Source organism: Halichoerus grypus, chromosome 5 (assembly GCF_964656455.1).
Source record: "Halichoerus grypus chromosome 5, mHalGry1.hap1.1, whole genome shotgun sequence".
Classification (NCBI taxonomy): domain Eukaryota; kingdom Metazoa; phylum Chordata; class Mammalia; order Carnivora; family Phocidae; genus Halichoerus; species Halichoerus grypus.
In genome coordinates, this window is record NC_135716.1 from 41,513,787 (window position 1) to 41,581,287 (window position 67,501).

The 67,501-nt window shown below is 44.3% G+C and overlaps 1 long non-coding RNA gene across 1 annotated transcript; it reads right to left on the reverse strand.

Annotated features, from left to right (window-relative positions):
* Nucleotides 1–21,414: 21,414 nt before the first annotated feature.
* LOC118518605 (uncharacterized) lies at nt 21,415–26,918 on the reverse strand. The gene is made up of 4 exons (XR_004908791.2): nt 26,753–26,918; nt 25,570–25,682; nt 22,185–22,352; nt 21,415–21,850 (listed from the first exon to the last, which is right to left on the reverse strand). It is a non-coding gene; the product is annotated as an uncharacterized LOC118518605 (long non-coding RNA).
* Between the last annotated feature and the right edge of the window lie 40,583 nt (nt 26,919–67,501).

The following is a 67,501-nucleotide window of genomic DNA, read 5'->3' on the forward strand; positions in this document are numbered from 1 at the left end:
GAAGTGGAAATTTTTACTCCAAAATAGGCTCCAGTTCACAAATGCACATCCAGGGTAAAGCGTTTTTACCTTTGGGAAAGTGGTGGAAGTGAGAAATCTTTCCAAGTTGCTCAAATACCCGATATCCTTTTTGGGGAGGAAAGGTGGGGTTATTTCCTCCAACTTTTGAAGACAGATCTCCAATTTCCTTAGAGGTCCAGAGAATTCTGGGGGGGACACATTCTTCTGGAATTGACCAGTTTCTGTTACCCGGTTTTCAAAAGTTGTAGGAAGCCCTCTTCCTTAATCATTGGTAAACTCAAATGACAGATTCTTCCAGCTGGGCTTAAGGAATCAAATAGCTAGGTCATGAAGAATGACTTTAACTAACAAAAATGGCATCTAAATCCAGCAGTCTAAGTCTCCACAGACAATGATCAGAGCCTTGTTTTTTTAGTGCTGCCACATATGGGGAGAAGCAACAGATAGGAGGCTGAATAATAATAACAACAACAACAGCAGCAGCAGCAGCAGCATTAAGAGCAGCTATTCATCACTGAGCATCTGCTGCTAGCACTGTGCTACATAGGAATCGTGCCAGTCAGCTTATATGCATTATCGGATTTAATTCCTCCTAACAACCCCGTAAGATGTGGCTTCCGTACCCAGAGGTTCTCTTTTTCAAGTTCAGCAATACATATTTATAGCAAATCAAGAATCTCCCAAGAATTTCCTGATAAAAAGCCAACTGAAGCCTTATGATTGCCTACAGTAGGGATGGGGGAGAACGGAACAGAAACAAGAAGGAATGGGGTAGGGAGGACTGGCTGAAAATTAAAGTTGCCCACAAGTGTGCCACTGACCATGGAGAGGGCCTTGAGGTGATGGTAGCTGACAGAGGATCGTCCAGGTCTGTTGAATGGGATTTCTGAGGTATGAATTAATCACAGCCTTCTCTCTTTGGCCACCCAGATTCTGAATCCTTTAAGAAGTAGATAGGAGTTCTATAGGGAGCAAGATATCCACTCACTGATGGCCAAGCTGATTGGAGAGATGATCTGAACCCTCAGACAAATTAGTCTGGGGCATGGGAAAAGCAGCATGGAGGATCAGACTCACAGCTTGTGAGTCTAAGGAGATTGAGAGAAGGAGCAAAAAGAGAGAGGCCTCTAACTCTTTAACCTCACCCAACACAGAACACGAACATCCAGGGACCAGTGGATGTCAAACTCTAGTCATCTCAACAACCAGATGAATCAGTCTCCCCACAGAAGGAAGACCAGAAGGTTAGAAGAGCGACCAGAAACATTATTCCAGAACTCTTTCCTCTGGGGAATAGAACAGATGTCCCCTCTCCTCTATAGAAATGTGAAGACAGGTTACTTAACCTCCTCTCTCAGCCCTCATGTTACCCCAATCCCCAACATGAACCTCTGCCATAAAGCCCCATGTGCTCAGTTTTAACTTGCTTTCCACTAAGGGATGCCACATATCATAGGAATATCAAGATCTAGATTTTAATGAAAAATAGATAAAACAAGAACAGAAGCATAAAGAAACAAATGCTTTAGGCAGATTTTTTACTACTGATGAAAGAATAAACACACTTGGCATGATATGACTCTAAGATGGGTTTCTCCTGTTCACTTCATTCTTGCTCCCCTTTCCTCTGGATTTTAAAATGCTCTGAAGAGGAAGAGCATTTTCATAGTGCTCTCTCATATCTTGGGTCCTATGGGAAAAGGTCCAAATGTCAAAGAGAAAAACCCTCTGGTTATCTTTGGAGCACAGTTGCTCTACTCAGACTTGGTACAAACTCTCCTTTCTTTGTTGATATGATCCTAGGCAGAAACTGAGAGGCAGTGAGCATTGTTTTTCCCACGTTTGCAAAACAACAAAAAATATAAGACAAAGCCTGGAAGTGCATTACCTCCCGAAACTAAAATTTGACCCTTTGGGGGAAAAGAATCTGCATGTTGCTGCTCAAATGTGGGCATATGAAAATTGTATGTAAAAATGGATAGAACATATAGCCCTTGGGGGATGATAAAAATGTTTTATAGGAGAATATCTAGATGACCTTGGGTATGGTGATGATTTTTTAGCTACAGCACCAAAGGCACCATTCATGAAAGAAAGAGTTGATAAGCTGGACGTTATTAAAATTTAAAACTTCTGCTCTGTGAGAGACATTATCAAGAAAATGAAAAGACAAGCCATAGACTTGGAAAAATATTTGCAAAAAACGTATCTGATAAAGGCCTATTATTCAAAATATCCTAAGGACACTTAAAACTCAACAGTAAGAAAACAAGCAACTGATTTTTAAAATGGGCAAAAGAGGGGCCCCAGGGTGGCTCAGTCAGTTGAGTGTCACTCAATCAAGTCACTCTTGATTTCAGCTCAGGTCATGATCTCAGGGTCCTGGGATCGAGGCCCATGTTGGGCTCTGCGCTGGGCAGGGAGCTTGCTTGGGATTCTGTCTGTCCCTCTCCCTCTGCCCAACAATCCCCCCCCCCCTCACTCGCTCTCTCACTCTCTCTTTCTATAAAAAAAAAATGGGCAAAAGATCTGAACAGACATCTCACTGAAGAAGATACACAAGTGGTAAATAAGCATATGAAAAGATGCTCAACATCATTTGTCAATAGGGAAATGCAAATTAAAAAAACCATGAGATACCACTACACATCCTTTAGGATGGCCAAAATCCAAGACACTGACAACACAAAATGCTGGTGTGGATGTGGAGCAATAGGAACGCTCATTCATTACCATTGGGAATGCAAAATGGTATAGCCACTTTGGAAGACAGTTTGATGGTTTTTTATTTTTATTTTTATTTATTTTTATTTTTTATTTTAAGATTTTTTTTTTTTATTTATTTGCGAGAGAGACAATGAGAGACATAGAGCATGAGAGGGAGGAGGGTCAGAGGGAGAAGCAGACTCCCTGCTGAGCAGGGAGCCCGATGTGGGACTCGATCCCGGGACTCCAGGATCACGACCTGGGCCGAAGGCAGTCGCTTAACCAACTGAGCCACCCAGGCACCCAGTTTGATGGTTTTTTAAAAAACTAAACATACTCTTACCATACAATCCAACAATCATCCTCCTTGGTATTTACCCAAAGGAGTTGAGCATTTATGTCCACACAAAAATCTGCACATAGATCTTTATAATAGCTTTATTCTTAATTGCCAGAACTCGGAAGCAACCAAGATGTTCTTCAGTAAGTGAATGGTGTGTCAATAAAAGAAAACCAACCAAAGGAGAAGAGTAAAGACTATTTATCCTCAGCTTGCTACAGCAAGGGAAGTGGCCACCATCACTTACATTCTGACAGAGACTCAAAGGCAAGCAGAGGTAAAAGGTGGAAAAAGGCTTCAGGATGTTCTGAGAGGAAGTTGTTGGCATGAGGAAGCTATAGGTGGGCTAACTAGAAGTGGGGCGGCCTTGTGATTGGTTAGGGGTGCATATTTGGCATGTTCTGCCTGGTTCTAAACTGGACAAAAATGAGGAAAACTGTCATTTTAAATCCTAGCCACTTTGGGTAGATTATTATAGAAGTTATTATTTAGCTTTGTGGATCGTCTCTGAAGATAGCTTCCCCAAGTCTAACAGAGCAGGCTGGCTTCCTGGGTTGTTTATGGTACATAAAGAGGTTGGTTTCCCAGGTAGGTTACAGTAGATTTTGAGTCAAAATTCTTTGTTTATATAAGGTCTGGTTTGGTCTGTTTTTATATATTGCCCATTTGTATATTCAGCCTCTCAGTGGATAAACTGGTACATGCAGACAATGGAATATTATTCAGCACTAAAAAGAAATGGGCTATCAAGCCATGAAAAGACATGGAGGAGCCTTAAATGCATAGAACGAAGGGAATGTGGCCAATCTGAGAAGGCCACAAACTGTAAGATGTCAACTGAATGACATTCGGAAAAAGGCAAATTTACAGCAATAGTAAAAGATCAGGGGTTGTCAGGAATTGGGGTGTTAAACTAATTAAACAAGGAGGCCATTAGACTGAGGGGGCTCTAATGCTGTGGTGGCCTAAGGAAGTAAACCAAAATCTAAGCCTGTAAATGCCTCAAATTTACGAAATCAAAGCTGAAGGACAGCTAATCACAAATGGCCAGCTAGTCTCTGAGCCATAGCCAATCAAATAATTTCCTTTTGTTGCTTTGCACCTTCTCTAAGTCTGCGGCCTGGATCCTGCTCACTTTGCAGTTTGGCACGAGTGAACCCTAACGTACACACTGGGCTCTGGGTGATAACGATGTGTCAGCAGAGGTTCATGAGTGGAAGCAGATGTACCACTCTGGCGGGGGTGTTAATAGTGGGGGGTGAGGGCTGGGCATGTGGGGGGCCGGGGGCATAGGGGAACTCTGTGGTTTCTGCTCAAGTTTGATGTGAACTTAAAACTGCTTTTGAATATAAAGCCTATTTAAAATGAAAAAAAAAATCTTAGAATGAGATAGTGGTGATGGTCGTACAATACCGTGAAGGTACGAAATGTTACTGAATCGTAACCTTTAAAATGGCTAATTTTATATTCTGTGGATTCTGCCTCAAATTTTTTTTTTTTTTTTAAAGGACATATACTAAAAGTAAAACCCATGGTGAGCCTCCTACTTCTGCCTATGCTGGTTCATTGCTGGGACTCAGACATGTGCAGGCCTGCCTGGGGACTCTGGCCTGGCCTGCCTGGGGGACTGAGCCCCCACTGGGGAAAGGATCTGCTCCTACCAGAAGAGAAAGAAGGCACACTCTGTCTGCTAAGTCACGGGGAAGGGTGACTCAAAGAATAAATCTGTCTCTAACTCCCACCTTCCCCCATGTAACTTTGTCCTTGAAGCCTACTGGGGTGCCCTTTCTTTGAGCATCAAGCCCCAACTCTGCCTTGACAGTGGGATGTCCTGTATATTACCTAGTAGTGCTGACAGTCCCAAGGGGTAGGGCTGCTGACATGTCCTGGTGGGGGCCTCTCACCGCTTACTCCAAAATTGTGTTCTGGATTTTCCCCACACCACCTCCACCTAGCCCACTCCCTCTCCATTCCACACTACTTCTCCCCAGCTATGTTCATAGAGCTTGCAGCTTGCAGAAGACTTTGGTAATAATGGAATTACATCATTAAGCAAGGAACATGATTGGACATCAGGCATCACGTTCCCTAAAGTCCTACTGAGTCCGCCCGAGCCAGTCTCCTGGCATTGGCCTTCTTCTGGCCCTAGCCCATGGCCAGGCCGCTCTGGTTCCCTCAGAACAAGGGCCCGTTGCCAATTTTCTCTCTCTCTCTCTCTCTCTCTCTGAAGTCTAGAAATATCCCCACCCATCCCCCTTCCCTTTTCTCTTGGGCTGGCTGGAGAAAACCAAAAGTCAGTGATCATCAAGTACAGGATAAACTAGTAGTGAAAACATCACATTCTTCCAGAGAAGGAAATGCTAAAAAACAACCATAGCCAAACTCTACGAAGAGTTCACCTCATTAGCAATCAGAGAAATACCGAACACCACCTCCGTTTCATACCTGTCAGGCTGGCGCACATGAGTCTCGAGACCCCAGCTGTTGGCAAGGCTGTGGAACGCCAGGGGCTCTGTCACAGGCCTGTTGGGGACACTCCGTGAAATAACAGGGCTAACTGCCTGGCGCTGAGCAAATACTCAGTGTTGCCAGCCTCAATATCCCTCCACCCCTTTTACTTTCTAAAGCAGAGCAGATTAGCTTCTCTTCGAAGCAACAGGAAAAGGAAGGTCTGGCCTCACCTTCCTGTGCTCTCTTTGACAAAGCAAAGTCTCCTTAGGATGGATCTGCCCCATCCCCTTGGGTAACCGGCAGAAGAGTCAAACCTGTAGCTTCTGCCTCTGCGCTACCTCGTGGATCCTGGTGCTCCTCCTCTGGGCCAGAGTCACCAAGGTGGGTAAAGGGATTTCCAGCCACTCTTCATGCCGGGGGTCAGCGGTAGCGCTTTGGCCCTGGGCACAGCGGGGTCACCATTGAAAACTGGAAGAGTTAGCAGTTCTCCAACATCAAAGGTGCTTCAGCGACAGTGTGGGAGGCAGGTGGCAGCCCACACCTTGGCACCGCGCCTGTGATGGCCTTTAGGTGGCTCCAGGGTTGGGTCCCTGAGGGGAGCAGAATAGGAATGAGGACATGCAGACCTCAGGTAGATCAGGTAGATCATCTCAGGTACATGAGGACACCCTCCCCAGGGCTCCAGAAAGCTTTGGGGAAAGGCCCCACCGCGGAGGGAAATGAATGCCAGAAGCAGAGACCCTGATGGTGACGAAGATGATAATGGTACCCATGTCGATTCTCTAATTTTATGCCCCACTGGCATGGCCTGGGGGACAACCCATAAATCCGGCAATCCTCTGTTTAGGGCCAATTCTGTAGAACTCACATAAATCACTGCTTCTCAGAGGGAGGTCTTCAAACCATCAACAACAATGTCAGTGGGAAATTTCTTTACATGTGGATGCCTCAGTCCTAGCCTGGGCCTCCTGAATCAGTATCTTTGAGGCAGGGACGCAAGAACCTGCATCCTAAGGAATTTCTCAGGTGACCACGTTTCCCCACCATTCAGGAGAGGCAGGAACTTCTCTGTGCCTCTGACACCAGAGGGCTCCGTGGTCCCGGCTCAGTTCTCTCACTAACCATCAGGGAGCCCATGCATCAGAGCGGCTCAAGGATTGTTTTCAGGCACATCCCACCTTCCAAACACAAGCTTCTTGTGTCAAAACTCCTTTTAAGGGGCTTTGCTTGTAGAATGTCTTTGAGCAGTCCGTCAAGGAGGATATTCATGTCCCTAAAGGGGTGTCAACACAGTTTTTTGCTTTAATTGTGATTTTGTGAAACATGAGATTTGGGATGCATCTTAGCACGGTTTAGTCCATTTTATCCTGGAAGCCACGCTTGTGATTTGTCCCCTTAACAAATGTATCAGACAGAAGAAGGAAGAGACCAGGGTCGTGTGCAGTTTCCAGCGCCTTGACCCCCTATCCTCCCCGTTCCGTGAGGCTCTCACAGAGGCGGGCTCCGGGTCAACTTGGCTTTCAGAGTTTATAGTGTTACCTGGATTTTTTCCACGGGTCCTCTCTGTGTCTTCTTCCCTCATGTTCCTCCCCCAGCTTTTATCGTAGTGTTTCAAAAGGTACTAATGCAAAAGAAAGACCCCAATCGGGGTTTTACACATTGGCTCGTATCTCTTGTTACCCGTGGTTTGGAAGTGTTACCTAGTTACCAGGAAAGTCTGACTTGGGCTCCAAGAAAATCAGTTTGACACTAAAAACTTAAAAATGCCAGATGCACTTAAATGTTTAGACGGGCCTGGCAGATGAAAAGTTCCAGAATTGGAAAAAGGTACAAGCAGGAAAGCCACCTGAAATGCCCAGACCTCTGCATTTATACTTTCTGTCAAACTCTTTTTCCTTCCCTAAGCCTTCACTTGTCTGTGGGTGGGCAACAAATCTGTCTCCTGCCAAACCTTCCTTTACCTGTTGTCAATGATGAAGCATGTCTGTTTCCTGTGAAAAAGGGAGGGGGACTCTGGAAAAATAGGGAGTCCCCCTATTTTTCTATTTATAGAAAAGCATAGACAAGGACACGTTGTGATTTGTAAATACATATGGTGTGTCTCCCCTGTTAGACATGTTTTCCACCACATATCAAAGTTTAAGCCAGTCGGCCTGGGGTGGTGGGGCCTGAGACTCTGCATTTTTTAAAGATTTTATTTATTTATTATTTGAGAGAGATTGAGAGAGAGAGAGAGAGTGCGAGCAGGGGGAAGAGCAGAGGGGGAAGGAGTGGGAAGGTAAAGAATCCCAAACAGACTCCTGCCCATGCGGGGTTTAATCCCATGACCCTGAGATCATGACCTGAGCTGAAACCAAGAGTCGGATGCTTAACTGACTGAGCCACCCAGGCGTCCCAGAGAATTTGCATTTTTAACAACTTTCCAGGTGATGCTGATGCTGCCGGACTGGGGACCCCACTTTGAGAACCACTGGTCAAAGCCATGATCCTGTCAACCTTGGCTGCGTATGAGAAGCACCCCCTCCCAGGGTACTTTGAAAAACTTACTGTACAGACCTATCTCAGAAGAACAAATAATTACTAAGCGTCCCATCAGCACTTTTTAATCACTAGGTCTGTGGTTCTTAATCTTAGCCACAAATTTGATCACTTGGGGAGCTTTAACAACCCTGCTGTCCAGGCTTCCCCCAGCCTCAGCCTTCTGCCAGACATCAGCGGTTTTCAAAGCTCTGCAGGTGATTCACACATAGACCCCAATGCAGGCCTTTCTCATGAGGCGATGCCACAGCTCTGGGAGGGGCTCATGGGCTTCAGAGGAAACCCTAACAACCTCGGGAGCAGTTTCTGATTTTGTGTTTCTTCTCCTATTAAATGGGTTTTGAAATAGAGGCTCCAAATCCACTTAATGTTAATGCTGGAGGGGTTTGGTGGCATTTAATATTCACGGAAGCAAGGAGGATCGCCACACTCTTTCAAGGTCAGGGAAGCCACCACTTTGAAGGAAAAACACCCATGTGGGCTTGACCTTGCTATTCCTCCCTTTGGAGGTGGGAGCAGAGATTGACACTTTACACAGAGTAGACCGTATGGCCTCACTGGGAAGGAGACCACTGAGGGATGTGGGGCTGGACGTGAGGGAGTCCGTTGGGGGGTGGGAGATTAATCCCAGGTTTGAGCTGGCCCCGCCCACTGTGGCTGTGAGCTGGGAGAGGAGGAACAGGACGCCCAGCCCCAGAAGAAATGAAACGAGAAGAAGGTCTGGGGAAGTCCACGTGGGTGCTCAGGACAACCGGGGCATGACGGTGGCCAGGGTGTCTCAGAACAAGCCAGGAGGGGACCAACTAGGGATCCAGGGAAGTTTGGAAAACACCTTTTTGTTTAGGCTTGGTGCTGAATGTAGCTTTTTTGATGAGGGACCCAGAGGATACCCTTTGCCTTCAAAGTGGGTGATTTAGACTAAGTTACATTATGGAGGTATTCTTGACCACACATGGGCCCTTAAACCTGAAAGGGACACTAAAGATCATCCAGTGTAGTTATTTTCAAACTATATTTTGCAGAGCTATGGGGATTTCCAAAGGTTCTTTGAGGGGACCCATAGAAGACCAGATGGGAAGCAAGAACCATGGTAGAACCACATAGTAGCCTGGGCAGACCTTCGACCTCTCGAGACATAAAATTTCATCAGCGATGCACTCGCTGTGCCGCATGGAGACGATAGAAGACAAGGCAGTGCTCACTCACTCCTGCCAGGCCCTGTTGTAAGCACTTTACATTGGAACTCCTTTATAGATACGCTCCTTCGATCCTAACCAACCGTGTGGTTGTAGTTCTACCCCTCTCTTATTAGTGAGCAAATAAGCCCAGAGAGGCCGGGGAAGTTGTCCAAGCTCACAGAGTCCTGAGTGCCGGAACTGAGACTTGCATTCTGGCCGCTTGGCTCCGAAGCCCGTGCCCCACCCCTCTGCTGTTTCTGCTCCTTACAGCTGTGCCCACTGTGCCCCTCCGGCTCGCTGCCTGCGAGCCTTCTAGAGTCAGCTTGGCGACACGAGCGCGGCTCGAGGCTTCCCCACCCATGGTTCAATCAGAGTTCACTCCAGAGTGGCAGGACCCCTCCTCTTCACTTCAAGTGTGTGCCTCCTTCTTTGTTACCACAGGTGAGTGGAGAGGGCGCTTGTGCATCCATATGGTGGGGGGCAGAGGGAGTGGTGCCCAGGCAGCACCAGCTCCTTTCGATCCGCTCCCAGAGGACTGGTACAAAACCGTGGCTTCCCTGGGCAGCCTGCCTTCCAGGCCACCTTCCAACCAGACTGGCAAGGCCGTGGTGGAGGGATTCTGTACTAAAAGGCCAGCTAGGGGTCAGGGCCGCAGAGCTGCCTAGGACAGGCTGTGCTCTCTCTGGCCTAGATGTTCTGTACTTTGCCAAAGATGGCCCTTCCAGTTCCTTCCCTCTGCAAAGAAAGAGCCACACCCCCGCCCCGGGCTGTCACCTCCTTCCCAACCTCACTTCCTCTCCAGAAGAGGACCCCCCCCTTTTCCTTTTCTCCTTCAAGTCCTTACTCTGGGATTTGCTGTCCCACTTGATTTACAGAAAAAAAGGAGGTGGACGAGGTTCTGATCTTGGGTTCCGGTAACTTGCCCTCGAATTGCTTTGGGCCCTCTGAGGTTCTTTTCCAAGCTTTGCAGGTGGAGGTTGGGAGGTGAGCTAGCACCCGTCTTCCGGGTCAGCCTCCTATCAGAAACTGCCATTCTGGGGGAGGAGAGTTGAGGAATAACCTTGCCAAGGAGAACACTAGTTAACCAGGCAGCTCTGGATCAAAGGAGGCTATTGCCCCTCTTAGCAGACCCTAGACATTGTGGAATAGCCTTTCTCCTCTAGGCTTGGCAACGGGTCTTGCTACTTGGGGTATGCAGGGACCCACTATCACGACGCTCAGAAGTGTTTGTCTCTCCCTGACCCACCTGAGGCTGCTTGCCTTGAACATGAAGCCACACGCGCTATAAGTGGCCCTTCATTCCAGGAGGAATGGTGCTGGACTCTGTACTTGAACTTGGGAGAATATATTCCAAGACTCTCTTTGATGTAGGGGAGTGGCACATTCTGTTCACACTGACATAAATTTATTGGAGTGCCATGTAAATTTTGGTTTCAAAAAAGGAGCCCATGCTTAGGGGTAAAAAAAATATCTGAAACCAGATATTGAATCTTTGCTCTTCATTTGATATTTAAGAAAACTCCGTCCAGGAAGATGAGACTTCTCTGACGTGGTTTTTGAGTTCACCTTTTACAAAAGAAGAACGAGCCTTATGTTTCCTGTGCAACGGTTTTTACAGAGAAAGAATGCGTCTGTAATTCTTTCTAGAATAATGTGTAGAGTGCCGATCCCTAGCCTATTTCTTGCCCCCGTTGAGGACCTCGCTTGGTCAGACTGCTTTCCTTTCTTCTGGGATAGCTTAGATGGGAAGTGTGGCATTGCTGAGATTTCATGTTATTGTTGCAAAGCTATATATAAAGGCAGACCCCTCGAGTTTCAATCATCCCCCTTGCTGGGCTCTTCCAAGGCCCGGGCCATGGTGTCTATACTCTACATGGCAAAACGGGATCCTCTGGAATGTAGCTGTCATTCTTTTTAGACTTTGCGACAGTTTGTTTAAGATAAGGGGATGACAAATAGGCTGCTGTGGAGTTGCAGAAGGAAAGCTTGGAAGAGCCACCGTGCGGCCTATACCTCCCCGGCTCAGTGACATCATCCCCCCTCCAGACGGCCCTGGTCGCCGCCATTCTAAAGAGAAATTTCCCCTCACTTGTTTTCTTTCTTCCTCTAGATGACCCTATATGGCTACTCCTTAGCCCAGGCAGCTGTGGAATTAGAGGCTGGGGTGGAGGGAGAGGCGGTAAGAGAATAGTGGTTGAGAGCTCAAACTCTGCGTCAAAGACCGCTCCGACCCTTAGTGACCTCACGGTCTCATCTTCATATTGATCTTTATTTTTTATTTTATTTTTTTAAAGATTTATTCATTTATTTGAGAGAGAGAGAGAGCATGCGCAGGGGGGAGGGGCAGAAAGAGGGGGAGAGAGGGAGAGAGACTCCACGCTGAGCTCAATCCCAGGACCCCAGGATCATGACCTGAGCCGAAGGCAGACGCTTAACCGACAGAACCACCCAGGCGCCCCGATAATGCAATACTTTTAGAAAGAGTTTCTACACTCCTGTTTCAACTTCTGGGTCTCATTATGTGTCCTCAACCCTCTTCAGCCAGTTTTCTGTCCCCAACTCTCCATGGGCGGCCTCTGCCTTTGTCTAGGTCACCAGTGGCCTGCACCTAGAGTAATCCAGCGGCCGCTTATCGAGAACCATCTTCCTTGGCCCGTGTGCCGTGCTCAACACAGCTACCTCTGCCTCTTCCCTGAAACATTCTCCTGGCTCGGGGTCCCTGACACCGCCTCCCCTCCTTCCTCCCCCTTGGCCTCTCCTCAGGGGGCTTTGTCAGATCCCCTTCCCTCCTCCCTCCATTCTCCCCCAAGGTGATACCTTGTCTAGTCTTAAGGCTTTGAGTGCCATCTGGAAGCCAGCAGGAGCGCGCCCTTGCCTACTACGTCTGCAACTTCACCTCGTCCCTCCTCTTCCCATCCGTTCTTCTGAGGCCACACGAACGCTGCTACTATTTCTCGTACAGGCTAAATTCACCCTCCCTTTAGAGCATTTGCTCTAGAGATTTCCTCTGTCTGAACACCCTGACAGGGCAAACAGTCTCAGCCTCTCCCCAAAAAGCACTCAATATTTGAAAGCAAAGGGCACAGACATTTTTTTTTTTTTTTTTTTTTAGATTTTATTTATTTATTTGAGAGAGAGAGAATGAGAGAGAGCACATGAGAGGGGGGAGGGTCAGAGGGAGAAGCAGACTCCCCGCCGAGCAGGGAGCCCGATGCGGGACTCGATCCAGGGACTCCAGGATCATGACCTGAGCCGAAGGCAGTCGCCCAACCAACTGAGCCACCCAGGCGCCCAGGGCACAGACATTTTTAAATTATTTGCCACTTTAGACCATCTATTGCATGGCTACATTTCTTCATCTGGGCTGATTGGGAGCTGGATATAATCTCTGTCGAGAGAGAAACAGACTCCCAGGCAAACACCTTTCCTGTTGATAAGGTAATGTGATCCCAACCTGAAGAATTCTATGAGGTTATGTAGTTCATGACTCATAGTGACTCATATCCCACCCTGAGTTTGGTACAAACCCCCTCCTGGTACCAGTGGGTGACTTCCGTGGGTAATTTAATCAATTGCACCCTGTTACTATGTTGCTGTCGCATCACTTCTTGCTAAAATTGATTTCCCTTCCCTCAAAAAAACTCCCACGCAGTCGCCTAAACCCTGAAATTGACAATGGACAATACCTCCAGAACAGACATTGTAAGGGAAAATACGTAGGTCACAAAGGCTGAATGCAATTCTCTTTTCTACAGAAAAGAGACACAGAGGAAAAGGCACAAAGAAATGATACGACAGGCCCAGTGGTTCTTTGAAAGGACCTCAATGCACACTCCATTTTACCAGAGGTGATGGGTGCAGCCGGGGGGTCTGTAGATGCTTTGATCACCGTGTGACATCTCTGTTGTTTGTCAGTGACTTTGGAAGCTCCCTTTCCTTGGGCCCTAGAGTGCATGGTCGCACTTCAGGTCGAGTCGTTAGCAGCTGGGAGCACGCGCACCACACTGGGCATTTTCAGATGGCTGCCTGTCTGCCCCGGGAGGTAAGAGATGTGACATAGATCACTCATCCGCTCCACGCGGGCTGTGTGGCCAGCACACTCCCCAGCCCGTAGGGAGCTCAGAGACCAACAAAGAATAGGGAACACTTTGATAGAGGGCACACGACCTCCCGATTAGCCAAGACATTCTGAAAAATCCCCCAGTGTTTGAGCCATGCCCCCTGGGCCACGCACCCTACGTTATCTTTGCTCTACTTTATTGACCAAGGCGTCAGAGGCAAAACCCGGACTTTGGGCGGTAAACGACACTCTGCTCCCAGGCAGGATGTTCTGAGAATAAGCTGGAGTTTTAAAACGGCCACGGGAATGATTGGGATTTGAGCACAACGCTAGGCACACGCTGTAGTCCTCACACATTCAAATCTGGATTTGCAACTACCGTGTGAAACCCTCGGATGTGTATTTTTTACACTTTATTCTGAATTTTTCTAAAGAACAGAAGCAATATGGAAGAAACAGACAAGAGTAAAATGAGACTAATGCCTACAGGATTTTTCATCTCGGGGTGTCGATGACCTGTCACCTGATAGCAGCCCCTCTGGGCAACGGGGAGACACCAGTCCTTGCCCTGCCCCTGCCCTTCTTGATGGGAACCTGCCTCCCCCCAACCCCCAGCCCCCCGCCAGGAGGGCCCCTCCGCCAGCCCTGGACATTCCCTTCCACATCCTGAGGACCCTCATCCATGGATTGTCAGCAGCAACAGCTCCAGCTTCTCCGCGCCTCCTAGAGTTTGGCACAGCCCTGACCACGCTACCTACCTTCTCTCGAGTCTAACGCTCAAAGCAGCCCACTCAGATAGGGGTCGTTCCCCCCACTCAATGGATGTAAAACAGGCAAGAACGGTGAAGTAACTCTATGTCTCTCAACTTGTCCATGGTGGGGGACAGCCTGCCCCCCAGCTCTCCACTCTGAGCACTGCCCTACACTCCTTCCTTCTCTAGGTTTACTCCCTACCCCCCACCCCACCCTCCTCTTCACATCCTGCAGGTCCAAGTGTCCCCTGTCCCAGAAAAAGCAAAGAGGAGGCCACACCCTTAGCCTGGTAGTTCCTTCGCTTCTGGTCACTGTCCTGTCGCTCTCCTTCCTGTCACTTACTTATTTAAGTATTCTTTAATGAGATAGATTTTAATAGATGCACACATTTTGAGCTGACTTTGTGATTGGGAGTGTGAGGCTCTCAATATCAGTAGGAAATGATTCCCAGATTAATCCAGGAAACAGAATCATATGGAGGAACTCTTAAAAATACACGTTCAGGGGGCACCTGGGTGGCTCAGTCGTTAAGCGTCTGCCTTCGGCTCAGGTCATGATCCCAGGGTCCTGGGATCGAGCCCCACATCGGGCTCCCTGCTCAGCGGGAAGCCTGCTTCTCCCTCTCCCACTCCCCCTGCTTGTGTTCCCTCTCTCTCTGTTGAATAAATAAATAAAATCTTTAAAAAAAAAAAATACACGTTCAGGACCCCATTGCATCCCTGACTCAGAATTCCTGCAGCCATAGCATGTCTCCACGTGCGTGTATGTGTGTGTGGTGATAATACTTAAGATCTACACTCTTAGCAAATTTCAAGTGTACCATACAATATGTGTAACTATAGTCATAGTGTTGTACATTACATCTCCAGAACTTACTTAAATTCTAACTGAAATTTTGTGCCCCTTGACAAACATCTCCCTATTCCCACCCCGCTACCCCACTCCAGCCATGTTCTACTCTCTGTTTCCATGAGTCTGACTTGTTTATTTATTTTTTTAAAGATTTTATTTATTTATTAGAGAGAGAGAGAGAGCAGGGGGAGGGGCAGAGGGTGAGGGGGGGAGAGAGAGAGAGAGAGAGAGAATCCTCAAACAGACTGTGTTGCGTGTAGAGCCCGATGCAGGGCTGGACCCACGACCCTGAGATCACGACCTGCGCCAAAATCTGGAGTCAGACGATCAAGCTGCTGAGTCATCTGGGCCCCTCCATGAGTCTGACTTTTTTAGATTCCACATATAAGTGAGATAATGCAGTATTTGTGTCTCTGCATCTGGCTCATTTCACTAAGCATAACGTCTTTCAGGCTCATCCATGTTGTCACAAATGACAGGATTTCCTTGTTTTTTTAAGGTGGAATAATATTCCATTGTATATAAATTATACCATACTTTATCCATTCACCCATCAATGGACATTTAGGTTTTTCTCCTTCCTTGACTACTGTGTACAATGCTGCAATAAATGTAAGAGTGTAGATATCTCTTTGAGATGCTGATTTCATTTCCTTTGTATATGTACCCCAAAGTGGGCTGGTTGCATCATAAGATAATTCTATTTTTAATTTTTTTGAGGAATTTCCATACTGTTTTCGCTAACTTTCCTTTAAAATCAATCTTCAAAGTACAGAACAGTGTGTAAAGTATACAACAATTGTGTTGAAAAGGGAGGGGGATATTTTTTACTTGTTTATGCACAAAATACCGATGGAAGGATACCCAAGAAACTGGAAACATTGATTCCCATGGGAAGGAGAAGGGGAGGGTCAGGGGCCGCCTCACATGGAGCAGAGCTGCCCTGGGGTCAGCCGACCCTCGGCAGTTCACCGATGCATGAACAATAATAAATACTTGTTTAAAATTAATAGAAATAAAGAAATTATAAAGGTGCTGTATATCTCACCATTACACTGTAATAATTCTCTACTTAAATACTTATTCAGGGGAACTACAGTGGTTAAGAGAACAGGCTCTGTAGCCAGACTGCCTAGTTTGAGTTGTGACTCTGGTATTGTCCAGCTGGGTAACCTGGGGCATGGCACAGGTTACCTCTCTGTGTCTGAGCTTTCTCATCTGTAAAGTGGGAATTATGAGTCAACCTCAAAGGCTGAATATTCTCTAATATACATTTTAAAATATGTAAAAATATTTAAAATATTTACATACTATTGGGGCGCCTGGGTGGCTCGGTCAGTTAAGCATCTGCCTTCGGCTCAGGTCATGATCTCAGGGTCCTGGGATCGAGCCCCGCATCGGGCTCCCTGCTCAGTGGGGAGTCTGCTTCTCCCTCTTCCTCTGCCCCTCCCCCCACTTGTGCTCACACTCTCTCTCTCTCTTCTCACTCTCTCTCTCAAATAAAGAAATGAAATCATTAAAAAAATAAGATAAAATATGTAGCTATTAATATAAAAAGTGTTTATTCATACACCACCTAAAATTATCTTATAAAATGCCAGTTGTCCTTATGTCTCTTGGGGATTTTCTGATATTATATAAAATAAGGAAAAGGAAGTGAGTGTGCTCGGAGTCCTCCCTGAGCCCAAGAGGAAGGTGGTGTGACACTCAACGTGACCCACCAGTCACTCCAAGCAGAGCTGCCTGGCCCCCGGCCAGCAACGGCAGAACAGCCCTGATGTTTCTGTGAGCCCACAGGGCCTTCCAGGGCCTGTGCAGTGTCTGCCCACTCCACTCCACCAGGTCCTTCCTGAATTCATTTAAAATGGCCCTGCCAGCAGTGTAGGCTAAAAAGTCCCCCTTGGATAAGATGGATTCTGAGGAATCAGTTTGTTTCCCTAACCCAATTCTATGTTCTTACCCCAAACTCCTTTCAAATCTTAAAAGCCCTTGACCAAGCTTTTCAGGCTTTGCTAATATCATAAAGATGAGAGAGAGTCAGCAAGCTTCTGAAAATCTAAGCGTGAAGTAGTCAAGGGAAATCCAGGCTGTCAACCACAGGGGAGAAACACTTTGCAGCTTCCAAATGTGAGCATTTTAAAGGTACTGAAGCTGTTAAATGTCACGCTGCTACAAGCCACCTTCTTGTCTTCATCATATGTGTGTTAAGGTAAGAGAGATTTTGAGCTATTTTTGAAAAATGTCCGAGGTAACACAGAGACGTTTGGGGAAAAGAGTGACGAGAGCATCCTTGAGAGCTGGGAAGGTGGATGCACACCTCCCCCCACCGGCTTCCAGCTTTCCCTCAGGTCCGGCGAGCTCCTTAGTAGGACTTTAGGTTCGCATGGATGTAGGTAAGCAAGGATGATATCTGAGCTAAACCAGAGGCAGAAGGCCACAGAAGGCCAAGGTCCATGCTTCCTAATTCTTTCCCTGCTGCTAAACTCCTGCAGAACTGTGCATTATCTCAGAGGAAAAAAGAAAGGGTTTTAACTGAGCTAATTACAGCGTGGTTTTAAATAATAAAAAGAGTTATGATGGAAAGATCATATTCACATATATCTACACATATAGAGAGATTTGAAACATATAATCTTAGTGCTCAAAGAGACTTTAGTTTAATCCTCTTGTTTAATCAATGAAGAAACGGGCACAGAAAGGTCGAGTGACTTGCCCAAGGTCACACAGTAAATTAGTGCTAGAATGGAGATTAGAACCTAGGTCTCCTGATGTCATTCCAGGATGCTTTACTCTTTAGTACGTGGATTGCAGTGCACATGGCACAGCTAAGTCAATGGTCAAGTCTAAAAATGGAAAATATATGGATATGGTTGAAGAATAATTATTCTTATAAGCTCTTCTTATGAAAAGTAAAGACTGATCATTTTTTCCTTTCCTTGGTAAGGATCGAATGGCAAGGAAATTAGTATAGATTTTAAAGCTTACATAATAGTACAAGTAATAACAGACATTAAATAGTATATCAATTAGTAATAATAGTAGTATTTAACAAGAGGCACTGTGTGCCAGGCCCTGTGCTTATTACCTCACTTGATCTTCATGACATCCCTATGCCTAGGAGATTGAAACTATTGTCATCACCACTTGAGCAAAGAGAAAACTGAGTTTTATGAAGATTTTTCTAATGAAATGGCCTACACTGTGGATGGTGGGATACCTTGATTTCATAACCTCACTTCAGTGAAAACTAAGAGCTGGGAGCTCATCTGAGAAGCCAAGGGATTAAAGCCTGTCACAGCAGAAGGAGCCCAAGGGCCCCTTTTTGGATGCTCCCGGCTAAACAAACTCATTTAATCCTTCTCAGCAACCATAAGATCTAGTTACTAAGGTTTCATTGGGTCCATTTTACAGATGTGGAAACTGAGCAAAGAGAGATTAAGTAACTGAACGGAGGTGGAGCCAGGATTCGATCCTAGTCCTGCTCACTTCTGAGTCCATGCTGACCATGCTCTACTTCCTCCTGATCCTCAATTCTTCTATCTGTGAAGTGGACATTACAACACTAATCATAAGGATTCCGCTGCGCAGTGCTGGGTGAACGGAGGTGCTTTGTCAGCTATTAGGTGCTGTGGGCACACTATTATTTTGTGGAGATGATATGGAAAGAGAAGCTTTCTTTGGAACCGTAGCATTTAGAGCTTGGTTTTCCTTGGAATAGTTGCTATTTTTTTTCCCCTAAATTCTGGGTGCTAAAATTCTGGATGCCTCCTTGCAGTTTCCCTTCTGCATACATTACTAAAATATGCATGAAACCCCAAGATGCAAATTCAGCTTTCTTATGAAAGCCATCACCAGTTAAAACACTTTGTCAAATTGATGAAGAGGAGAGTTAAAAATCAAAACAGCAAGCTAGCTCCCCAAGGGTTGTTCCTGTTGACCTTGGGATTCTGAAAGAATGTAATTAAAGCAGAGCTTGTGCAAGGTTCCCACCAGATTTATGGACAGAAACTTAAATACCTCAGCAATTCTGCCCGTTTAATTGCTCCATTGTCAGTGACCTCCACGGTGGAAAATCTGAGTCTGAGAGGGCTGGGGGTTGGGTGGGGGGTGGCGTGGAGAGGTGGGAGTGAGGGTGCAGGTGCGGGTGGGGGCGGGGGGCTTTGAGTATTCACAGCAGCTGGGACACCACAGCCCGGGGAGTGAGAAGACTCTCTTGCCAGAGGTGCTTGGACACCTTTGTTCGCACTGGAAGGAACAGCTCCTCAGCTGAATTAAAAAGTCAAGGTGTGAGGGAAGAAGAGCTGGCCGCCCACAAATATTTTTTACTGCACTCTATGTCTCTGGGCGCATGGCTTGAAATGAACATTTCTTTTCTCCATTTTGACCACCGATTCTTCCCCCACTAACATATATACACAGGCTTATGCTAAACTTTCCAAACTAAAACGTGCCAAAACAGAACTCTGGGACATTCGTTGTTTAAAAAAAGCATCCATTTCTTAGAATTAGTGCTAATCAAAGCCAACAGTGACTTAATGTCTTAAGACCGCCACAGTGAGATGTCTCCAAATTCAGCCTCCAGGGCCTTCACGTGGTGGAAAACAGAAAGCCTTCAACGCCAACCCAGATTGTCACAGTACCGGTAGTACGTTTTAATTCAGAGAACTGACCCGAAGCTTGTTAAGTATCCAATTCTTTGTTTTTTCTGTTTTTCCAATTTTCCAATATGTGTTCCAAATGATGCTTACATGGTAACCAACATAAGTAAGCAGTTACCCAGCTGAGAGCCTTCCCACAGGGAATACGGGAAAAAAAGACACGGGAACACTGCTGCCTTGCCCCTGCGAAATGGCTTCACAGATGCACCTCAATGGGGCATCGGTGCCCATCCTTACGCCCATCCACAGGGCCCACCCACAGCCCAGTTGTCCAACCTACCCGCGTAAGTCCACAGTCAGGCCAGGACCCTCGCCGCGAAGAGCGAGGCTGCAGAGCACTCGGGCCAGCTCCCTCGCACGTCCCCGGAAGCGATATTCTTTAGCATCGGCCAGGTGATAAGTATTCAGATGGGAGTCTTAAATCCTTGCGCAGATCTTTACTTTAAAGGGGTTATCGATTTTCTCCGTAAGCCAATTGGCAGATCGAGTCAGGGGGGCTCCAACAGGAGCACCGGGGGGAGGAGCACGCGTACAGATGGATGGGCAAAGCAATTCCACTTCTAGGTATCGAACACAGGGCCTCAAACACCAATGCAAATGATCACAACAGCACTCATCCCAACAGCCCAAGGGCGGAAGCCACCCAAATCCCCATCAAGGGATGAAGAGATGAACAAACTGTGATATATGTATGTGTGTGTCTACACATGTACGTGTACATATATGCACAGGTCCATCTATATAATGATATACTACACAGGCTCAATTGAAGTGAAGTTCCAACACGTGCTACACGTGCATGAACCTTGAAAATGTTATGCTTAGCGAAAGAAGCCAGAGACAAAAGGCCACAGGCTGTTTGATTCCCTTTATATGAAATATCCGAAATGGGTAGCTCCTTAGAGACAGAGAAAGCACATTAGCGGTTGCCAGGGGCTGGGAAGAGGGAGGAAGTGGGGAGTAACCATTTAGTGGGGACAGGATTTCCTTGACGGGAGATGAAAACGTTTGGGAACCAGAATAGAGGTGATGGTCGCACAACATGTGAATGACTAAATGCCACTGAACTGTTCACTTGAGAATAATTTTATGTTATGCAAATCCTACCTCAATAAAAAGAAAAAAAAAATGGCCAGGGAATGAGCTACAGATCCCACGACAGAGGAAAACACTTTGCTAGTTAGCAAGTGTCCCTCCTCTAGCCCCCGGGCCTCTCTGCACCGAAGAGCGCCCTGCGTTGCTGTGGGGATCTGGCAGTGCGTGGGACTGAGAACTGTCTGCACTGGGCGCCGGTCTGGCCCATCGGAGGCCTCGGGGCCAGCTGCCGCCCCAGCCGGGCCCTCCGCCTTCGCAGCGGCTGGTGGCCTCTGCCCGCGGTGGCTCTGCTCAGGGACACCACTCCCTATGGCACAGCGGTTGCCGAGGACCCCGGGATGCTGCCTCCACGGGAGGGCCACAGGCGAGCCGGTTTGCCCCAGCACCCACCGAGGGGCCCGAGTGTGAACGAGCATGTGAGGATTTTATTTTATTTTATTTTTAAAGATTTTATGTATTTATCTGACAGAGAGAGACCCAGCGAGAGAGGGAACACAAGCAGGGGGAGTGGGAGAGGGAGAAGCAGGCTTCCCGTGCAGCAGGGAGCCCGATGTGGGGCTCGATCCCAGGACCCCGGAATCACGACCTGAGCAAAGGCAGATGCTTAAAGACTGAGCGTGGGAGGATTTTAACGTGTCCTTCTTGTGGCCAGAAGTTTCTGACCTATATATACGGGTGGTTTTCTCCAAACAAGAAAGCACTTTCAGTTCCAAGGTAATAAGAATTAGGTGGTTGTCTTTTTTTTTTTTTTTTTTTTTAAGATTTTATTTATTTATTTGACAGAGAGAGAGATAGTGAGAGCAGGAACACAAGCAGGGGGAGTGGGAGAGGGAAAAGCAGGCTTCCCATGGAGCAGGGAGCCCAATTCGGGGTTCGATCCCAGGACCCTGAGCTCATGACCTGAGCCAAAGGCAGACCCTTAACGACTGAGCCACCCAGGTGCCCCAAGGTGGTTGTCTTTGCTTGGGTGTCCCAGAAAGCAGAGCCTGAGACAGACACGTAGGTGCAGATAATCTGGGAGATGATCCCAGGGAGGAGTGAAGAATGGCCATGTGAAAGGAGGAACCGGGGGAGAGGGAGCACCAAGCTAAGGGTGGGTTCTCAAGCTGGCCCCCGCTGCACGGTGACTTCAGCTCCGTCTCGCTTGCTGCACTTTCCCAGGAGCCTCAGGCCGAGCATCATCTCAGAACTGCTGGTCCTGATTACAAAGGGGGGAGAGGGCGTTTGTCCATTGACTCCCACGCCCCTTGGATCAGGGGTGTTCCTCTAGTGTTCACATTTCTGAGCTGCACACACATGAGTGCCCAGCGGGTTCCTGGGGGCATCTCTCCCGCTGGTAGCAGACAAGCCCGGGGCAGGAAAGAGAAAGCGCCTGCTGTGGCCATCTGCATGGAACCCTGTGCTGAACCCGTCTGAGCAACAGCAGCTGGAGCAGGAGTGAGGCTAAGGGGACCTGCGCTGGCACCAGGCATACGTGCCACCAGGGTATTAGGACAGTGGGACTTAAAGAAACCAACATCTGATACGCTCACCCCAGCTTCTGCCAATGGCTGGCATAACCTGGCACGTGTTCCTGCAGCTCCCGTTCATCCCTGCCAACCAATACGCCATCTTAGCTCTGACTCGAACTTCTACTCAGCCTTCCCTTATTGAGGGAGCGTCTTCTTGTGACCGGCAGGAGCTGGGGCACGTAGCGGGGACTAAGACCACCACAGAGACAGACAAAATAAAATTCAAAGTAAAGAAATAAGAAAAGTATCAGAAGGGGTAAGTGCAGGAAGTTGAAACAGGGTGGTGTGATGAATGGTGACAGCTTATCTTGTTGCCTTGAAAGGTTAGGCAGGTGGGTAGTTTGGCTTCTGGTTTCTGTCTCCAATAGCTCTGGGCCTCGGTCACATTTTCTTTAAAATCCATTTCAATTGCTTAGTCAGGCACAATGGCCTAATTTTAAGGTCTAATGTTTTAAAAACAATTTCCTGATTCATAAGATTCTATGACACATACCAATATCAATGGTGTCTTCTTTGGCGAAATGGGAGAGTCATTCCCTATTCACTGCTCTCCCCTGACTATCACACACACACACACACACACACACACGCACACACACATATCACACGTCCACTCGACTTCCTGCTGTTTCTCTAATCCAGTCTTCTCTAATCCCATAACACGTGTGCTCCAGGCCTGCACCACCATTTGTCCAGGCTCTGTCAGCAGCCTCCTGATGACCGTCCACATTTTGCTTTGCTCGCCAGCCTCATTTCCTGGTATCTAGAAAAATTGTCCTCTTTGTAATTTTCACCCACGGATTCTGGTTATGCCCTCTAGAGACTCAGTGAATAAATGTAGGCTTTCTACCACACAACTGTCCTTCCAAGGATTGGATAGGACAACACTCCTTCTTTGTCTTCTCTCCAGTCTGCCCCTTCCCCATTCCTCACCTTTCTTATTGCATCATGGCTTCCAGACCCTTCTTCATCCTAGTAACCCATAGTTTGATTGTTTGTAAGATGTGTCCAAAACTGAACACAGTATTTCAAGTGTGATCTGAACAAAGCACAGTGGTTCTCTCTCTTCCTTTGAATTAAAACACTGTTTATTTTTTTATTTTATTTTATTTTTTTAGATTTTATTTATTTATTTATTTATTTGAGAGAGACAGAGGGAGAGGGACAAGCAGACTCCATGCTGAGCACAGAACCCAACACGGGGCTCGATCTCACAACTCTGAGATCATGACCTGAGCCGAAATCAAGAGTCAGATACTTAACTGACTGAGCCACCCCGGCACCCCCAAAACTCTTTAAAAATAGATTTTTAAGAGTACAGTTCTGAGTTTTGACAAATAATACACCCGTGTAGCCACCAGCCTGATCAAGATATAGAACATTTCCATCACTCCAGAAAGTTTCCTCATACCCTTTCTCAGCCCAAACCTGCCACCAGTAGTTATTCTGATTTCTATTACCATAGATTTATGTTGCCTAAATCAGAATTTCATACACATAGCATCACATAGAATGTACTCTTTTGTGATTGGCTTCTTTCATTCAAAATAATATTTTTGAGACTCATTCATGTTGCATGTGTCAGCAGCCTGTTCTTTTCTATTGCTGAGTAGTATTCCATTGAATAGATGTATCACAATTTAGCTATTCTATTGATGGACATTTGGGTTGTTTTCGGTTTGGAGCTATAATGTATAAAGCTTCTAGAAACAAGTAGTTTTATAGACCTTTGCTTTTCTTTATCTTGGGTAAATACCCAAGGGTGGAATTTCTGGATCATAATGCAAGTATCTAAATTTATAAGAAATTGACAAATAATTTTCCAAAATGTCTGTGCCAGCAATGTATGAGTTCCAATTCTTTGCTCCACATTCTTGCCAACATTTAGCATTAGCGATTTTATTTTATTTTATTTTTTCATTTTAGCCAGTCTCATGGGTGTGCAGTCATTATGGTTTTAGTTTGAATTCATTTAATGAACTCAATAATCTTTCATGTACTTATGCCTTTTTCATATCTTCCTCTACGAAATGCCTGGTCAAGTCTTTTGCCCATTTTTATTGAGTTATCTTTTTATTACTTAATTATAGTAATTATTTATTTTTAAAGATTTTTAAAAATTTTTATATTTAAGTAATCTTTACACTCAATGTAGGGCTTGAATTCATGACCCCGAGATCAAGAGTCACACACTCCACCAACTGAGCCAGCCAGGTGCCCCAGGAATTCTTTAAATTATCTGGATACAAGTCCTTTATCAGATATATATTTTGTGAGTATTTCTCTCAGTGTGTGGCTTATCATTTCACTTTCTTAATGGTATCTTTTGATGAGTAGAAATGATTAATTTTTCTTAAGTCCACCATAACTCCTTTTATAACTTAGTGCTTTTTTGCCCTAAGAAATCTTTTCCTAACACATAGTTGCAACGATATTATTTCAGTTTTCCTTCTAGAAGCTTTATATTTTCAGCTTTTATGTTCACAGGTATCTATGATCCATATTGAACTAATTTTTGCATATAGGGTGAGGTAAGGGTTAAGGTTTGCTTTTTTCCATACATTTATCCAGTTTTCTAGCACCATTTGTCTTAACGAATTTCTTTCCCCCATTGAATTAACTTGCTTGTTGATAATTTCCTATTCCCTGCTAGATGGGAAGTTTCTCCAAATCTTTGTCTCTCTCTCTCCCTCACCATTTAAAAATAAGTTTTGTACACTTTGATTTATTTCACATGGCCTTTAGCCTTTAGTGAATGGACAATCTGTGTCAGGTATGAGACTAAGAGCGGGAAACAGAGAACTTTTGTCCTGGGGGGAATTTCCTTCTATTGGTGGGAGCTAACAGAGAAGAAAATGATTTCCATTTCATATGGTTAGGGAGAAATTGCAAAGAAGATTGTGGAAATATAGAAGAATGCACGTGCAGGGAGGTAGCATATCAGTGATTAGAGACCATCAGTTTTGGGTTTAGCAGATCTAGTTTAAAATCCAGACTCTGGGGTGCCTGGGTGGCTCAGATGGTTAAGCATCTTCCTTCAGCTCAGGTCATGATCTCTGGGTCCTGGGATCAAGCCCCGCATTGAACTCCCTGCTCAGTGGGGAGCCTGCTTCTGCCTCTCCCCCAACTCATGCTTGCTTGCTCACTCTCTCTTGCTCTTGCTCTCTCTCAAGTGAATAAGTAAAATCTTAAAAATAAATAAATAAATAAATAAATAAATAAATAAAATAAAATCCAGGTTCCAATGTATCTTAGCTGCTAAGGTAGACCACGAGCAGGCCATTCAACTTTTTTGAGGTTCTGTTTCCTCAGGGTTGTTGAAATAGTACATGACACGAAGTATAGAGTGCTTATTCCATTTGTCTGGTATTCAGTTAAGTGTGCATTAATTGGTTGCTATTTTTACCCCATGGACTCAGGGAAGACATCCTGGAGGAAGTGATTACTCAGTTGAGCCTTGATGAATGTTGAAAGCTGTCCAGATGAAGAAATGTAAGAAAAGCATTTCAGGCTGAAGGTCTGGGAAGAACAAAGGTACAGAGGCATAAATCAGCATGGTATAAATGGGAATATTGTCAAAGCTTAAAGTGTGACTGGCTAAATATATGAGAAGCCTGGCCATGGAGAGCCTTATAGGACAGTATTTTTTCAGTCAATGCAAGTTGTGAGCAACTAAACAGGAAAATCACCCAGAGAGCTGTGGCGGGATGCATAATGGAGCCTCCGACAGGTTGATGGGCATAACACTCTCCCTTGCCAAGTCTTGGGCTCACAGAGTACAAGAGACAGGCCTCTGAGAATTTCCAGATGAAGCTTGATATCCACACCCTCATTCTGTCCAACAGCATGGCCGCCTTAAGAGCAGAGCCTGAGCCTGCTCTCCAGGGTCATGGTTGTACCTGCGGGCTCTCCCCAGTACCCTTCACAAACAGAGAGCCTCCCCTTCTCATCTATCCTCTCATGGACAGGGATTCTACCAGGAGTGGAGCCATCTCCCCAAACTGTGCTGTCTTCCAGCTACTTGTTTGCTTTAAGCTACTGTTATTAAGCATTTGCTACGTATTAAGCCTATTGCTAAATGCTTGTCGTACATGTCCTCCATTACTTTAAGCTTCCCAGCAGCTCCCCAAATAGATTTTATGTTTCAATTCACAGAATTAAAAACATAAAACAACTTGCTGACTGTCACAGAAATCCTGAAGGTCGGGTCCGAAATTGGAGCCACCACCTCAGCACACGTGCATTCCTTCCTCCTGCTTCCCGAGCGGCCACCGCGGAGGGGTCTCCCTGCTCCCTGCCCCGACCGCTTGATGGGACATCCGCCCCACCAGTAACCTCTGCGCTTTTCAGGCGCAGGCTGGGCTGCCCTGCCGGGACCTGCCTTCTTAGCTGAGTCACTTCAGGGGTGCTGGGCCTTGGCAGCATTGCAGCTACGCTTGTCCTTGCTGACACGGTGGCAGTGCTATCCTAACCTACTGTCCACCCAAAAAGATGCCTTATTAGCTCCATTGAGCAAATTCAGTAACTTAGGTTCAGGGAGGACAAGAACATATAACACCAAATCACAGCGTCAAGTCTCAAAGCCAGACCTCCTGTCTCCAAAACCAGCGACATCCCATCAGCTCTGTGGCCCTTCTGGATGTCAGTCCTGGGTCCAGGCGGCGTTTCATCAGAGGTGGGAAGGCAATCTACGAGAAAGGTTGTACACACCCTTTCAAATGACCAGCTTACAGTTCTGCTGAATGATGGGCAATATAAGGTCAAGCTGTAAAAAGAGAGAAAACAATGTAAAAAGGCCCCTATTGCTAACAACGTAACTCATAAGCCGTCCACTTTTCGCTATCTTCTTATCAGGAAGATAGAACAGTGGAGGGGTGAGTGGCCAAGGTGTGGACTCAGCATTAAGTAATCCAAAACAAAGATAAATATAAGGAAGACATGGAGCTCTGATTCATATTCTTAGAGGCAAGAATTGTGCTGCCAAGTCACCAGCCATTCTTTTTACTTGATCAGGATGAAAGCCCATTTCCAAGATGGGATCATCTTGGAAAGAAATGGAGCCTCGTGAAGCAGTGCAGAACCACAAATGTCTGGTTTGCTGGGAGTGAACCGGATAGAATCTGACTTTTGCTGCTGTACCCAATTTGGTGAATTTACAAAGGAAAAATAAAAATCAAGCCTTTCTTCTGGGTCTAGCCATGTTTCTGTGTCTGTCCGCATTCCCCAGGCCCCCGGAGGGAGAGTTCCAGGCCATTGTTCTGCGATTTTGACAGCTTTTCAGCTGTGACCCACGTCCTGGAAAGAGCTGTGTGCAGTGGCTTGGGTTTAGAACTTTGCATGTTTTTGGCGCAGCGAGGTATTTACAAGCTGATAGTGCAGCCAGAGTCCTGTGCTTGCAGGGATGATGGATATGACCCAGAGACTGTGAAGGGCTGCTCCTGCCTTTGGCTGGGATCACGTAGGTTCTTACGAGTTTACCCGTAAGTCATGAGCATGAGACTATAAAACGGCCAAATTGGGACCTTTAGCAGATGCGTACATTCTATAAAACCCTCTCCACCACCATTTCAGAAGGTAGTTTTGTAGAAGGCATTCACAGACATTTTGCAAAAGTCCTTAGAAGTGACACAGTAGACTATACATATCCTGGGTACTTCCCACATTACACGTATTTGTGTAACAGGAAAAAAAAAAAAAGGGATGGAAATAACTCAAGAACAGAAATACAGTTGATGAAATAAAAAGCCTTTAACCTTTATTCATTTCTTGATCAGTGCCAGGAACTCTTGCTTGCTAAAGACAGAAGAAAAAAAAAGATAAACACAGTCCCTTCTTTCAAGGGGGTTCACATTTGATGGGAGAAATAAACATATGTGCAAAAAATTAGTTATGATTATGCAAGAGGTGCTTTGGGAGCACGGAGGAAGAATGGATTAGCTGGGAGGCTAGGGGTGGGCATCACAAAGGAGCCTGCATTTGAACTGGGTCTGGAGAAAGGCATGTAAGAGTTTGTCAGATAGAAGGGTTAAGGTGGGGTTCCAGGCAGAGGATTCCACGTACAGAGGTAAGGACTGAGAAGACAAATGGTAAGTCTGGGAAAATGGCAAGTCATTTGATATACTCTAGTACCTCAATTTTGAGCAATTACTGTGAGAAAAAGTAAAAACTCTGCAAATTACGTATATACACTCTGATGCTAAAATGATCAGTCTGAAGTGGATCTAGATGGAACAGCATGGATCATGAAAATAGGGCCCCAGGTAGACTAGGAACAACAATAACAATAACAAAAAGGACTATCTGAACTCAAATAGTATGACACCAGGTTCCAGTGACTTCTGGTTTCCCCTAAATCCTGGTGGGAAATAAATGGATATGTGTTAGAGTCATATTAGATACCATCTGTAAATAAGAAGACAGGCTGCACATATAATTCCAAAATGCAGGTTCAGCTATTCTCAGCAAATCCTTTTGTTATAATTGCCTAAAGTAAACATGCCCTCCCGGGACTGATAAGAAGAGATGCAAGAAATGAGTGGAACCCACTCATACTCGTCCAGTGGACAGAATACAGAGGTTCTTGTAAAATGGGGTCTGCAGAAACTCTGGCATACAGTAAGCACTCAATAAATGGTAACTCAATGCTGACAAGAGGTCATGGAAAATAAGTGAAAATTCACAAGGCAGCCTGGGACATCTTTGAGCTTGCGGTCTATTTGGGGTTTCAAGCAGGCAAAAGTCAATTAAGGAACATTGAAAATTGAGGTCTGCATGCACGCACATCATAATCCAAATCTATACTCTCGGTGTGGCACGAAAACCCCAAACTGAGAAATTAAATTAAGAAGTGGTATAGGAACATTGAAAACCCTAGGGCTTTAGCAGACGCAAATGCAAATGTCATATTGCTCTGTAGAGACAATTCCCACCCCCCGACCCCCCCACCCCCCACCCTTGTTCATAGAACCTCTCAGGAGGGAAGAAAAAAAAAAGGAACATTTTCTAGGGATGAGCTCATAATCAAAGATTGCAAACCACACGAAGAGACAAGCTACCATAAAGGAGAGTTAGGAGGCATAAGAGCTGGAAATAATAGAATGCTCTAAAAATGATTGGAGGACAATTCGAGGACAAGCGATTTGAGGACGAACAAACAAACACTTGTATAACTTCTACCCACGTACTAAATTTAATCGAAAACAGTTACAAACAATAATTCTTAATGGTCTTTTTTATGCCTCAATCTTGATTTGTGGATTGACTCGGATATCAAAGTCAAAACGTAATTTGATACCAATCTGGTCAAAACCTACCCAATCTGGTCAAAAACAGTCTTTAAAAGGTTATCTTGGAAGAGGCAGAGAGATGGAAAATGCCAAAGCAGTCCAGTTAAAGCAGGCATCTCATTTTGCTCAGGCAATTATACCCACACTGAAATGGTCATAAATAATTTTATCTATTCATATTTCAGCTACTGCTTCCATTTGGCTTAAGTGTAAACTTCTTAGTCATTTATTTTGTTAATAAGAGATGTCAAAGCCTCAACAAAAAATCCAAAAACCAATTTTTTTTTGTATCTTACTTACTGTTTTGTTAGAACTACATTCCAGAAACGCTTTACATGGTTTATTTTTACCTATAGGATTTTTAAACTTTATGACTGCCAAATTTTAGTGGGTTGAAGGACTAGAAAATGGCACTGAAGCAAGAACCCCAAGTTCCTGCGTGTCCTTCCAGAACTCTCTTGGGGGTAGTAGTTGCTGAACGTAAGGCTTTTATGCATGAACAAAATTTCAGGGACCAAAATGAATGAAATATTGAGGCAGTGATGTAGAATTGCCACCTTATTATTTGCCAGACAAAGACATTCAAAGTAAGTATCTACTACTGCCATAATCTCATTTTTAAAAAAAGATTTTACTTATTTATTTGAGAAAAAGAGAGAGAGAATGAGCTGGGGGGAGGGGCAGAAGGAGAGGGAGGAGCAGACTCCCCACGAGCAGGGAGTCCAATGCAGGTCTCAATCCCAGACTCCGAGATCATGACCTGAGCTGAAGGCAGATGCTTAACCGACTGAGCCACCCAGGTATCCCCATAATCTCATTTTTAAGAGAACGTTTTGACACCAAAATAAGGAAGAATATAATCTCAGAAAAAAAGAGGATATTCCTTATTTTTTGTATGTAAGTAGCTTTATTAAAAATACAGTATAGCATCTTTGTTTTCCCCATTTTGCCATGAACTAGTAAAATATTGGTCATGGTTTCAGATTGTGAGATAATAGAAAAAATATATATTGATCTCTGCTCCCATTTACTGGCACAGAGCTCCTAAGCCCTTGTAATCTCGGCGATAAAAACACTAGGAGCATCTCTTATTCTAATATTTGGCCTCTGCCCTTGGTTCCTGACACAGAGCTCCTGAAACCCTTGTAATTTCCTGGGTGACAGGAGTGTTTTGTGCTCTGAGGTGACTCTGGCTGGCCTCCTGAATGGGGCCTGGTCACCAGAGGGACCAAGCCATGATCAGAAGCTTGGAATGTTCAGCTCCGCACCACCCCCCATTGTCTTGAGAGGGAAAAGGGGCTGAAGGTGGCAATAATGACTGATCTTGCCTATGTGGTGAAGTCTCCATAAAAATTCAACTAATCTAGGGTTTGGAAAGCTTCCAGGTTGGTGAACCACATACTAGAAGAGTGACACACCCCAACTCCATAGGGACAGAAGCCCACAGACTGCGCTCTGTGTATCTCCCCATCTTGCTGTTCATCTGTATCCTTCATCATATCCTTTTTTTATTATTATGTTATGTTAGTCACCATGCAATACATCATTAGTTTTTGATGTAGTGTTCCATGATTCATTGTTTTCATATAACACCCAGTGCTCCATGCAGTACGTGCCCTCCTTAATACCCATCACCAGGCTAACCCATCCCCCCACTCCCTCCCCTCTAAAGCCCTCAGTTTGTTTCTCGGAGTCCATAGTCTCTCATGGTTCGTCTCCCCCTCCGATTCCCCCGACCCTTCATTTTTCCCTTCCTTCTCCTAATGTCCTTTAATCAACTGGTAAACATAAGTGTTTCTCCGAGTTCTATGAGCTATGCCAGCAAATTAACTGAACCCGATGAGAGGCTCAGGGACTGAGCCCTTAGGCTGCAGAATCCAACACTATCTCCAGGTGGATAGGGTCAGAATTGAGTTAAATTGGTGTCCTGAGGAGTTGTTTGGTGTGGAAAAGATGCCACCCATTTGGTGACCAGACATGTCAGAAGTGAAGTGTTCTTGTGTCAGGAGTAATGGAGAAAGACTCACAGGAGGTAGACTGGACTGTAGGATCCTCCAGGACATAGACTCAGTGCTCCCCAGCTTTGGGGCTGCAGGCCATGTGTCCTCGTACCTCTGACTTCAGAGCAGGGGTTGCAGAGCTCTAGAATCCCTATCAACTTAGATATACCTTCAACAGTAACAATGGGCAGACTCTACACCCCTTGACCTACCATTATAACTAGACTGGCTATAAAATCATTGAAGTTTAGAGGGTCCTTTATGGTTTCCAAAGCACTTATGTAAGCATTTTCTCCTTCACTCTAAGGAAGAAAGGAAGAACCCTATTGCGAGAAGGTTTATTTACCTCTATCTTACAGCTGAAGAAACTGAATGTCAGAGCTGTCATTCATTTACTCACTCATTTGCTTAGAGAGTCAACAAATATTTATGTGTCTCCAGGCTCTGTAGCACTCTTCTAACCCCCAATGACATGAAGATGAATACAAAGTCACCCACTTACTTAAGATTCCATGGGTAGTTAGCGACAGCTCGCCTGGATCCCAGGTATTCTGATTGCAAGTACTGTGCCCTCTCTAGCAAGCCATGATACCCGTGTATCTCTCTCTTCATTGTGTTTAGTTCTCTCTGCCACCGGCAACCCTCCTGCTTCCCCACAGACCCTCTGAGCTCCCTGACCTCGGCCAGATTGAGACACGTAGCATTCTGGACAGGCTCTCATATTCACACCAACATCTAGACATTTATTCAACTTTATTTAGGGTGGCTGAGCTCTGGAATGGGGCTGGATGGGTATGAAGAACCATTAGAGGTTGTACCCAATCAGCAAAATAAAGGCCCTGCAGCTAGCAGGAAGTTTAAAGACCGGATATTGTTACTTGAACAGAAACATGCTTACTAGGCCCTTAATCTACCCCCCCACACACACTGCAAGTAGCTTATCAAAATATTCTCCCAAACACATGTAGTTCTTTCCCTGAGAGGAGATCCAATAAATTCCATTTTCTCCGGTTCCTTATATTCCAGTAATGCCTTCACTTAACACACTCTTCGCCCACCCCTTCATCTTGCTCTGCACTCACTTCTGGTTTGAAACAGCCTCTGCTCAGCATTTTGCCAAGACATAGTCTCATTAGGCTCCACTCAGTTCAAGGCCTGTTCTTTCCAAGGAGACCACTTTGATGCACCCAGAACATTTCATTTTCCCAGCTTGATTTCTGCACATTTCACCATTTGGTGTCCATCTAACCCAGGATTCTACCTAGGCTTGCACCCACTAGTATGCGATTGGTCTGATGGGTCTCCCGGTCACATGGGAGCTACTCTTTTGAATATCACCTTTACATATATTGCTCATGGTCCTTTGCATTTGTAAAATCTTGGTAGGTACTCTTCCTTCATACATCTGCCACATTAAGACACATTAGAGTTCAAAGGCCATTTCTGAAAAGATATAGATCTAATAAAGGACATTTTCAATTTTTCATGTTCGTGGGCTCTGCTCCTGGGCTCCCAGGGAAGCTGTACTTTAACACTTACCAAGGTCAAAATGACTTGCAAAACCTAAAAGCACAGGCTCTGTTTCTGCCCCGAGCACACACGGTACATCTGCTTCATTCTGAACACAAAAGGAAAGAAAAAGTAAGAAACCTCCCTGGTTCCCATAAGATTAAAGTCATATAACCTCGTATATACTAGAAACTTAAGATAAGGTCTACAACTTTCTGAAATGTTCTTTGTCTAACAATTTGTAACTTTTATGTAAAAAAGGTATATAACCCTACACCAGATGTCCCCTTAGAGGCGCACTCTCTTCTTTGTGAGGATTGTGTATCTCGGGCAGCTGTCTTAACTTGGGTTCTAATAAAACTCTCCTTCTCAACCTCAGAGATTCTGAAAGGTTTGTTCACTTTGCTTCAACAGATACATAGAGACACGTATCTATAATATGTCCAATGCCGTATCAAGTGATGGATAATTATACATTTGCTCATGATGCTTTTGGAGTTAAGAGGAAAAGAGGAATAGTAGCTTCAACTCTTCACTTACAACTAGCCCCACACTCTCTCTAATGAGATGTTTAAACTCTTAGCTTTTTTCTGAAAATAGAAAATAATTGGTGCCCATATCTGAATCCATTAGTGGGAAGGTATTTGGTCTGCCTTGAAAGGTGCCTGTTCAAAAGAGAATATTTGAGAAATCTGTTGTTAACTTCATGCAAGATGGCCCTTCCATACATAAACGTGCTCAGTTGCAAATACCTGGCAAGTGAAAGCCTGTCTAAGATGAACATGATCCCCCTTTCAGTGGCAACGCAAGCTTCCCTGTGAAGGAATCATACAGTGCTTCCACAATTCATTGCACGGTGGCCTCCACACCTTTTATGAGAGACATGGAGAGAAAGTACTCAGTGGTGATCCACCGCAAGCTTGGAAGAGCCACCAAAAATCCTGCAGGATGCCAGACAGATCAACTTGGTCATCAAGTACATATGACTTGAGGTGATGTGAGCTGTCCTGTAAGTTCCTAGACTTCACTCTCACATTGAATAGATACATTCTCAAGATAGTCCCAGCTCTTGTGAAATTTGCAGCCTTCATCATCAAAAATGTTTTGCACAAATTAGGCAGCCAATAAATATTGGTTGGATAAAATTGAAGAATGGACCGAATAGAATCGGATTCTTTGCAACCCGGTTGCTACAAACCTCAAATTTAAATGATAATGAAATTTAATGCTGAGAATTATACTTTCTAATCCTAACCCTGGCCTTGGGGAAAGAGATTTTATGGCATACATTTGGGTCCTGTGGGTCGTCGGTAACCTATGCTTCTCTTTGTCTTGCCACGTTCCTTAATTCCAGATAGAATTAGAGCCTATCAGTATGAGAATTCCAGGAAGGAGGTTAATTTGGAGAAAAGTATTCTCCGAAGCGGCTATTCTGAGAAGAGTATCAACTGTTTCTTGCACGAAAGCTTAATCTGATTACTTATTCAGTCCCTCCATCCCTCTAATTCCCTTTCTCTTTTCCTACTTGAATAATAGTTAGCAGAAATTAAGATATCAAAATCCCTTCTCCCCTGGCCCCCACTCAAATAACAGGAATCCTAAATCACAGCACCGAAGCCCACAAGTAGAAGTGGATGCTTCTTATAGAAAGAGCCTCCGGAAGAGGCAGGGGATCCTGAGCGGAACACTGTCTCCTAGGGAATCCTCATGGGCCAACTGAAACCATGCCCAGAGACAGCAGTGTTCTACATCTGCAGGCAGAACCTTGGAATATTCATTTTTGTGGCTTGGGTGAACAGGAAGGAGACACCAAACATGGGAGAGGGTGGCAGAAGAGTGGGTGAAAGAGCGTTAGAACTGAACTTGACCTTCCTCCTTGCTCCAAAGAATGCGAAGGCCCTAATGCTGCAGAGATTTGTTTGCACTAAGAAGCTCTTATTTCAAAATGCAATTACCTGTGGAATGATTAAGCCTACAGTACTGGAGATTGCATTAAACTCAATTAATCAGAGTCATTATTTTGGGGCAAGGAAGAAGGAAAAAAAAAAAAAGATGTATATTCCAGTTAAAAAGGGATGAAAAAGAAAATGATCTAGGGAGTGTTTCCCAAGTCTGCTGCATAAGAATCATAAGAGCTTGTTGAAAACACAGATTCTCTTCTCCTTCTCCCTACCTCATACCCATTCTGAATCAAGAAAGTCTGGGGTGGGGACCAGGAATCAATATTTTTAAAAGCTTCCTGGGTCAATTGATGTTGTCAGCCCAGGGATGAGCTCTGGGGAAACACAGGTCTTGGAGGCTGGTTTGTTGCCCTGACCAAGCTTCATTGTGATCTTCAGGTTGACAGACAGTGAACTTAGTGTTGCACTGGGCTGATTGGGACTGATCTGTTTACAAAGTTTGTAGGGAACTTATGTATGCCAGCTCACTGGTTACAAGGAGGGGCAGTCCTTCTCAGAGGTCAAAATGCCCACCTTTGCCATGCAGAACACCTTCACAACACCTGAACACTTTTAATCAGATGGTTGCCTGCTATTGATCTGTGAAATCAGACCAAAGGGATGCTCCCAGTGGCATTTTCATTCAGGCCACAGGAAGTGTGGGAAATAATTCTTATATGCCCCAGACCAAATCTCCTTAACCTTGACCAGAGCTGGAGAAACACTGCCAAATTCTTGCTCTCATACTTTTTCTCGAATCTATGCAATCACTCTTTTGGGTTTTTGTTTTTTGTTTTTTGTTTTGTATGTTTATTCTTTTTAAATAGGATACTACTTTACTAAATTTCCATTTTCTTCCTTGAAATTACATTCCATTCATGCATCTCTGGCCACCTATGTTGCACTCCATGTGTCCACATCATCAATATCTTGGTGACTGCTTAGATGGGTAACTTATTTTCTATCCCTATGCACTGACCTGATGGTCAACCTCATGAACTTACATTCCAGCAGGAAGATATTTGTAATAAATATATCTTAAGAACCAAAAAAAAAATAAGATCATGTGAATGCTTTGAAGAAGCTGAACTACAGCAAGAGGTAGACATGATTTGCTCTGGGAGTTGGCTAAGGAAGTCTTCTCTGCAGATGTGACATTTATGTTGAGAGCTAGAACCTCATAATTGCACTTTCAAACAATGTTCATTTCCAAGGTCATGTAGAGCCTTATATCTCCATCATAAATACTAGCATTGTTAAACTAATAGAGTCTGTAGATGGTTTTGTAAAATTTGTTATGAGAAGCTAATGGGGAAAATACTCATCTAAATAGTTCAAAAACTCTTCCATCATTAAACACTGGATAAAATGGAACAAATATTTATAAATATGCTATTTTTAAATGAAATCCATTTTTAAGTGAATAAGTGAGTGCACAATAAAGTCAGAGAAATCACCCGTCACCAAAAGTAATGAAGGAAATGAAAATCGGTGAGGTCAGCAGGAGACCTGAAGCTTCAGCTGCTGCCAGGAAGGGTTTTAGATCCTAATCCCTGTGTAGGAACAGGAGATACAGCCTTAAGCCCTAGAGACAGGAAGTTGGAACTGAAACCACAACAGGAAGCCAGGATGAAGCAGTGTAGAATTTAAAAATAATTAAAAAAAAAACATCCATTAGCTTTGGGTAGAGGTTTTTTTTTTTTAAAAAGATAATATCCCTGAGGATTTATAGCCACATAACTATTTGATGTTCAAAATCATGCCATGGGCAAGATCTAGGAAACTCTAAGTTCAGATAAGAACATAAAAAGTAGTGTTTAGTTAGTGATGCTCCTGGAGTAACTTACAAAAGCAAATGCAAAACCTCTCTTGAAGAACATCCCCTTAACAAGGTCTCTGTAGGGATTTCCAGAGATTAAATTCCAATGAAGGCAAGTTCATAATCTAAAACTGTAAAACATATGAGGAAACAATGCTATGAAAAAGAGTCACCAAAGTAATATGTACAATATAGAATTAGAACTTTAAATACTATAATTTTTGAATAGAAATAATTTTTAGAAACAATTTAAAGGATTAAATATATAAAAGAGGGTGCCTGGGTGGCTCAGTTGGTTAAGCATCTGCCTTCGGCTCAGGTCATGATTTTGGAGTCCTGGGATCAAGCCCCGAGTTGGGCTCCCTGCTCAGCAGGGAGCCTGCTTCTCCCTCTCCCTCTGCCACGCCCCCTGCTTGTGCTCTCCCTCTCTCTCTCTGTCAAATAAATAAATAAAATCTTTGAAATAAATATATATACATATATATAAATAAATAAAATAAGGTCTTTTTAAAAATATTATTTATTTATTTGAGAGAGACAGAGATAGTGAGAGAGAACACGAGTCGGAAGGTGGGGGAGAAGCAGACTCCCCGCTGAGCAGGGAGCCCGATTAGGGGCTCATTATCAGGACCCTGGGATCATGACCTGAGATGAAGGCAGATGCTTAACTGACTGAGCCACCCAGGCACCCCAATAAAAGAAGGTCTTAAGGAAAAAGTACAAGAGTCTCTGAAGAAAAGATCAGACAGACCTGAAAACTGAACCAAATAGAACTTTTAGAAATGAAAAATATGGCAATAAAAGCTAAAGTCATTGGAGGTGAAAATATTTGCATATCACATATCAAATAAAGGACTTGTGTCTGGACTATATAAAGAACTCTCTAAATAAACAATTGATACACAACAATTTGGGTGGATCTTAAAGGCATTATACTGAGTGAAAAAAAAAAAAGCCAATCTCAAAGGGTTACAAGCTGCATAAAATTCTCAAAATGACAAAATTATAGAGAGGGAGAATAGATCAGTGGGTGTCCAGAGTTAAGAGAAAGTTCAAGGAGGGTGTGGCTATAAAGAGGCAGCATAGGGCGCCTGGGTGGCTCAGTCGGTGAAGTGTCTGCCTTCAGTTCAGGTCATGATTTCGGGGTCCCAGGATTGAGCCTTGCATGGGGCTCCCTATTCAGCAGGGAGTCTGCTTCTCCCTCTACCTCCCCCCACTGCTCGTGATGTCTCTCTCAAGCTCTCCCTCTTTCTCTCCATCAAATAAATAAATAAAATCTTTAAAAAAAGAGGCAGCATGAGGGTGTTCCAATGTGGTGATGGGACAATTCTGCATATTAATTGTGGTGGTGGTTATATGAATCTATATTTGTGATAAAAGACATAAAGACATTAAAATATGAGTACATGCAAAGACTTATGAAATCTGCAGTATAGTTGATAATATTGTGCCAATCAATTTCTTGGCTTCAATAATGCACTATAATTATTAATAGGTCACCATTGGGGGAAGCCAAACATGAACTCTCTGTGCTATTTTTGCAACTTATTATTATTCTATATTTAAAAATAAAAGTTATGGGGCGCCTGGGTGGCTCAGTTGGTTAAGCGTCTGCCTTCAGCTCAATTCATGATCCCGTGGGTCCTGGGACTGAGCCCCATGTTGGGCTCTCTGCTCAGTGGGGAGCCTGCTTCTCCCTCCACCCTCTGCCTGCCACTCCCCTTGCTGTGCTCTCTCTCTGTCAAATAAATAAATAAAATCTTTAAAAAATATAAAAAATATAAAGTTATTTCAAAATTGTAAAATGATGGAATACATATATTTGCATACATATATTTTTAAAAACTGAATGGGCATGTTCAAAATAGGTAAGTCACAGACAAAAAGAGAATTAGTTAGTGAGGAGACTGATCTGAGGAAATCATCCATAATCAGGCGGTCCAGGAAGACAAAGGGATGGCAAATATAAAAACATTAAAAGACATGAAAGACAAAAGAAGATGTCTCACATAAATCTAATAGGAGTGGCAGAAAGAAAACACTGAGAAAATGGAGGAAAGAGAATAGATAATGGCTGAGAATGTTACAAAATTGATGAAAGATACAAATCTGCAGATTCAAGAAACACAACCATTTGCAAATAGTATAAATAACATTAAACCCATGCTCAGATGCATTTTAATGAAACTACAGAATACCAAAGATTTTTCTTAAAATAACAGGTATGATTTAATCTGTTGCTAATCACAATTTTCTTTTCATTGAAAAACCAATTGCTTGATGTTTCTTGTTTACTTACGTCTGAAATCTGCTATCCAAATACACTGATACCTAAGAATGTCTACAGTTTATTGCTTGGGAAACAGCTTTAGAACACCCTGTACTGTGTAAACTTTAGTGCAATCTCAGTAATACGAGCTGAGTAAATATGAGAGGAACATGATTGTGGCTGGCCAAGAACTCAGCAAACTGTAAGTCTGCCTTAGGTTTGCTCAACTTGCTTTTGCTCTATAAACAGTGAATAAATCAAGCCCACCCTTCCTCCCAGCCCAGTCGCGGTAATGGTTAATGCTTGGCCTAATGACAGCTCAGTGCAAACACCCTTCAGTTAATTTGTTGAGTGTTCAGAGGGTACGGGTTTAGCCCCACATATCCCTTCTACCTGAGCTACCAGTCTCTGGCTTTGAACCCAGAAAACTGAACCAAGATAGAGAAGAAAAATGCCATTCTTTTTTCTTCTGCTTTATCTCTTATACCTAGTAGGCATAGGGTTCTTCTCTGTGAATCAGGCAATTTCAGTCACTGTTTCAACCCTGGGGTTGATTTACAAAGTAGACCAATGGCCTGAGAATGGACATTCTGTTTCTGACTCTTCTGGAAATCTCTGAGGCTTGTTTTTATCCATCTCTCAAATGGTGCAAAAAATAAAACACTACCATACGGCTTTTCTCAGAAGAAATACAGTGTTATGGCTCTAAGCTCCATGGACATATGTCTCACCATTCTATTCTACTGTGACTTAAGCTGGAGGGGGAATGAAAACCATTTAATCATGCATTTATCTCTCTATAAGCATTTTAGTAATCTGTCAAGCTAGAAAACAAAAAGGTGATTCTTGAGGACTAATTGGGACAAGGTGGAAGGATCTTCCATCTCTTCCTATTTGAATTCTTGGTGGACGAGTGAGGGGTGAGGGGACATTTTCTTTGGAGTTGTCCAATACCAGGCATGCATACATGGGGCAGGTTCCTAAAGAAAAGGAGTCATGAAACAAACCCACTTATAATTCCCTCATTTGGGGGACTTCTATGTCTCTCCCCCATTGAACACTCTCTCTGTTCTTCACACTGTCCATAGCTCTGTTGGGCTCTGACAAATGTATTTCTATAAACAGCAGTCAGAAAGGGGTAGATTATGAGTTTCCCAGTTCTAGGAATAGAATAACTAGAATGAGCTATGTAGGGAGGAAGGTGGTATCATCTCTTTCCACATCGAGATCCTTAGGCACATGGATGGGAAAGGCTCCCAGCCTGTCCTCTTGGATCTGGAATGGAGGTTCTGCTCTGTTCCCTGAAGACTTGCACAATTAGGTCGTGCAGATGTCATACAAAGGTGATTCAGTCTCTGACCAGAGGTCATCTTGATGCCTTCTTGGGCAAATGTTTAATATGGAAAGATTTCAGCAAAAACTCGCAGTAGAGAAAGATGCAAGATTTTTGCTTAATCTTTACACTTTTTGGCCTCAACTCTGGTTTTTCGTGTGTTACCCATTTGCCTACTCTCCTTGTCTCTCTTCTCTCCATCCCTCTTGAGCTCTTTGTTCTCTCACCCTTTACTTGAAGTGCTGAAATCCTTTCAAAAATTGCTGTTAAATAAAAACAATGAGGAAATGGAAAATTGCTGCCATACTCAGGCTAGGAAATGACTGGAAATTCTGACCCTATCAAATAGATATATGGGTGTGTTACCATCACTATGCATTATACCAGTAAGCCACAGCTGGCGAACATCACACCTACTTTTGAGAAGTAAACACTGTGGCCATAAATGTTCCAAGATGACATGAAAGTATTTGCATCCCTTCAATTTCCCATTCAAATGATATGCACGGAGTTGGTATTTCAGTTGTTCCAAATAATAAATTATTTCACCAGGTTACATCCTTCACTTACACAAACCTCCAGGCTTTCTTTGCTTCCCTACTCCCTGCAGCTGTTACTTAGGTTTTTGCTACGTAATTACTGTTTATTCAAAATCTCTCACTTGTTAGAGGAGTTAGCACAGAGCTCTCACATTCAGCTTTCAAAATGTGATGACTCTTAGGTTTTGTTCTTTGTGCCAAATGTTGGAGGCAGCTTTTAGTCCTAACCAAAATATTTGCACAATGCTAATTACATTTCTGTGGACCATCAAAATAAAGTCTGTAGAAGAATCAGTGAAAAATGTGCATCAAACGTCATAATTACAATTTCAAATCTTTCAGAACAAAGGATCTTACAATCAGAAAAACCACAAATACAGGCACCTTCTTGCTTACGAACAGTAATAGAAAAACCAGCTGAGAAGTACTGAGTGCTCCCCATGGGCCAGACCTGTTCTGAGTGCCTTCCACACTTAATCTTTAAGCAACCGTATGAGATAGGTAGTATTATCAGCCCATTTTATAGGCGAAAAAAACCAAGGCACAGAGAGGTTAAATCACTTGCCCAAGGCCCCTCAGCTAGTAAGTAATAGGGTCTGCATTTCAATGCAGGCATTCTGACTCCAGAGCCCATGCTTGAACCACTACTCCATATTCTAATTATGAAGGCTATTTTTCCACATTAGTATATATTTTTAAAGAAGTGCCCCTGCCCTGATCCTGGTCCCCCTTCCAACTCATCAACCCCTCATGCCCTCCCCCCCACACCCTCCCCTGTCGCAGTCAGGGGGAGAAGCCCTGTAGGGCATCCAGCTCCCTCACAACTGCCTTGCCTATTAAAGTTTATTTAAGAGATCTGGTCTCTGTCTTCTAGAAGTTTATAATCCAAATCAAACAATATAAAGAGGCATATAATTTATAATCCAAGAAAACAACAGAAAGAGATGTATAAAAAGAACTTATGGGCATGGGGGGGCATAAAAAAAATAGTTTGTACCACGTTTGATCAGGGAAGCGGTGAGATTGGAGATGCGTAACTGATAAACAGCCTCTGACGGCAATTCCGAAGCCAGATTCCAACAGGGACTCCGCCAAGTCATGGTGCAGCAGCGAAACGGCAGCCCACGCTTGGAATATTTGTGTGGAAGCATCTCATTCTTTTACACCTACACCTTGAATAGCAAACGGCTTTCACCTCTCTTCAGTTGATTTAACTGGCTTTCCCTCTCTCCTCTTCTTTTCATCTCCCCTTCTTCCTTTATGTCTGTGTTCATTCCTTTATCCCAGGTCATCATTTAACAGCTCCCTACAGAGGGTTGGTCTTCGAAGACCCTGTTCCAGGCACTCCGACAGCTGCCAAAAGCTAAAGGCAAAGTCCTCCTTCTCTTGGAGCTAACGGGCCACAGGATCAGCTTTTAAGAATACAAATGTGATCCTGCCTACAGCATTTAAAACCATTCAATAGCTTTCCATTGCTCTTAGGATAAAGAACAAAATAGACCAGAGAACTCCCTAAAGCCCTGAGCGGACAGCCCTGTCTCCTGCCCAGTCACAGACCACACGCTGCTCCTCTGTTCACGTCTCTCCCACCGTTTGTCAGCAACTTGAATGTGCCAAACCAGGTGCTCAGTTTTCAGACCTGATAGTATCCTCTTTTGCCATTCAGAGCCCGTATCCTGATTCATAGGTGCACTCCTGTGATGATCCATTAGTGTTGACCTCCCCTAGTGGACTGTAAATTACAGGAGTATAGGAAGGAGGTTAGAGGTCCCCAAAGAGATAAGACAAATGTCAGCTGAAATCAGATGGTGAAAAGTTGCTGAGGTGCTAGACATTACTTTGTATGCTTCGGGGAGTGATGAATGGTTTTTGACAAAGAGGCAGTGATCAGAGGTGCGCTTTAGGAAAAGAGGTGAGCCTCGTAGTAAGAAGGGAGATGGGATGGAGAGAGGTAGAGCAGGGGTCCATTTAGGAGGCTGAAGTCTTGAGTAAGAGGTATGAGATTGCACAAAGGTGATGGCAAAAAAAAAGACAGGATAGATTCAGGAGACTTGGCCAAATCAACATTTGATCACTGTTTGGATGTGGGAACTGAGGGACAGGTAGAGTCCCCAAAGATTCCAACTTCTTTGATCAGGGTGTCTGAGAATGTAAGTGATGTCATGAAGAGAAATAGAAAGGTAAGACGAGGAGTCCCCTCTGAGAAGATGACAGAATCAGTTCTGGAATTGTTCAGCTGGAGGCCAGCTGGGTGTTGGACCCATGGGACTGGATGGAGCCAAAAGAAAGGTCATGGCCAGTGAAGAAGAAAAGGTCATGGCCAACAGGTGCCGTGTGCACTGAGATGGTCCTCAAGAACAGGAGGAGGAGGAGCGGACAGAGAGAAAGGAGCTGGAAAGTAGGAAGAACTGCCAGAGAGAACACATAGAATTAGGGAAGCCAGGGAGGGAGGGGTTCAGTAACTGGGAGAGGATGACCCTTGAGAAAAGTCAGTGGAGACCTCGGCCAGTTACGGGAAGTCTGAGAGAGCAGTTTCAGTGAGTAGCATTTTGAGGGTAAAACCCACATTTGAGGCATGTTTCAAGACTACAGAGGTCATCAGGGATTCTGCTGTTGGCCTTGATTTAATTAAATAGGGCAAACACCAGTATTTACTTCACCACTGGCCATGAACCAGGTGCTTTATGTTATTTAGATGATTTTTCACCACAGTCTTGTACAGAAGATATCTTCACTCATTTTAATATTTTAGTATCCATTATCACATAATTTACAGTTCAAAATGGAGCTCAGAAAAGTACTGTAACTTCCCTAAGGACACACAGCAAATAAAGCCACTAGACTGTAAGTTCCACAAGGGCAGGAACCACAAGTTTTACTCACCATCACTGATGCCTAAATAGCAACGCTTGGTATATAGGATAGGATGACTTTTCAGATGAATGAATGAATGAATGAGCGGACTAGTGATATTTAGCATCAAAATTACGTCTAATTCCAAAGCCCATAAGCCTTCCAGCTACGTATTGCTGCCTCTCACACAGGATTCATCCAACAGAAGGAACTATCCTATTGCCAACTTCTTAAAAAATCTCTTGAGAAACAAAAGTGAGGAAGTTGACTTTGTGAGAGGTATTATTTCTGAATAAAAGTATGTGATTGTAACTTGACTTTGCAAATTACCCAGCTGAGAAGTGAATCAAATAATCAAGTCAAATAAAGCTAAATTCGTCCTGTGTTTGTCAAAGCTTACAAGCAGGTAAATATGTATGAAATTTAAGAAGCATATTTTGGAAAGGAAGTGCCCCTCAACCATCCCAAGAGTCAATCATGGGCCAAATTGTTTCAAATTATGGAAGACAACTTTTCATACATATTTTTAAAAATTTTTTAGATTTATTTATTTATGTATTTTGAGAGAGAGTCTGAGTGTGCTCGCCCTCCCTTGGTGGGGAAGGGCAGAGGGAGAGGGAGAAGGAGGAAGCAGACCCCCCTCTGAGTGGGGAGCCTGATGTGGGGCTAGAGATCATGACCTGAGCTGAAATCAAGGGCCCGATGCTTAACCAATTGAGCCACCCAGGTACCCCTAACTTTTCATATATCTTTTAGAGAAAACTATTTTCCTAAAGTGACATTCCTTCATATGTATTTCAGAAGACAAATTCATGGGAAATAGTGATCATATATTTAAAACTAGTTATTGGAAGTTGAAAGGAAAGTGACTCAAATTTAACTTCTATAGGATATAATTTTTGAGTTTTTTTTATGAAAACATCTGGAAGAGGCATTTCCAAAGAAGGAAGACTTGAACCACAACAATCTGTTTCTGTTATGGGAGGCTGCCATCATACTGATTTTTAGCTTCTTCCACTAAGAAACCCAGCTGGGAGCTGGGAGGCTGGGTGGTCCATTAAAAAGTATTATAGATGGAAGTGAATTTCAGGTCTGCCTCTAATTAAATGCAGGTCTGGATAACCAACTACACCTCTAAATATCAGTTTTCCCATCTGTAAAATGGGATTAGAAGTGCCTGGTCTACGTAATTTACAGAATTCTTTTAAAGATCAAAACACAACAGTATGCATTTTATGACAATAACATGTACAGATTGAGCAAACCACTGTGAACATATTTTTTTTTAAATTTTGTTTCAAAGGGATTGCTTTTTTCTCTCATTGTCTTGTCATGTACAAACTAGTTTTTATAGCTATCAACATTAGGATTAACTCACTTGCCAGCATCACTGGTATGATGTATATTTAATTAAAGCACACTTTCCCGGGGCGCCTGGGTGGCTCAGTCGTTAAGCGTCTGCCTTTGGCTCGGGTCATGATCCCAGGGTCCTGGGATCGAGCCCCAAATCGGGCTCTCTGCTCGGTGGGGAGCCTGCTTCTCCCTCTCCCACTCCCCCTGCTTGTGTTCCCTCTCTCACTGTGTCTCTCTCTGTCAAAATAAATAAATAAAATATTAAAAAAAAAAAGCACACTTTCCCTACTGTATACTCAAAATGACGATTAAAGCCATTATTTTAAATGTTTGTGACTCTTTCCTAAAGCCAAAGTTTCTGTTGAAATACGTATTGACAAACCCCTAAGTACAAGGCGGCATAGTTGCGTACACACATGCCACCTTCTTGGGGATTCAAAACCAGGTTTTTGATTTTGAATAGCAATTAGTAACATAGTGCTGTTTAAGCTATTAACAATTAAAGTTAATAACATTTTGTACAATTTCCATATAGTCTATTCATTAAGTAATCTTTTTACATCTTTTACTTTTACATAAGTTACATCAGGCCTGAACCCGTCCATTCAGAAAGCTTCAAATTATAGAAACAATACTGTTCTATATGAGTGACCGATTATGCTTTCTTTGGCCTACATTCTTTATTCTGTGGTGAAGTTGAGGCTTATAAGTCAAAACAAAGAAACTTACTTAATATCCACCAGTTTATACAGAACTCACAGTATCTATGACTTTTTTAAACTAATATCTGTTAAAAAGAAATCTGTTTCAACAGATGACCGTGTACAATACCATGTGGTGAAAATGAATTCAGACTTATTAAACGACGAACTTGTTAAATCCTCTCAGTGTCTATTTATCAGCACAATATACACAGGAGAACCGTTGATGGCATATTGAATAGATTTTAATGAATAAATTGCTCTGGAAACCACACACACAAAAAAAGATCAAAACACAATTGATAAGAAATGTCAACACTACACAAATGCAGTGTTATCATCATTGTCTGTTCCCTAAAAGATGTTTCTAATCCATTCCCACCTAACCAGAAGAACAATCTTCAAGTACTTGTGTTGCTGTTGGGTTTTCTCCATGTCATCAAACACAAAATCAAATGGTTCTTTAAGAATTCTCCAGGCAAGGCTGCCTTTAAGCACTCTAGAAAGAAAATCATCTTTGCTTATCTTACAAAGTTCTAGTGTTACAGATGTCTGCCCCTTAGAAGCTTCCAGATGGTCCTGAGGTTTTGATTTCCCATGAAGCTTCTAGAATAATATATCCCCTCTAGATTTGAGGTTATGATTATCCAATCCTGAGATGGAAACCCCCATTGGTATCTTTCCCCAAGTAAAATTCAAGGAGACCAATGCCAGGTTAGCTTCGGGAGTATCTTTCAAACCAGGAAGCCCTCTGAAACATGGAGTTTGATCTGTGGCTTCTTTCAGAGGGATGAGTTAGACTGCCGTGTTCTCTCTATGGACCCAATCCGGGCTATAGTTGGAAAGAGGCCTGACTCCCAGGAAGCCAGTTGCCTTCTTACCGACTGCACACTGAGGCTGCCACGGCTTCTGTTGTTGGCCTTGCGCTGAAGTGGATAATGTTCTCTGACCAGGGCCTCCCCAATCCGGACACCCCTTGAATAGCTCTGAGTGGAAGCTCAGATGCTTGGAAGGTGAGTAAAGAGAGGGCAGCCAGAGCAGAGACAGCTATGCCAGAGTCCTTGGAGAAGTCCATAGCGTTGGGCCCCAGCTTCAAATCTGAGGATTACTTGGAATACTGGAACAGAGGACAGTGGGAATGTTTGCCAACAAAAGTAATATTCTCCATACATTTATTCAACACTTCTTGTGTGCCAGGAACTTTAAACACAGCATCTCACTGAATCTTCCCAACAGCTAATTCTACTAGGTAGGTATTTTGGTACCTCTCTTACAAACAAGTAAACTGACACATAAAGCTCCATTTACACAAAATATTTATTGAGCACCTATTACTTTTCAGGCACGGAGAATATAGCAATGAATAAGGCACATTACTGTTGAAGAACTGATGGCCAAGAGGAGGTCAAATGACTTGCCCAGTACATTGTCACTGATGGGATTCAGGAGCCAGAATTTAAATACAGATCTGTTCCGCTCAAAGTCTTCCTCCCTGGCTTCCAAGGCCACAATGGCTTTAAGTCATTCATTTGTTCATTCATCCAACGAACGGCAAAGTATTAAGCACCTACTATGTGCAGGGCACCATGCCAGGAACAGAGTGGACAAAATGATGAGTCAAACGAGGCAGAGCTGGTTCCCTTCTTCTTGGAGCTTCAACCCTGTCCTGCTGCCAAGGGGACTCCTCACCAGGGAAGAGCAGCTCCCCCGCCCCCCCACCCAAGGAGCTAAAGCCCTACCACCCATTTTAGGCTGGTTCTCCAAGGCCTTAGTTCATTCCAGTTAGGTCAGGCATCACAATGGGGACATTCCTAGCAGATTTTTCTGTCCATTTATGGACAAAAGTATTTTCTTTGTTAGAGAAAATGTCGATTCTGGACCGATGAGATCATTTATAAATAAGAGGAATACAAGTAAATAAATAAATTAGAAGGACGAGATTTCCCGTGTTTTCCAAAGCCAGTAGCCCTCGAGGTCGGGCCTCTGGTTCTCCATGACCCAGATCCTGCAGGACTAGAGGTAGAAAAAGGGCTGGCTTTGTCCGGGGCCTGTGTTAGAGCCTCCGCAGGACCTGCACACTTGACCGTGCCGTCAGCAGCTCACGCGTTCCTCCGGCTGGAATCGTATTTCTCTGACCGCGTGAACAGGACCCTGTGTGGCGAGTGCATATATTTGATTAGTGTGTGACTGACGCCCTGGTTCCCGCCGCCGGCAGGAAGCCCAGCTCTCTGCGCAAACGTCCCGCTCCCTGCTGAAATCAAAGGGGTTCGCAGCCCCCCAGCTCCATCTGTTGACTATTTCAGGCAACTGTCATCTCCTCTCCAAGCGTCCTCTTTTGTGTCCCAGAGGCTCCGATTCTTTCTGTTCCACTTTCCTTTAGCTTTTTGACTTCCGGATTCATTTTAGGACTAAATTCTGTATGACTAACCTTTGCTTTGCACACAGTGTAATTTCCTTCTTGTCCTGAGTGTGCAGAAAAGAAACTATTGATGCCATTATTTCTTACTCTTATCAAAAAGGTTCAGGCTTCTGATCGGAAAACCGCAGTCTCCTGCCTCTTCTGGGTGCTTCTTGTAGGGTCAGGTGTCCTATCTCCTGGTTTTACCCACCTTTCTGGTCTCCCAAGGAAGCTCGTGCACACCTACCCTCCCACCCCCATGATGGCGAGATATTGTCTCATTTTCTGGGGTTCCCCTCAGGATGTCTCACCAGGGCGCTGAAATATTCTCTATTTTGTTTACCCAGCCCTTTCCTGCGATTTTCTCAATTCTCTGCGCATCACATCTCAAGTCAATTAAGTATTTTGATGCATAGATGAGTGGATATCTACCCACCTTTGGCGTGGCTATTCCGCAACAAACAGGCATCAGTGATGAAGATGGAAGTTTTCTTAAACTGCTTTCAGGTCAAATTTTGCCTCGACAGACTGGGTTCCCAGATTTAGCCTTGATAACATAAGGAAAAATTCTTAGCCTAGGTCCTGGCACAAAACAAAATTTAATAAATGTTTATTTCCTTCCTTCCTTGGAAGAAGTCGCTCCGTCTGACTGTCTTAGAGAGGATCTGTTCTTAGATATGCGCGAGCCTGTACCCGAAATCAGAGGAATGCAAGCTGTGCTCAGAGACATTTCCACCTTTCCAAAGAACTGTTCTGACGATCCAACATGGCAGAATTTGTGAGATAATAGAATCTTGGAGCTAAAACGGCCCTTAGAGATAATCCCTGCTGACGCGTAAGCAATTGGACAAGCTTTAAATAGAGTAGTAAATTAAAAAATAAGCAGACAAAAAGATGATGGTCATTACTGGAAGATCCCATCTTGGCTTCTTGAGCACAGTCTCCGGTAAGCTGACTGTCGTGGCTCGTTGTGCTACTTCTCCCAAGAAATGACCTACTTCCCTTGGGTTCATCGGCTTTGATACATGTGTTCCTTTAAAAACATAGCCGCCAACTTAGGTTGATCCTTAAAGAGACACTGAAGGTCCCTTGTGAGATGCTATAGCTTTGCAGTTAGGATGACTTCCTCCAGAAGTGACAGGGCATCTAAATCCGGGTGTCCGAGGGGGCAGCGGCTAGGCCTGGGGCAGAGAGCACGGGCTTTGGAGTCGGGCACACCTGGCTTTGAGCTCAGAGTCTGGCATTTTCTGGTTGTGCAACATGGTGTCAGGGAAGTCAGTAACTGATTTCTCAGACGCTTGCCTTCCTCATCTGCAAGATGTGAGGATGAGTACCTATCACTGGAGATTGCTGGGGGAGTGAAGGACCTTATGTGTACAACGTGCCTGGCACGGAATACACACCAAGTACCACGGGTTTATACTCCTTGTTGCGCATTTGAACATCACTGTGTCAGACAGGATCAAAAGATATGTTATTCATGACCTATTATGTTCCTGAGAATGGGAAGGATTCAGCAGGAGGCTTTGCTAACAATATTTAAGCTGTACTTTTTTTCAAGATAGTCCACGTCCATTGGCAGAAATGCATTTCCTAATAAATATGATAACAAAGGCAAAAGAATCGCACTTTTATATTGTCTTATGATTGAATCCCACTTTTGCTGTGTAACTAGATACGCCTTGCCTTGCTCTGTGCAGCATCTGTACGATATTTTCTCTTGTAATTTGCCTTCATTTATTGAGTAACTGTCATGTATTTAATTAGGTGCTTGACATAGATTTTTTTTTTAAAGATTTTATTTATTTACTTGACAGAGAGAGAGCACAAGTAGGCGGAGTGGCAGGCAGAGGGAGAGGGAGAAGCAGGCTCCCCGCTGAGCAGGGAGCCTTACGTGGGGTTCGATCCAAGGACCCTGAGATCATGACCTGAGCCGAAGGCAGTCGATTAATCGACTGAGCCACCCAGGCGCCCCTAGATTTTTCTCATTTAACCCTCCCAATGATCCTATAAAGGGACTGTCATTATTCCAATATTATAGATGAAGCTCAGTGAAATTAGGTGACTTACCTGAGATGACATAGGCTTGCCTGACACTCAGCGCCCTCCAGATTTTGTGTACGGACCTCTGAAGTGTGGCTTTTTATGTGCAGGCCTGTCCTTTGAGTTCTTTTTCCCATGAGGAAGGTGACTGGTACTCAACAGATATTTTTTGGATAAATGAATCTTCCCTTTCTTATCAGACCTTACTTTTAATCAGCAATGTCTTTGTGTTATAGCTAGAAAGGTCCATGCAATGGATTCTCCTTCTCTGGGCAAAGATATTACTTTCATTTTTGCTGAGCTAACCATGTTGGATAAAGGGAAGCATTGTGCATATTCTTTTGTAACTTACACGCTTTGTATGGTCTGACACTTGTTTACCCCTCCAGCCTCCATGCTCACTACTCTCCCCTAGGTTCCCTACATTTTGGCCACACTGGGCTTCTTCTGGCTCTTGGCAGGCCATGCTTCTCCAGGCCTGGGGTCTTCACATGCTGCTCCATCTGCCTGAAACACCAGGCCCCTCCTGAAGCGTTGAATTCTACCCACTCTTCAAATCTTAGCTTAAATAGAACTTTCTCCAGAAGACTTCCTTGACGCTCTGTTTCAGTTACCTGTTGTTGCATAACAAACCTCCTCTAGAGCAACCATCATTCATCTGCTCACAAGTCTGTGATGGAGTTGGGCTTGGTAGGGAAGCTCATGTCTGCGCCGAGTGGCATTGGCTGGACTACTCTGCCTGAGGCTGGAGGATCCAAGATGGCCTCATTCACATGTCTGGCCCTTCAGCTGGGATGGCCACTCTCTCCCCACAAGATTTCTCCAACTGGACTTCTTTACACGGTGTTTGGCTTCCAAGAGGGTGAAAACGAAAGCTGCGAGGCACCTTGAGGACTATGCTTGTAAGTGCCCTCGTGTCCCTTCTGCCACATTCTACCGATCAAAGCAAATCTCAGGGCCAGCCCAGATCAAGAGGAGGGAAAACAGACTCTATCTCTTGGAGCAGCAAGTGCTTAGAGGGGTTAGGAGGAAAAGCTGGTGGCCGTCTTTACAGCATCTCTACACACTCCCAAACTAGAGTAGCTCTATTACACATAGCACCCCCTTCTCTCTACAACTAAAAGCACCTGTAAGTACTCATTCACTGTCCACATTCTCCTATCACCTCCCACACTGTAAAAATCTATTAAAACAAGAACCCTGTCTGCCATCTTCATTGCTAATTGTAAATATGGAGTGAATGAATGAATGAATGAATGAATGAGTAGATGAGCATATTATAGTCCAGGCACCCAGTACAAAGCAAATATTGTGTAATAAGTGTAGCTTTCTTTTCTCAGTGATCATAAGCTTCACATTTGAAGTCATGCAACACTTCCTCTCTTCTGGAAATACGGACAGGCATCTCATGAGGATTGAAATTTGATTACCATTAAAGGCACAGAAAAGCTTAGTCTTGGAAAATTCTGACTTCTCTAAGAAGTAAAGGCAATGATCATGTTGTCAACAATCTGTCTTGAAGTTATTGTAACATGACTTGTTTTTTGGTGCCTAGAAAGCTGTTACTGTGATACTAGAATATCTTGCCTTATTGACCTTGATGTCTAGAAGTAGCTGTTTTGGAAACACGATGGAAAATCCCTTCCCCCGTCCCCATCTGCCTTTTTTTTTCTTCTTAATATTAATGAAAACCAGAAGGGGATTTCAAGAGAACAGCAAAACCAAACATGGCTATGCAGCATTCACGGGAATTTGTTTTAGAAACTCACATTTCAAATGCTAAATTAACTGCAGGCTTATGAGAACGAAGAAGAGAAACTTCTGAGAACTAGGGAAAAAACAAAACAAAACAGGGAAATCGATCAATGTGCATTTCTTTTGATGTTCTTTTGCATGAAAACAGAACAGGATGTGAGGCACAGGGAAACTGGGACTTTTTCAGCCAGAGAAGGGCTTGAAAAATCTGGTTTTGACCTATGAGTCATTTGATGCACAGATGCCAAATCTGGGGCCTTTGCCGGTTGCTGCCCATCTCCTTGGCCTTCATCTGCCTGAGCAGCTGAGCTGGGCCAAGGCAGATGACAAGCAGAAATTGGCTTATCAGCCACCCTTACATTGTGTTTTCTGTGCTCCTCTCTAAACTAATTGTGCTTAGGTGCTGGTAGTGTTTGCAAACATTGCTAAGAGTAAATGAGTGACTGTTGGCAATAATTGTTCATTGCAATTTTTAAAAAACAGCTTAGTAAGGAAGAACGCCAAGTTGCTTCAAATTCCTGTAAATACATATATATATATATATATATATACATGTATGCATATGTTTGTGTATATACATGTATGTGTGTGCATGAGTACGTGTGTGTAACTTTTCTTTTTCAGCAGATTGCAAAGATAGAAATAGAAGCATGCAGGCAAACATGGTCTCTTAGCCTCACAGCTCAAACACTCAGCATCTCAGAGCTGAGTGGCATGTTTTTCATTTGGATTTCTAGGCCTGTGTTCAGTATTTATTTCTTTATAAATACATACAAACAAAGTCTCCAGGCAACCGTCATGAAAGAAAGGCAACTAGTTCTGAAAAGCAGAATAATGACTTTCATTTCATTGTTCTTTTTTTGCTCCTTAGAAAATGTTTCCCACTCTATACCCAACAACTACCCCCCCCATTCCCCAATAAAAACAAAGTCGTTTATAGGTTTTTTCATCACCAAACGGGGAAATTTCTTGAGCCTTAACATATTAATTATCAGAGGCAAATGCCTTTACAAAATTCCATCAGATAGCACCCTAAACTGGCGGATCTTTCCAAAGAAAACAGAAATCACAGAATGCAGGGGTTTTCACTGGCCTCGGGCATCCGCATCGTCTGGCTCAGCCTGTCTGCTTCCACTGCCCCACGGTTGCCTAGCAACCTGCCACCAATCAGCCCCACTCCTCCGGCTCCTTTCCTTACGCTGGTCCTCGAAGGTTTTTCTTTTCTGAATGTGTTTACTCTGCCATAACAGCATCTGAACGACGCGTTACCTGCAAGGATGGCTTAGAAGGTGTTCAGGACAGGGGGGCGCCTGGCTGGCTTTGTCGATAGAGCATGCGACTCTTGATCTCAGGGTCATGAGTTCAAGCCCCACGTTGGGTGTAGAACGTACAAAAAAAAAAAAAAAAAAGAAGAAGACGAAGAAGAAGTTGTTCAGGATAATATCATGGCAATCCTTGAATGTCAAGCTGCAGACTGTCTCCCTCATTTGGGAAGTGGGAGGGAGCCCACTGTTATTCTGAAGCACAGTAGCGACAAGATCAGTGCTTAGGAGGTTTCGAGATAACAGAGCATGGTGACCCCATGGGAATGGAAAGGAGGGTGCCCCGGATAGCCATATGGCTGCAGGAGAAGCAGGGTCAGGTTGCGCAAGAACACACATTAGGGCACGAGATTTGAAGCTGAGTTTGCCTGCACTGCAAAGCCAGTGTTCTTTTCTGCATGCCATTTTGCCTCCTGATGAGTCCTGCAATGTGGCCCCCAAGAGAAGAGGCAAAAACCCAGACGCGGCTGGATCTCTGCATATTGTCCATAATCATCTAGTGAAGCCCTCTGTGACATTTTTTAATGCCCAACGCCATAGCAAACAGGAGATAAGCTCCTTTTACAAATGTTCTCCATTCTTCTCCAGACGGGATGGCAACTCTTCTGCCTGCTCCAGCTTTATAAGCAAAACACCTACTTTCGGCTTGGAAAGAATCAATGGACAACCTATTTGCAGCCTGCCACTCAAAGGGAGAGGTAGAGAACTTTGAGGCACAAATCCTCACTAAGGATCAGAAGGAGAAATGGGGAGAAGTGCTCTGAATGATAGGCAGCCACCCTTTAACTCTTAAAGATCAAGAGCTGACTCAGAAGTTGAAGATGTGGCCAGAGATGTGGCCATTGCGTGAGCTCACGAAACCTTCTCTCTAGAACATTCTGATTAGCAAGCCTTGGCTCCAGCAACAGACAGCCTCTGAGTCTGTTTATTCCACTTTTCCAATTCGCAGAAGATAGATGCTCCTTGGCATAGGCAAGGGACAATTCCTAAGTGACCCTCCCAGGAAGGGGGCCAGGGTCACATAGGTCAGCTAAGGCCATGGGCCTTAGAAGAGAGAGGATAATGGTGAGTCAAGCCATCACCCCAAGAGATGTCCCCTGCAGCGTGATGACAAGACACTGTAGGCAAAGCCCCAGGAGAACCAAGATCGTGGCGGGTATGTGGGCAAATGTGAGACCTGAGCCGGGGACCCAGAGGAATGAAGGATGGGAGAGCTAGTGTGGTGACAATGGAGAATAACAGTTCTCAGGCACTCAACCTGCCTGTGCGGAGCTCCACCCTGAGCTCTTATTTGTGCTAACTCGCTGAGTCCTCACCAGCGAGTCCTCACCTGACTGCACCATCCAGGTGAGTAAGCCCAGGATGGAGAGCCAGGGCAACTTTCCCCAGGTACACACAGGGGAGAGTGGCCTCTTGGCTTTGAGCCCAGACACGTCAACTCCAGAGGCCTTGTGCCTCACCGGTATTTCAGTCAGCAAATGGGGCGATGACATGTGAGTTCTTGCTCTGACAGGGCCCCATATGCAGCCACAGTTTGCGGTCAGCTGCTGGGGGCGTTTGGTTTGTGTTTGGTTGTTTCAGATCAGCCTTATTCACCACTTGACAAAATGCATCCACGGAGTAGTTTATTTTTTTTTTAATTTTTTTATTTTTTAGGATTTGTGTTAAGGAGTAGTTTAATACTCAGACTTACTCAGAAAGACTTCACTCTTCAGGCTGCACATGTGTCCTCACATATGAATCTGTCCACATCCCTGTGGCTATGACAGCCTATTACAGCCCCATAACGGTAACACCAATCATGTCCCCTAACGTGCAGTCCATCCCAAGTACCGACACTAAACTGTGCCATCCAGGTATGGGGCTGGTCCCAAGGGTGCCCACATCCGGACGTGAGTATTCACATAATCTCCCTGTCCTTTCTAGAGGATGGCATGGTATATACCTCTCCGGGTTTCATGGTTACTTAGAAGTTGCCACTATTGTTACTTTGAGTTCTTCCTGGGGCACTCTTTTTCTTGAACTAGACCTTAAGCTGTGTTCATATACATCCTCTAGGGGCATTCCTACGCCAACAGTTATGGATTTTTATACATGCATCCAGAATCAGGAAGGGGGCTGAGGGGTGAGGCAACAGCTTGTGCGGATAGACTTTTTTTATCAGACCAACCACCAGAGGGCGCTCTACAGGAATGGCTTCGGGGAAGGGAGCAATTTGCCCATTCATAGTCCCCAGGGGAGTCAAAAAATAAGGTCTTTAGTCAGGAAGGAATATGGTCTGGGGCTACATTTCTGTCATGAAGAAGATTTGCCATCTACTTCCTGCGTGTTTTGCTAATTATATTTTCTCAGCTCCCCTTAATTACACAGACCAGATGTTTTATGACTAGAAATAAACACAAAAAGAGAAAGAGCATCAAAGATAAATCGTCTACGACGAAGAGTCATAAATTGAAAGAAACTAACAAATTAAGTAGTCTAGTCACTGCCACACTTCACTTACCACAGTCCATCTTCTCAATTCAATTAGTTTTAGCGCTGAGTGTAATGGTTAGCATTTTTAAAAATTGGGGCCAGAGTCTTTTGGTTCTTTTCTTTTCTTTATTCTTTTTTGAATAAGCAGTAAAGTAAAACATCAATGCTAATTTCCAAATCCTTTAATGGAAAAATTCATCAACTAGAGAATGTGGTACAGAAAATCCTTTGGTAGTGCTCATTTTTTAAAATTAATTTTTAACTATATAAGTAACACATAAATATATTCTCCTTGTTAAAAAGAGAAATTACAGGTACGGATCAAGGCCCCTTTGAACAACACCACAGTCCTCCTAACCCCCTCCATCTTCCCAGAGATAATCATGATTTCCTGTTAGTGTGTTTTCTTCTAGACTTCTCTTCAATTATTTAGGCGGGTGATGATACTCCAGCTGAAGGGCACGTCTCTCTTATACTTGCCTGAACATCCAGGCTTATGTCAGGCCTTGTGAGACACTGTAAAGAGCACTGGACTTGGACTGGCTAGGCCTACATTTGAATCTCAACTCTGTTCTGGTATGCGACTGACTTTGGACAAGCCACATAAGTGCTCTGCACGTGGGGTTAGCAAAACCTCCTTTGGACATTTGTTCATTTATTTTTATTCTGCAAATATTTACTGAATTCCTTCTGAGTTCTAGGCACCTGGGCAAAGCTCTAGTCTAAGGTGGCTTGCAAAAAAGTAAACAGACAAGGACAACACAGTATGATAAGGAGCATGTCGCAGAAGTACCAGGTGCTCTGGGATCGTAGATCTCAGGAGTCAGGGATGGCTTCCTGGAGGAGGTAATGCTGAGCTGCAATCTGAGTGATTAGAAGGAATTAACTGGGCAAATAGGAGTTTGGAAATAGGTAAATGTGTGGGTTGTTTGGGGAGGTAGAAGCAGTTTTCAAGGCAGAGCAAATGTTATGTCCAAAGGTTCATTGGCTGAAATGAATAAAATATATTTTTGTTGATTTTTTTTTTAACCTCAAAGAGCGAAAGTATGGTTGAACAGAAATTTCGAAGGGGGTATAACTAGAGATGAGGTGGGAGAGCTTGGCAAGAACCATCATATACCATGTGAAGGAGTGGAACTGGATCCCATCGACGATGGGGAGCCACCCATCGAGCCAGGTGCGTGCTGTGTCCAGATTTGCCCTGGACATGGTTAAGTGCTAAAGTATTAGCCATTGTTTACACACGGGCACCACAGCCTGCTCCGCCGTCAACAGTGATTGCGATCTAAGAACCAGTTTCCGAGAGGAGAAGAGGAGGCTGCCTGTGGTGGGCAATGTGACACCTCAGGGTCATTAAAATCAATGCTCCTTCACCCGATCCCTCCATCCCAGCCATACCTGTGTAGTTCAACTGTGACTTTCATCTTGTTTCTTCCCTATGACCAGAGACCTAAGAAATGAGGTCAGGAGAAAAGACAGAGAAATCCACCCAGAAGCACAGAATCCAGAGACTAGGGGCTCCAGATCATTATTGGTCCTGTTCCGTCGCGTGCATTTCCGCTCCTCAGGTAAACCCCTGGCAGTCACGTGAGTGGGGACGTCAGGGGAGAAAGGCCAGGCTCTGCGAAGCTTGCACATGATGCCCGGAGCCGGCTGCTCTCAGGGTCTGTTTCAGTACAGGAACAGGAAGTTAGAGGGGGAAAAAAAAGGACTCTAGTTTTTGCTGTGAGTTCTTGATGAGGCTACTCCTAATTTTTCATTAGCCTTTTCACATCTTATATTTTCATTATTAAAGTGGAGGGAGTATGGGAAGGCATGAAGACACCATCATTTTTTCTAGCTCCAACATTCAGGGATTCCTGCGTTTGGTGAACTGGCCCCCTAACAGCTCTCTAGGAGAGATTCCCTCTGCCTCCATAGGGTGTTGGAGAGCACGCTGCGCCAGTCCCAGCCAGACGTCTACCCCGGGATGAAGCCGCATAAGCAACCAGCAGGAAGGCAGAGATCTTTTGAAATGAAAGTGAAAAGAGATCTTTTGAAATATTAATCGAGGCACTCCTTTTTCTCATTGTTAAAATCAGACCAGACTTACTGTGCTAGGGAAGAGAAGACACTGAAGAACCCCTGTGAGAACAGTTCCATTCTTGACTTGGAGTTCCAACTGTCTTGGCTTCAATGACAAGAACAAAGCAATAAGGGTGGGAGTTGGGGTAGATTTCTTTGGATTCAAAAAGCCTAGCTTTAAGTATCTGGGGCCAAACCCAGAGGACTCAGAGCCTAGAACAGGGATTGTCAAACTTTCTCCATAAAGGGCCAAATAGTCCTCATCTTGACTACTCAACCCTGCCGTTGTAGTCAGCAGCTCCCAGACAGTAAGTAAACAGATGGGTGTGGTCGTGTCCCAACGTAACAGGTTGTCATCAGATTTGCCACACAAACCGTGGTTTGCCAACTCTGCCCTAGAGTGTATTTGGGAAACCAGAGACCAGGGGAGGAGTAAGATCCTTTTGTGGTCTGGAAAGAAAGTCTTGGAAGGGATTGGAAAAGGAAAGCAAGAAGATTTAGATGCTAGTGTTGCATCCATCTCTTTTGCCCTTGCCTCCGTGTTGAATCTGGGTGGAAGAGGAACTAGTAATAAATCCTGGATAGTCTTGGAGATTTGGGAATAGAGGGTTTTGTGCCCAGAACATTCCACTTAACTGTAGGAGGAAACAATCCCCCAAAATATTCCACATCAACATAAGAGGGCCACAAGAAAGGACAAAAGGCAGCGTGGTTGCTTTAGCAGAGGTTCGAGCCAACCCTCTTACATCTCCAGGTCTTCTTTGGCTCCCACAGGGAAAAGAGGAAATATGAGCTTTCCACACACCCCAGGAAGGTGTGGAAGGTGGCTCTGGAGAGTCCTGGGAGGGCCTCGAGGATGGTGAGGAATAAGGTGAGTAGACCCCATAGCAGACCCAGGTAGTAGACAGCACAGAGGGAAATCGCCCTTGCTTGAAGCCAAGTGGATACTTGGTCGGCAGAGAAAGCCCACCCAGTTCCCAGAGCAGTCCCCGAGACTGGCCTCACCAAGAGAACGGACAAGTGACATCATTTTGGGTGCCCAGGGAGAAGAGCCTGCGGAGGACCAGTGCCGCCTCCCTAACACCATCAGTGTGTTTAGTTTGCGTGGTGGTGACTGCTTCCGAGGAGGCATTGACATTGTGGGGGCAGAGGTGGACGAGACCTGAGCGTATGGGCCTAGGGCCTCTAACAGATTTCTTTCCGCAGCTGCTGCTGCTTCTTCTCAAGGGAAGGGATCATCCGGCATCTGACACAGTGCTTGCGTGTAGTAGCTTGAATTCATTAATTAGTTAATGAATACCGCTACCATTTCCTCTTGGTTCAGTTACTTGCTTGTCATTGTCCCATAACAATGACCAGGCTGCACTGTAATTCTCTGTGGAGCTGCTTGTCTCCCTGATGAACTCGAGAGAAAGGACCATGTCTTTCTGATTTTTATAGCTTCAAATTTATGTAGATAGATAAACTGTAAAATGAATTTCCGAGCTGGAGCACAGGGAGATGGCGTGGTTGGCGCAAGGCTGGCCGAGTCGCAGCAGGGCGGGTGACAGTGTGCGGCGTCACGTGGTGCTGTATTCTCCAGCACGCTTTCACACCCATGCTAAATACCTAGGCCATCATCCGAACCACGGAAGACATCTTCTGAGATGGAATAGTACAGCCCTTCAAGGTATTTTTGTGTTTTCATTCTACCTCAGTTGATTTCCACAAAGGGACTCTCAAAATGTGGGCTGGTGAGGAACACGGAACTTTGCACAGAAAGTGCACAACTAACACGAGCTGGTTGGGGATAAATGGGCCTGCTCCATTGCCAGGAAGAGGGAGCGACTCTTTCCCGCTCAGAGAACATATGACAAACCCTGAAAAAGGTGGGGCACCTTTCACATCACAGCGAGATGCTAATGTTAAATTAAATAAAGAACACACACCAAAAAAAGCAGCAGCACATATGGTGTGGAAAAAAGACAAAACCTCAACCTTCCCCAAAAGCGATGACAACTTTTGTTGAGAGCATAACATGGATCTGTCTCCAGCATCTGAAAATGTTTCCACCAACTATAACAGTTTGTGGTGGAACTAGGCAATAAATTAAATTGATGGCTCACCTGTATTCGCTTTCTATTGCCGCTGTAACAAATTACCAAAAACTTAATGGTTTAAAACAACACAAATTTATTATCTTGCAGTCTGGAAGTCAGAAGTCCTAAAATCGAGGTGTTGGCAGGGTTGTCTGGAGACTCTAGGGGAGAATCCATTTTGGGCCTTTTTCCTGCTTCTTGAGGCCTCCTGCATTCTTTGTCTCATGTCCCCTTTTTCGAATTACTCTAACCTCTGTTTCTGTCATCATGTCTCCTTCTCTCCCCTGACCCTCCTGCCTTCCTCTTATAAAAAAGCTTTTGGCATTACTTTGGGACCACCCAAATAACCTAGAATAATCTCCCTATCTCAACATCATTAACTTAATTACAACAGCAAGTCCCTTTTGCCATCATGGCAACGTATTCACAGGTTCCAGAGATTAGGACAAGGACGTTGGCGGGGGTGGGGGAAGGGGACGTTATTTAGTCTATACCACCACCCAAGGCATGGTGCCAAAACCAGAGCAAGACTGCCACAGGAAAACTTCCCTTGATCAGCTTGACCCTGGATGAGAAACTCCAGGTCTGGACTGACCCCCAAAAATGGGCAGGCAGAGTGCTTTGCATCCTTTCCTCTCCCCTTGCCCCACCTTGTCTACATTTGCACAGAGACTGTCAGAACACAATTAGGAAAGAAGCGAGCCTGGGACTGGAGGCCTGGGAGAGGCACACCCCACGCCGGGGCCGGTGTTTCCTACACGTGAAGTGCCGTGGACTGGGCAGCGGACCGGAGAGCCCTAGCAGAAGTGCATTCTGGGAGCTGTAGACTGGCGTGTCCCAGCTCTGTCAGATTACCTGAGAGCCAAGTAGTGGAGATGAGGACGCCACCTACCTGCGGCCAGGAGAACTGCTTGAGATGAATGACAGCTAGACCGAGACCTGTGCACAATCCCCTGCCATCCATCTAAGGAGCTGAAAAGGGGCTTTGGTCTCTCCTTCCTCGGGCTGGGAGTTCATATATACCATTCGGAGAGATCTTTCCATATCTGAGCCACAACTGAGAGCTAAATTCAAGTTCTATCCTTTGGCATTGTTAGGTCCAAGCAAAACAAGGAATAAAGATGACCATTTCTGGTATGAAAGCTAATATAAGTAGGACCAATCTACCCACTGAGAATAAGTCAAAGAACCGGATGAATTTTTTTAAAAAAAGCATCAAAGAACAAACAAGATAGTGAGTAATTGCTGGGTTCAAATCTAGGCGAGGATAAGAATTCAGAGAGGTAAGCCCAGCACTCAAAGCTGCCTTCGTCCTTAGGGGACTTCCTGATCCAAAAAAAGGAGTTGAAAACCAAGCCAGTTGATTTCCAGGCTAAGAAGACAAATGTCAAAATCTAGAACCCACCAAAAATATGTACTGTGTTAAAACATCTTTTCTTTAAGCTGAAACCCCAAAGGGCCAGAGCCTCAGAATAAGGTGAGCTGGAAGAAAACCTTGCAGGGACCCACAGCCTAATGTTACCATGCCCAGGTGGCTGAGGAAAACTCAAGACTTGAACTTAGTTAAAGGGAGCCCTGGACTAGTAATACCCCAGGCACCCAACAAAAATAAATGAAAATGCTCCCAGGATGGATATGTCCTCATCCTAGGGGGGTGTTCATTATTATTACAGTGTTCCAAATACAATGATCAGCACATAGTGAAAGATAACCAGACACACTCAGAAACCAGAAACTGTAAGTTAAAAAGAGCAGAAAGATCAGACAGCAGAAATAGACACACAAAGACCTAACAATTTTTATATGCAAACTATAAAACAGCTATACTTATTATATTTATAGAAATAAAACACAGGCATAAATGTTTTAGCAGGGACCTGGAAATTGCATTCAAAAAGTAATAGGGCAGGGGCGCCTGGGTGGCTCAGTTGGTTAAGCATCCAACTCTTGATTTCGGCTCATGATATCAAGCCCCACATCAGGCTCTGCGCTCTGTGGGGGGTCTGCTTGAGATTCTCTCTCTCCCTTTGCCCCCCCCCCTTGCTAGCACCTCTCTCTCTCTCTCTCAAATAAATCTTTTTTTTAAAAAATGAAAGGTAATAGGGCAGAACTGAAAAAGAACCAAATAAAATTTCTATAATTAAAAACCGCAATAAGCAACATGAGTAGCTCAGTAGAAAGATTTAATAGTAAATTATACGTGGCTGAAGAGAGAATTGGCAAACCGGAAGATGGAAGAAACCATCAGAATGCAGCACAGAGAAACGAAGATGGAAAATACGAAAAAGAATAAGAGATCTGAGGATCCAGTGGGAAGGTCTCACAGGTTTTTTTGAAGTTCCACAAGAGGAGAGGGGAAAGCATGGGGCAGAGGCAATATCTGAAGAAATAATTGGGGTATGGCTGGCATCCGGATCCCTGAATATTCCATCAGTTAAATTCCCAAAGCGCTCTGGAGTTAGGGGCCTGCTTGGCCCAGAGTGCAAGGAGGTCCTCTAGGGGGCAGTGTTGTCTAATGTCAAACACCGGTCTGAGCCGTTCAGATAGGAAAAAGTCCAATGGCTTAACTCTGATGGGAGAGGAGGCAGTTAGTTTGCCTGAGAGGGAAGGAGTGCGCCTACCTGATTAAGTTGCATGTGCAGAGACTGGAAAGTGAAGAGAGGGGAAGGGACGGGGGCGGGGACGGACATGAATGACTCCTAAAAATGCAAATGAGTTCCCCACCTGGGGTGTAGGGGCACATAAGGAGATGATAGAGAAGACCCCAAAGGGATAGGTAGAACAGGACAGGAAGAAGCTCATGGGCCATAAGGACATTCAAGTCCATTCTGTGGGCTGTGGATGGTATTCAAGGGTTCTAAGAAGGGAAGTGGCATGACCAAACTCACAGGTTAGGAGAACCACGCTGGGAAGGGTATGGAGAATTGACTGGAGCAGGGAGAACGAGGGCTGTCAAAGTCATCCAGATGAGAGCCGAGGGTGACCTGCCTAGGTAACGGCATTTAAGAAATGGCAATACCAGATCTTGGTAAGGGTGCAGCAAATAGGCATTTTCACGCGCTGCTGTTGAGATAGTCAATTGATGCAACTTTGGGGAAAGCAATTTAGGACAATGCACTAAAAGCTTAAAAATGAATGTAAACTTTGACCCAATAATTCTGCTTCTAGGGTTTATCCCAAATAATTTAAAATGTGCAGTTGATCTCAATATTAATTATAAGAGGAAAACAACCTACATACCCCACATTGGGGGATCAATCAAATATATGTACACAAATAATATCTATAGGTATTAAAAATCATATTGTAAAAGATTCATTTTCCTCTTGATGCTTTTATTTTTTAATTTTTTCTATAATTAACACGGATCACTTTTGTAATTAGGCACAAACCAATGAAAAATGTTTAGAGTTTATGAAAACATTACAAAGAGTGTTTCCAAAGAACACAAGGAATAAGTTCCAAAACAAAGTGATGCAGGGCATATGCTTTGGCCTCTGCATCATAAAAACGAACAGTATCATATGTATAAATGGCTCCACCCAGGAGGAATGCAAGTAGGACCACATTTTACTCATTTCTCAAATTAATCAGCACCAGTTTGAGTGCCCATCCTCCAGGCTGGTGGAAAGTCATGGCCTTCTCCTTGCCCCCCATGGGTCCCCTTCAATCATCCAAGGACTTCGTTGTAGGCAGTTCAAAGCCGGACACTGGCAGGCTTTTATTCCTGAGCAGAGAAGAATCCTAGTTTCTTTAAGCCTGCTGCTGCCTTCGTCAGAGTTGCTTCTTGCTTCACAAAGCACTTTTGCCAGCTTGGGTCTTCCTCTATCCGTCCTGCGCTGCTGGTCCCTGTGTCCCAAAGTCATGCCGCAACAGTCATGTCCTTGGAAGGGGAGCAGCGTTGTGAGCAATCCCACACTGATAGCTGGGAGTCCAAAAGGGCAGGGCTCGTATGATTTTTCCAAATCAGATAATCTCTGGGGGCAACCGTTCAGTGTCTTCCCACTTTTCTTCTCTGGCTCCCACTTATGAAGTCTGCAGCCCCCAGAAGTCACTAGGGTGAAATCCTCTCCTGCTCACAAGAATGCCAACGTTCATAGCAAGGCAAAACCTACTGATGTACCAGAAGTTTCCATGTCTTGGTGGATACCAGAGCAGTGCTGGGTTCCACGGAAGAGAAGACAATAGCCTCCTCCCTAACTCTTGCCTGAAATAGCTCAGACTGTACCCAGAGCCTCAAAAGTTTCTCTCAATTTCTTCACCTCTGGGCATAACCCTTTTCCGTGAGCCCGCCAAGTGTCTCCATAACTATAGTTAAGTTTCTGGCCTTAAAACCTATGTAAGGAGACAAAACAAAACAAAAGCAAACAAACCAAAACCAAAACCAAATAAGCCGTGCTTATCCTTCACCTTCAACCCCAAGTCCTCTTTCAACCACCTTTGCACAAATAACGCCGCAGGTGTGGGAGTGAGCGCACAAAGAGACTCTGGGCCACGGGGATGGAGATGTTTGCTTTGTTCGCAGTGTCTGAGTCCCAGCTCAGCAAGTCAAAAATGCCCCCCACACTCACCAAAAGTACATAAAACAATTCTTGGCTCATAAAACGCACTCAGTAAATGATTGTCAAGAGCAGCTTCGGTTACGGAGTCAGACCTCCACCAGTGTGAAGAGCGCTCGGAGCTTGGCGTTTACAACAAGGCAGAGCCGCTGGTTTCTCACCTTGTTTTTTCCTTCCTTTGCCATGTCCTCTTCTCTCTCCCTTCCCTGTCCGTCTCCCCGCAGCTTTCTCTTTCTCTTGACTCTTTACTGAATTCCGTGATTAATTATAATAGCTTGAATCAATTCTCTTGAGTTTTGCGGATAGAAAATGATGTCATCTGAAAATAGTGATACATTTATCTCTTTTCCAATAACGCTTCCTTTCCTTTCTTTTCTTAGTGCACCGGCCTTGCCTTTCTTATTACACTCACCGCCAAGTGAATGTTAAGGGGAGTGACCATGAACAGCTCCATTTTATTCTTCATTTTGGAGTCAATACCTCTATTATATACCTTTGTATACTCTCTGTATCTTCTGTACCATATACACCTTCTATATGCCCTCCTATACCATATTTGGTAAATAGTCTTTTTCTATTTTACTGAGACATTTTTTTAAGCCAGCATTAGGTTTTGAACATCATCAAATGCCATTTTGACATGTATTGATCTCTTTTTTTATGTGTACTAGAATTTTGATAAACCATACTGTTCTTAAGATCTAAAACCAGAAAATTTCCTAAACACCCATTAATCAAGAATGGATAAAGAAATGGTGGGGAATTCACACAATGGAATATTATATGGTCATGAAAATGAATGGCCTACGACTGCATGCAACAGTCTGGGTGGATCTCATAAATATAGTGTTGAATGGAAGCAGCTGGGCAAACATCATACCTGCTATACGATCCCATTTATATAAAGTACAAACGCAGGTGCATCTAATCTGTGCTGTTAGAAGTGGTAGTGACGACTGAACGGGAACGTGAGGGGGGGCCCCTGGCGTGCTGGTGTCTTCTGTTTCTTAATCTGGGTGCTATTACGTGGATAGGTTCAGTTTGTTAGAACCGGGCTGGGTCACAGGGAGAAGTGATGAGGGCTGTGACAGAGGGCAGGGGGCTAACTCCACCCAAAGGTAAAAGCAACTACTCAGTTCTAACCAATTGCTGCAAGTCAGGAATACAATATCAAGAAGCCAGAAGTCTGGATTTTTACATGAAATCTTCCTTTTAAATATTGCTTTTTACAAATTAAAACCAAACACAAAGAACACTGTATCAGCCAAACATATCATGTCTGAGGGCCAGACTTAGCTTATGAATCCCGAACTTGCAACCTCTGTTTAGAATTTGGCAGGGGTGATTAAAAGCTCCAGCTGACTAAAAGCTGACCAGCTTCTCTGGGGGTTTTGCGTTCTCCCTGATGGAGATGCTCTTCACATATGGCAGATAAGGGTCATTTACTAAAGTTCCAAGCTTTCATTGTTACCTCACGTATGCCCCCCCCAAAAAAAACGTGGGCGAAAGGGGTGAAAGAAAAGTTTTGGGTCCCCCTAAAACCCACCACCATCCCTTCATGTTCTATAATGGCCTCACTCAGAAACTGCTCCTCATTAGTGGGTTCGTTTCTCAAGGGAGTGTGACAGAAAAAAATGAGGCAGCATTTGAAATAGAATGGAATCTGCCACAATGGGGCAGTGTAACTACATCCTGCCCACAATCCCCAACCACCTGGGCTTTCAAAGTCCCAGCCCCAGATCCGGGAAGAGGAGCCTTATGCAACGCAGGCAGAGGTTAGAGGCGGGCAGAAAATACATTTGGGACACTATGATCTCTGGTTTAGGACAAAAATTGAACTTGAAAATAGCTAGGTCCATGTTTTGAGCAAAGATCCAGAGGGAAGTCCAACAACAGAGGAAAATGTATTAGCAAGGATCTTACTGGTGTTTTTCCCTTGGCGATTTCAAGATGGATCGTTTTCCTTTATGAGTTAGACTGGTAAACTTCTTGTCACTGACTCTGCTGTGTTTTAGAGACAATCTAAGTGAAATCTGCTTTTATTAGCAACAAACATCCAATTTCTTTTTTCTATTCGATAGAGGGGAGAACTAAATAAACAGACTCGAGCCTACAAAAAGAGCATTTCCAAAAGTGTGCCGTTGGGTGAATGTTTTGAAGGTTAGAATGCATTTTTGCACAGAAACAAAGTGATATCTGCAGACTAAGTTTTCATAAACAAGTCAAAAGAACCTATTTGGCCCATAATGAAATTAAAATATTAATTTTGCAATTAAGATGAATAGAAAATAACACTGTCCTCAGAAAGAATAATTAAGAAAACAGCAAACAAACTGAATAATTCAGCAATCATTTATTAAATATTTGCTTTGTGCAGGATGCAATTGATCTGAATTTGTTGATTAGAAATTGGGCACTAGCAGGTTTCATGGGGAGAGGGGAACAAAAGCCCAAGGAAAGTGGGTGAAAAGGAAAAGGAAATGAGAAAGTAGGGCCAAGTGAGCTTGTTCTTTCTAGGACTTTGAAGAGGGAAAAGGGGAATGTTGTCATGATAAGAGGGAAAGGATTCAGGACAAAGCCAAGACAGAGGGAGAGGCAAAAATACAAGTTCAAGGGGGTAGAATCAATGGACCTATCTATGTTCTTGTGGCAAACACTGTTAGTTGCTCTCTCTGCTATTCGATCTCTGCCTACCTTAGTAAGATCAACTTGATTTTGATCAAGAGGCTGATACACTTCGCTAAAAGGCTGTACTCTCCAGCCTCGCGTGCAGCCAGGTGTGGCCTCATAACTAAGGTCTGGCCAATGAGCTAGAAGTAGAAATTTTAGGTGGGACACTTAGGGACATTGCTGATTCAGCTCGGAGAAAGCCCTCTGTCCTTCTTACGGATGAAACATATAAATGTTAAAAACATAATTCCCGCACATTGTCTGAGCACATGCCAAAGTGTAATTGATTCATTAATGAGGGGAGCCAGCAAGATGACAAAGCTGGTCCAGGAGGGAAAAAGAAATCCTGAAGTAAGAATGCTAAGTTGGATA